We start from the raw sequence: 71,576 nt of genomic DNA, 5'->3' as shown, positions 1-71,576 counted from the left end.
ACATTTTTCTGTAAAGTCAAACCAAAAGAGTGCATCTATGCTCAAATACAGAACACATCGGTCTTCCTTGGGAAGGTTTCTCTGTTTGACTCTTCTGGACTTCTCTTAGTGATGTACAGAAACCTGAATTTAGAGGACACTGGATTATATCAGTGTGGAGAGACTGGAGGGTGGAGTCATGATGTGAACATTAAAGTCAATGAAGGTGAGAAATGCTGGAATTCTATATCTTGATGAATGACCCTAAATCTGCTTGCAGGCATCAGGAAATGCTGATTGCATGTTGTCATATTTGAATCTCTGTTTTGGATCATTTCAATGTTTTGGTTTTGTATTGCCTGTAAAGTCTGATTTCATGGCAGGTGGCAGGTGACACTCATCAGGCTCATTTTCTTGTAAATTTTATACTCAGATATTTCAGACAAACCTATTTTTCCAATATCTGCATGCATATGGCCTCTGGAAGTAGCCGGCTGCTGCATTGCATTGTGGAAGTTGTCCACTGTTTATTATTAGTAGTTGTATTTTTTGCATGATTCATTTTCACAGAGCTTTTGATCTTTAATGAAAATGTGCTATTTGTTCACTGAGATATTCAAAATAAACTTACTAGAGAAGCTTATTTATTGTGTTTAATTGACAGATCCGTGTTGTTTGGGGCCAAACTCTGTGTCTGGTTATCTGGGTGAGACGGTCACCATCAGCTGTTCATATCCAGAGGAGTTTGAGAGAAACACCAAGTTCTTATTTAAACAGGCTGGTCAAGATTTTATTGAAGTGATCAGATCCCCAGAGTCTCCAGAGACTCAGAGAGGCAGATTGTCCATCTCTGATGACAGAAGCTCTGCAGTTCTCAGCGTGAGAATCAGTGATGTGAGAGAAGCTGATGGAGGAGTTTATTACTGTGGAGTGAGTGATGGAGGACAGCAGTTCAGTTATTACTCCTTCTACTCGGAGACTCAGCTACAGGTCACCGGTAAGATGCATGAACTTTTTCCACAGTTCTTTCTTCATTGTTTACTTGTGAAGAATAATAGGTGGCAGCAGAAAGAGGTTTCCAATTCGTAGTTATTTTATGACAAGAAAGTATTTATAAAATAAGGAAAAATCTGATTTAGTCATTAGTGTGTTGTTTTCAGATTTTCCCAGATTTCTGGCTGATAAAATGACAAGCAGAGGAAATAATTCCTCTTGATATACCTGGGTATCTTAGGTAGCATCTCTGATCGTGAGAAAGAGATGACTTTCTCATCATCTTTAACCACAGAGAGGAGGTGAATCTTAATATAGGCTTGGTTTGTCTATCTGGCATTTGAGCTAATGTCTCAGCCTGACCACAGAGTGTGCATAACTAGAATGTATCTGTCCTTATATGATGAAATGTACTTACCCTCACTGAGCTCAATGCTGGAGACAGAGAGAGAGGGAAGATCACACATCATAATCTGCGCCAGCTATACCTGAGCCTTTAATGTGCTTATATTCTTTTTGCAGTCAGACCGTCGAAGGAAAGACCTTCATTTCACCAAATGCTGTGCAAAAGCTTAGCACATTTGGCTTAGTCATTTTTAATAAAGTCAAATTATGCGGCCAGGTATTTACCAACTACTGGCTTGATAAGGCTTAATGAAGGCCTTACAGTGGTGTTATGATGTGTTATTGTCTATTTACTTGTGTTTTTGGAATCAGAACAAGAAAAGTCTACTTTGGCAGAGAAAACAGCACCAGCAAGTTCAAGTTCTCCAACTACAGTGGAGAAACCAACAGAAACCAACAGCAGGACAACATTTTCAGCATCAACAGCAGTCCCATCTGATGAAGAACATTTCAGTAAGAGCGCAATTATTACTTATAACTCCTCTTTCAGGCTCTATTTATGTTTAATACATTCAGGCAGGAGTTCAGTGGTTTGGGTTCCTGGACAACTGGACAGTATTGAAGTTACAAAACTAAGTACCAAGATCATACAGTGCCCCTCTTGTCCCTGGGGTGGAACCCTCAAGGCTCCATCTCAGTCCCTTTAGTCGGGGAACATAACTGAACCACAGTCCACTGAAATGATCTGTTCTAAGCTGTACTGACTCCACACACCCTGCCTCGCCTCGCCTCCAGGCTTTTACTCTACTGCTCTGTTTTAAAACATTCGGTTATGAAAAGGAACAAATACCAACTTTTCACCTGGAGGAACTGATTTAAGCTCCACAATCAGACCTTAGAACCACTGTAGAACCTTTGAGGGAACATTTACACTGTTTGTACCAAAAGTGTACCTGCACAGAACCTTCATTTCTAATTGTGTATGTATGATATCTGCATTGTATTTTCTGCTGTTTGAAAGTTCCAATGTGTGATCAAGAAATGAGGAGTTCAAATATATTTTACTGTATTTTTTCACTTTTTTAGTTACTGTGTAATTACATATTAACAGCTACATGTGATGTATTTACAGTTATAGAAGTAACTGGTTCAGCTTATGTTAACATGTACATACCTTAAGAGTTACAGCAGCTCATTTTCTCTTATGTAATAGATTGAGGGTAACTATATTTGTAAGACCTGCTATTTTTCCAGTTATATTATTCTGATTGTTATACTGCTCCAAAAGCAAAGTCTGGAAACTGTAATTATACTGTCACTACATAGTAACTGCACAAGAACGTATTGTAACTATGTAACTTGTACATAGTTACTGTGGCATATTTGCACTGTAATGCAGTAATCTGACCATGTCATAGGATTTAATATCAATCTGTGACTTCAAGGCATCTACCTAAAGGCAAATGTGGTTCACAGTAATAGCATATTTAAAGATATATATATATATATATATATATATATATATACAGTACATAATATCTTTTTTACGGTAAGTTAGGTTTTTATGATAACATACTGTTAGATTACCATGTCACAGTACGCATGTACTGCTACAGCTAAATGTTAAGAAGGCTGGCATTTTGTGTGCAGATGCACTGCAAGTACTCAATGTTGGTAATTACACATCCTTTACAGTCAAAATGGTCTTGCTGGAAATAATAGTGTAATTTCATAAAAGAAAAGAGACACTTGTGTAACTACATGAGTTGAAACTGAAGTTGACGTGTATTTTAATAAGCTGTACTACTGTAATCCATCTACAACAGTGAATACACCACCAATTCTTATGCTGTTGTTACATTTTCTGTTACACAGTTGTTAGAAATACTTACTATAAAGAAGAACTGAGACATTACCTCTTACAAGAGAGTGAGAATGAGATGGTTTTCTCATCACCTTTACACCCCAGAGAGCAAAGGATTCCTAATATATGTTTGGTTTGTATGCCTGGTTTGTTCAGAGGCCTAAACCTAACCACAGTGTGCAGGAAGCAGAAAGCAGAAACTTCTGCTTCCTGCTTCCTTTCCGTTCAGACACCTCTCTCCTTAGCGCTGCTGTCTCTCTTTTGTCTTTAATTTTCATAAGGTGTTCTTCGAGCTACCGTGTCTTTCTGTATATACCCAGAAAGGTCAAGAGCACTATGAAGCCAAAAGTTGATTTTATTCTCTAGTTTTCATGCTTAGTGCTGGGAATTTGAAAGGTTCCTGCTGGCTACCAAATAGGAAACTTACAAAACATCTCTTCAGGTTTCAGAGCATTTGTACTGTCAGAATTGTAACAGACTTCTACAAAAAAATGAGTTTTGAAAGTAAGTTTTCAAAGTTTGTTATCAGAGTATTAGCCTCCAGTGTTGAATAAGAAGTAGGGCTTGGGGGTGCTCACAGAAGACAGGGGGCAGAGGGCTTAACAGAGCAGGGGGCAGTGGAGACAAACCAGCCAGCAGAATGTGTGGAAAACCAGCAGAATGTGTGGAAGGGGCCACTAATGTGAGTTCAGCTGGCAGAAATGGGCAAATCCGCATTGGAGCTAAACCCAAACCAAAGCTCTGAAGTCTCATCTTCCACTCCTGCTAATGCTGATGCTAAATCTGCTCAAAGACCCCAATACAAAGCAAGAGCAGAATGTCAGTCCCAGTCACTCCATTTACAGAGCAGATTTGAACCACTGCACAGCTTCAGTGAGTCTAGTAAAGGCAGTGAACATCCTGCAGAAAGAACCGGAAGAGTCAGCCGATCAGGCCACCCCAGTAGAACCACTGAGCCCGGTCTGCAGCCACAGCAGAGACCCTTGTTTTTGGAGATGACACTATTAATGGCTTAAAAAGCAGAATCTTACTGTTCGATGTGAGCTGAACATCACATTCTCCAGACTGAATGAAAAGCTTCCTACTGTACTGGCTAAATACACAACAATGAAGCAGATTATTTTTCATTTAGGCAAGAATGACCGAAGGACACAGGAATATGAAACATTTGAAAGTGACTTTAATGATAGCTTTAACACTCAGGAAGCTCAACATGTAATCATTTATCAGGGATCCTCCACTTGTATGGAGAAGTGAAATGTTCGCAAGGCTGCTTGGATTAAACAGTTGGCTACATAAAAGCTGCAAGATAAACAGACAGAATTTTACTGACAATTTTTGGGGAACAAAGAACTTCTTAGGCAAGATAAACTGCACTTCAACAAGAGAGCTGTTAGATTTCTGACGAGAACCTCATTTTTTCTCGATGTGCAATTTATTTAAGATCATTTGTGGGGACACATCAGCACTAACACCCAATAACTTTGTCAGCAGTCCCAAACCGCCACAATGTCCTGATGACAGTCCTGAACGCCCTGATGAAGTTGTGTTTATTGGATAAGAGCCATCATGATATCAGCTGCTGGAGACACCAAAACCACATGAGCAATCCATGCTTTCTCCATAACCACCACCTCCTCACCTGAACCTCCCACCAGTTATGGAGAAACTGGTATTAGCTGGGATGAGGCTCTCACTTTCCATGTCAGCCAGCCCTCAGCAAAGATCAGCCCAGTTCCACCCTCATTTACCACCTCAGGGAGCTAACAACTCCCATCCCCCACATCACACTCACCAATCAAAGAGTCAGTTAAGGCTTCCACACTGAAGCTCAGCCAAATTGATGAACTATCTAAAGCTTTCTCAACACCTGTACCACCTGAAAGAAAGAGACAAGCTCTTCATCCAGCAATAAGGCAGCTTCACTCTCGACCTCATCATCAACATCCACTCATCCACTTTGTGTCACTGAAAGGGAAGAGGTCACCCCGGCTCTAAGTAATCTGGAAAATCAATATTTTTGGGGGTTCATACAGCTACAATGATGATGTCAGCAGTACACGTTTTCAAAACATGCTCAGACCCTGTTTGCAGGTATTCTCTCCCATTCCCACCTATCAGAAACAGAAAAAAAACGGAGATAATGTCAGATAATGTGAAAGTATCCAATCTACATTATGTAAAATGTGGGTCACAGCTTCTTACTAAGGTTACAAAGTTAGCGCTTACATTTACATTTTAAACATTCAGCAGATGCTCTTATCCAGAGTGACTTACAGAGCTCTTCTCAATATTAGATATCTTACAAACAAATCTTATTTGATTAATGATTTTATTACAGCCTATGGGCTTGATTTTGTGCTTCTAACAGAAACATGGTTGAATGAGTGTAGTCTCAGGGATATCTGACCATAGCTATGCAGATGATGCTCAAATCTACTTGGCCCTCTCCTCAAACAGCTATATACCCTTTGACTCACTTTGTAAGCACCTTGTGCACATCACTAACTGGGTGGAACAAAAGTTTCTGCAGATGAGCACAGTGTTACGGGACGCTGCACCACGTGAGTGAGCAAGTGACAATGGTCAAGGCGACCTGAGGAAGGTGGAAAGGGATGCGGAAGCGAAGGGCAAATGAAAGGGATGTCGCGGATGACTTGCTCAAACCAAGGCTACTTAGAAAGGCGAAACCAACAAAACAAAAACACAAAGATGCTACCACTGTGACTATGGTGGTTGGCAGGCTTTGCTTAATGCTTTTGTGTGGCTTGGACTTAATTTCTTTTATTTCTTAGTTTTGGGGCAATTCCTTTCCTCAGCCCTCTTTTTCCCTCTTTTGGTTTTGGGACAGTTTTGTTTCTTTTCTTTTCTTTTTTCTTTCCAGCGACTAAGTACCTTACCGGTCACCCCTCTGAACTCCAGGGTCAGCCCCAGGATGCTGTAGTTTATAATAATGATGTCCTTCGTTTGTAATTTGGTGTCACTAGACCTTCAAACAGAGAGAAAACTGACCAGGACTGCTGAGAATAAATGAAGATTAGAAAATAGAAAAGGTGTTTGTGTTCAAATGTTAACCCCTTGTGCCTGCTCTTTCTCCAGGTTCCTTTGTGATCATCATCACTGTGTGTGTCTGTGTGGCTCTGCTGCTGATTGGAGGATCAACTCTGATCTACTACAAACTGAGACGTATGAAAACACAAAATATTGGTCACATATTCTCTGACAAACACCCCAGATGTCCTGTTTTTAATGTAATGCTAAAGAAAACTTTTAGGTCTGTTTTGATTCTGTGTATTAGATAGTGAAGGCCTTGAATGCTGCACACTCCCTCTAGTGGAGAGTAAATGAATAGAACATTTTTATGATGGATGTTTTCTCTCGTTCTGCAGACTCTGCCCTTAGCTGCAGAAGATCAGGAACAAAAAACGCAGTAAGTTAATGAGGTTAATGCGGTAAACACCTGTCGTCTTTACACCTCTAAACACTCACTCTCTCAAACTCAGCTAAAGATCAGTAGCATCTCACTGCTGTCGGGACAAAACCTCGTATCTCCACTGTTGTCATTTTTCATTACATCTGTATTCTATTAATATACATATCAAGATGTCGACCTTTCATTTCTAGATTTGTTTTTCTTATACTTAGCCACAGATATATAATTCTGTGATGATGTAAAAATTAATTTGTTTTAGATTTCTTTTGTTGTGCATCTTGAAAGGGGCTTCAAATCCAGTTCTATTATTTATTTATTTATTTATTTATTTATTTATTCGTTTATTTATGTGCATAAGAGTGTGTGTTTTTATAATTATTATTAAACATTACATCAGACTAGAATTAAACAAAACCCAGGTAAAATGTGCAGTGTTTTTGTGACCATGCCTCAAAGCTGCACCAAGAAGCATTTTTTGCTGTGATGTATGTTTTTCTGGCCAAGAATGTATTTAAGTTCAATGTTCTATAACCCCAAAAAACTTGGAAGGTTGTCTAAAATGTAAAGAAATGTAAATAAAACCAGAATGCAATGATTTGTAAATCTCATAGACCCATATTTTATTCACAATAGAACATAGAACACATATCAGATGTGGAATTAGACATTTTACCATTTAATGAAAAACATTAACTCATTTGGAACTTGATGGCAGCAACACATCTCAAAAAAGTTGGGACAGGTCCGTGTCCACCGTTGCGTAGCATCTCCTCTTCTTTTAACAACAGCTTGTAAATGTTTGGGAAGTGAGGAGACAAACTGCTGGAGTTTTGGGAAAGAAATGTTGTCCCATTCCTGTCTGATGTAAGATTCTAGCTGTTCAACAGTCCTGGGTCTTCTTAGCCCTATTTTTCATTTCAAGGTGTGGTAAATGTCCTATTGTGAATAAAATATGGGTCTACTTGATTTGCAAATCACTGTTTTTCTTTACACTTATTTACATTTTACACAGCATCCCAACTTTTATGGAATTGGGGTTGTATATCTAGTGGATATGATTTACTATGTGAAATGTAGGACATTAATTTTTTTATGATTTGCTAATTTTATCTCTTTGTCCTACTTTAATAATTTCAGGATGATGTCGATTATGAAAATTATCCACATGGAAATCAGAAGAAGATCAGTATGGATCCAATCTACGAGAACATAGACTTTAAAAACAGCGAGTTAGATTTACTTTACGCAAGTATAAACCCCATACCAAGCAAAGAGATTTAGACTACCAGCGTCTAAACCCCAACACAACATTCAGCCTATCAGAATCTAAACCCCAAAACCAACCAATCAAATTCAGTCTAAATGAGTCTAAAACTCAACACCAACCAAACAGATTCAGTCTACCAGCATCTAAACCCCAACACCAAACAATCAGATTCAGTCTATCAGCATCTAAACCCCAACACCAACCAAACAGATTCAGTCTAAATGAGTCTAAACCTCAACACCAACCAAACAGATTCAGTCTACCAGCATCTAAACCCCAACACCAACCAATCAGATTCAGTCTACCAGGCATCTAAACCCCAACACCAACCAATCAGATTCAGTCTACTGGAGTCTAAACCCCAACTCCAACTAATCTGATTGGTTCTACTAAAGACAAATTATTTAGAGCCAATCTAGTAAAAACTAAACCTGAAACACAATCAGCCACATTCAGTCTACGACTTTAGTTCCAAATAATCAGATTCATTTGATCAAATCTTTCATTTCTCTCAGGGTGTACTGGACATGTTTTATACCATTCTGTTGGTTTATGTGGTATTGTAATTGTAGCTAATATATATTTATATCCAGAATTATGGAGAATAATTTCATAACTGTACTAATGCTTTACTCTTTTTTGTACTGACACCAAATAAAAACCGGAAGAACTACTTACGAGTTAATGTATGTTTGCAAAAATAACCAATTTGATTCTTGCTGATCATTTATGCATTTATTTTATAAACATATTTGATGAGACTGTCATTAATTAATTGTTACTGTTGAACAGGCCTCTAAGTGCATTTTACTTTTTTTACTGTTGTGGATAAGATCATCATTAAAATGTCACTCTCTTTCACTGATTTGTTCTTGTTTCTTGTTCGACACTTTTTGTGAAAGTTTAATGATTTTCATTTCTCCGTCATTGTTAATTGTTATATGTCTCTAATATCCTCTCTCATGCAATTATAAAGCTGAAGAAATTCAAATTCAGCATATCCTAAATAAAGCTTGCTCAGCAAGAAAAATGACTGCATTTGACCAAATGAGGCCCTGTTTAAACCTGTGTCCATGATGAGGCTGGACGTTACAATATAGCATTAAAAGTTGATCATAACCGATGCTTTCATCCCAAAGCTTTTGACTCTCTTTAAAAAAGGTCAATATTGTGCCTTTATGTGGACGCTGGTGGTGTTTAGGTACCTAGAAAGGCAGCCTGACAGCTGCACACCCAGGAATCTGAAACTGCTGACACTTTAAACACTTTTCTGTTTTTCCTGTGACACCATACAGGGAGATCTTGTATCTCTGTCCTGTCCAGAGTCATGATTAAAGTCCATTCAGAGTGGTAACATTGGAAAAGTCCTCCTGGCAGTCACATCTGCGCTGTAGATTTGTGCCAAGCTTGGGTCAAGTAGCTGTTAATGGCACTATAATACTTTGCCCGAACGCATATTTGGAGTACCTGTAAAACGGACCTGCCTAATTTGAAATGATCTCCTGCCCCCTCTGTTTTTTCTCCACCAGCTCCAGGGTCTGCACTGCACTTCATCAGTGTGTGTTGGTATAGCATAGTGGATAACATCTCTGCCCTGGAGACTGGGGTTCAATCCCTGCCTTGGCAAACACCCTACACTATACTAAAAGTCCTTGGGCAAGACTCCTAACATGACCTTCACCTACCTGTGTAAAACCTGGATAAGAGCATCTGCCAAATGCAGTAAATGTACTGTTTGTAGAATGTTAGATAACCATATTTGCACTTATTTCATGGGTTTATTATATATTAGATGCTTGTAATATTTAAAGGTTTGTTTTTTTCAGTATTTCACCCAATTGACAATCAAGCTGAATGGCAACATTACTGAACAGTTAAAATGAGCCATGCTAGTGGAGATAGCCAGCAGACCAAATTGGCTCCCAAGCCAGATAAATGAACCTTCTCTTGAATTATTTTTAATAAAACCTGGCAGGAGGACAGAACAAGCTTATTTTAGATATTTCTCAACTGCCTAATTTATAAATTTCCCATAAAGTTTAGTGTCCAACCAATCTGGATAGCTAGTCAGGTGTAATATCTGCCCCTGACACCAGAGGTCAGCCTCACCTGAGTTTTGAACTGTTCCTAGTAATGCTTTGATTTCATTCGCTCTGTGTTTCCTGGATTTACTTGGACATTCAGCTGTACCCTGGAACTTTACTTATTCTGAATCTCTTTGGTGCTTTTGCTGGGTTTTGTGATCTATCTATCTATCCATCTATCTATCTATCTATCTATCTATCTATCTATCTATCTATCTATCTATCTATCTATCTATCTATCTTTTCTGACTCTGCTTCTTATGCTTGAATCCATTGTCCCTGGAGAGCCTGTGAGAGCCTTCATTACACTAGTTAGTAGTCTAGCTGTGTTGCACTATAAAGATGGGAAAAGTGAAAGTAGTTTTTCTGCCTGTTTTTACTAAAAAATAATCTAATAAGTAGAGACTTTAACTTGAGTTAAGGGCAGACTCTTGTTGTAACATCGGTCAGTTAGCTTGTATGTGTATGTAACCCAGCCTCTTAAGCTTAATCTGTGGCTAAAGCCCCGTCCACACGTATCCCGATATTTTTTTTTCAGAATCTCTCTGTTCACATTATAACACCTTGAAAATGACTTGAAAATGCTCACATGAGCATGCCAGTCCAGCAGGGGTTGATAATACCTAAAATGTGATGTCAAATGTCCAAAGAAGAACATTATGAGCATTGCTATTGTATAAATAATCAGGGGGAATCACAAATCAGGGGGAATTCATTAATATAGACTGAAGAAGTGCAACTGCTGAGTATAAAAAGTCAAGAAAACCCAGAAGCACAAAGCTGAGGTCAGCTTCTTGTTTTAATTTCCCTGTTCGATCCTAAATGCATCAAGTGCTAGGATGTAACTGCTGCGCAATTTAAGGCGGAACGGAAAAGTTAAAATAGGAACAAGACTTCAGCCTCGTGGGAATGTCGACTTGGAGTCATGCCAAAGCAAGTAACATTACTCCAATGTTTTAGCCCAAGTTCTAATGTGCAAGGTAACTGTGTGTTGTCAGCATTTTCCACAAGCAGCGTTTTGCCTGTCCACATGAACACATGAAAACGGAAGTCTAAAAAATCTCCACCATGGACAGCGTTTTCCAAAACCTCCATTTTCCAGTCACCTAAAATGCTGTGTTCCTGTGGACGGGAGGCCAAAACGAAGAGAAACACTACAATTTCAAAAATATCCAGATAATCTTCCAAAGGACGCCAGAAGACTTCTTAAAGCAAAAACTAAGTTTAGCGTATAGAAAAGATGTTGTGGAAGATGTTCCTCCATCAAGAACATGTTATATCAGGGCATTGAATAGATTGTGGATGGCTTCACCTTAAAACTGCAGATAAACATTGATGGGTTGCCACTGTTTAAAAGCCATGGAGGACAGGTTTGGCCCATTTTGGGGCTCTTACTTAGTGTTCCACTTAAAAAGCCTGCTGTCATTGGTTGACTCGATGGTTCAAGTACGAGCCTTTGCTGTGGAGTTAAAGAACTTGGTAAGAGCTTTGGCAAAAGGTTGTTGCTTAACTTAGATTCTGTGAGGCACGATGACCCTGCCAAGGCATTTGTGAAGAATATTAAGTCTCATAATGGATATAAAGGGTGTGACATATATGTGCAGTGTCACACCTTCCTTGCAGGTGAGGGTAGAAAACTATTTATAGTATATCTTCTAAACTTTGTGGAAGCAACAGTTTTCCTCAAAATACATTGGATCAATGCTCAACCATCAACCATCTGTTGCAGAACTTCATTGCTCCATAAATGGATGTCCACTGGTCTACCCAACCCAGCACATACCAGTCCTTCTCCTCTGCAGGGGGAAACAATAATCAATAACCATCAATAGTAATTTAAGACATACAAAATCCAAGAAAAGCTCGTTCACAATGGATCCTTGAATCATGCACTAAAAACACACAGAACGAACAAGATGAATTGAAGGAAAGAGCATTTCAAACTATATAAATACCATGAACACCCCCCATCCAAATGGATCCCTCCAATAGGGTTCCACTGAGCATGCCTGAATTTGCCCAAGCATATTTAAGGACAGCTCAAACTAAGCTTGGGCCTTTTCCTGGACCAGAAAGTACTACAGCTCATGTAAGTAATGTCTGTTATAAACCTGCTGCTAGTATCATGATTTATACCAGTAGCATAACTTTAACTGTAAAAGGTGATCTTCTGTGCCAAGCTAGGAAACCTTGAGATCGCAATGAGACGTAAAGCAGCATTAGCAGATAAACTGGTGAGGGGGAAAATGTATGAACTACTGCAAGGCCAGAGCAGGGAAAGCGCAGGACTGGAATAAGGGGGAAATATGAAAGGAAATAGATTCAACCAGGGGAAACCACTAATGAAGGAAAGGCTTCCAAACACTGTGGTTGGCTATATCAGATTTCAGTGTTCCTTAATGAGAATCACAGCCAAAAGCTTGAGACACAAGTGAGAACCTGAATGTCCACTTGACCAGATTTTATGCAGGATGTCTGAGCAAAATACACAAATATCACATTTCAGATACATGAAGGATATCACATGTTTTTGGACCTGTTCCTGCTGAACTTGCCATCACAGAAGTTACAGGACAATACAGGGAAATGCACACTAAGCAGTGGGCCATCAAATGCTCAACAGAGAGCAAAGCTTCAGCATTGGAGGTCAGATTTGCGTGATTGGCAGCAGTGAGTTTTGCTGGATTGTATGTAACTTATACAACATTTGCTGGATGTTTTGTGATGTCTATAGTTTGGAGTGTTTTTTGTAGAATGCTTTTTGTGCTGTGTACGGAATCGGAGTATAAAAGTTTAATCTTCAGCTCATGTTTTACGTGTCTTACTCTTAGTATGTAATTATTCATGTTTATTTCATTTTTGGACCCTCATTCCATAACGTCCAACACTGAGTGATTATGCTGCAAAGAATGCGAGTTCAATGCATTGTGTTCTTTAGTCATTTCTACAATCATACTGATGTGGACAGTGAGGATGAATCCATGTTGAGGAGCAAGGTCAAATTAAAATATCAAGAATTATTCATCACGCTGGTGAAACCGGGCAGTTTTACAAATGTATCCATTATTATGAAACCTTTCTGGACTTGTCTCACGAGTGGAAATTAGGACAGATTTGCAATTCTATGCAGCTTCTATTCTATCGTCCCCTTTTGAGTCTTGGCTCCTCACGAGGTTTCTTCCTCTGGCTCTTGGAGTTGTTCTTTGTTATTGTTACTGCTGGCGAAGCTCATGGGGGCTTGGACACAGATTTTTCTGTAAAGTTGCTTTTTGACAATGCCTGTGATTCCCATGTTACTCTGTGCTGCATATTTAAGTATTCTTCTCAACTCAGCCCCAAGCCAATCAGTATGTCTGGTGACTAGGCAGCCCAGGCAGAGTATGATACACTGCTCAAAAAATAAAGGGAACACTTAAACAACACAAAATAACTCCAAGTAAATCAAACTTCTGTGAAATCAAACTGTCCACTTAGGAAGCAACACTGACCATCAATTTCACAGCTGTGCATGTGTCTGCACAAACGGTTAGAAACCGACTCCTTGAGGATGGTATGAGGGCCCGACGTCCACAGATGGGGGTTGTGCTCACAGCCCAACACCGTGCAGGACGCTTGGCATTTGCCAGAGAACACCAGGATTGGCAAATTCGCCACTGGCGCCCTGTGATCTTCACAGATGAAAGCAGGTTCACAATGAGCACATGTGACAGACGTGACAGAGTCTGGAGACGCCGTGGAGAGCGATCTGCTGCCTGCAACATCCTTCAGCATGACTGGTTTGGCAGTGGGTCAGTAATACAGAGACTTCAGTGCAAGCTAATGGAGTCATTAAGTTACAGGAGTGTGTAATGAAACCGTCAGCAGGCCCATTGTGTGTTAGAGTTAATCAACATGAATCAGCTGAATTGCTACTTTGAAAGTAAGCTTAATGAGTCAAATATCATTTTGATACAACTTTATGGTTCAGGTATAGCAGCAGCATTCAAATAGAGGCCAAGTGCTCATAACTGCCTGCTACCTCACACTATTTCCAGCATAGACTTGCAAGTAACAGCAGCCAAAATCAATATAATACACTGGCTGATTGCAGATATTGTGTTTTGGAGCAAATTGCTGCGGATTCTGACCTTGGTCAATTCTAACCATGCAATCCTGCATCTGGTGCATGAGCCTTTCTTTCTAATGCTGCTTCTGTTAGATTGCATTAGGTAGTCTTAGCAAGGAACCTCATTAATATCAATAAACACTGTTAAAGCTTTTGATGTACAACAGAAAATAATTTAGTCCAGTTACTGCTTAATAAAGTAATATTGCACATCTAATTAATTGCCAACTACTCACTTGAGGCTTAAGGGCTTTAGAACAGCATTATAATGCCCCTTACTGTCATTTGCTGTAGGTACGAATGTCCTTTATCTCTAATATGGCATCCCTACACCTGCACAGAGGCCTTTAAACAGAGGAGACTGACCAGCCGCCCTACTGAGAATAAATAAAGGTTGGGAAATACGACGTTTGCCTTCATATATGAAAAAGCCTTGTTTGTTCTCTCTCCAGGTTCCTCTGCCATCATCACGGCATGCGTCTGTGTGGCTCTGCTGCTGATTGGAGGATCAGCACTGACCTGCTACAAACTTTATTTATTTTGAGTAAGAGTCGATAAGATGTTAAAGTAAATAAAACAGTGGGAAACATTTGCTATTCAGTGAAAGCCGTACTGCCCTTCAGATGCTTGAACATAAGCTTGCATTAATCATTATTACGTGAACCTTCAGAGACGGTAAACGTTATTCACAGCCGTCAAGCCGTATTCATTCACTGATGCCTATATAGTTCACGTCTAATATGAGAGAGAGACAGTTGCACTCCAGATGGGGCAACTTTAGTGGTTTCTCTGCAGCCAGACCAGCTGATGATCTGATTGCTACAGCAAAGCACTTTGTAAATTCTGAGACACTCTCTGGCGTCTCTGATGATTCACTTCTCATGTGAGATCATCATTTCTTCATTTCTAGCGTGTGCTTGACAAAAGACCTTTGCGCCCACAGTCTGATCTAGTTTAGGCTGGTAAGTCTTGAAAAACAGAACATGAGTGGAGCAGAACTACTGTGCGTTTTATAATCTGTACTAGACTAGATTTCCAGGACCGCAGCCTTACATGGCTTTCTCCCACCAAAAATGAGTAAACCCTACTTTACATGGGTAAAACAAGGCTTGGCATCTGGTAAAGTAGGTGGCTAACAGGCACCCACTTTAAAACACAAGCAACAGCTTTAGTTTAATAGCTGCCCTTTTATTCTGAAGCAGCAAAATAATTACATTAAAGGGAAAATAAGCACGGTACCTGTTTAGCTTATGATCTTATTCAGGGTGGTTCACCAGTCGTCTAATGTTGGCTTTCTCAAAGTGGAAGTTCAATTGTGAAAAATGGACATTTGACATATGAGGATGTGAGATCACTGTGTTTGGCGCTAAACCGCTGAGTTTAAGCTGTGTATGCACGATATGTGTGTGTGTGTGTGTGTGTGTGTGTGTGTGTGTGTGTATGAATAAATATATACACACACTACTGCTCAAAAAATAAAGGGAACACTTAAACAACACAATATAACTCCAAGTAAATCAAACTTCTGTGAAATCAAACTGTCCACTTAGGAAGCAACACTGACAATCAGTTTCACAGCTGTTGTGCAAATGGAACAGACAACAGGTGGAAATCACTGGCAACTAGCAAGACTCACTCAATAAAGGAGTGGTTCTGCAGGTGGGACCACAGACCACTTCTCAGTACCTTTCTGCTTTCTGGCTGATGTTTTGGTCACTTTTGAATGTTGGTGGTCTTTCACACTCGTGGTAGCAGGAGACGAACTCTACAACCCACACAAGTGGCTCAGGTAGTGCAGCTCATCCAGGATGGCGCATCAATGCAAGCTGTGGCAAGAAGGTTTGCTGTGTCTGTCAGCGTAGCGTCCAGAGGCTGGAGGTGCCACCAGGAGACAGGCCAGTACACCAGGAGACGTGGAGGAGGCCGTAGGAGGGCAACAACCCAGCAGCAGGACGGCTACCTCCGCCTTTGTGCAAGGAGGAACAGGAGGAGCTGCCAGAGCCCTGCAAAATGACCTCCAGCAGGCCGCAAATGTGCATGTGTCTGCACAAGCGGTTAGAAACCGACTCCATGAGGATGGTATGAGGGCCCGACGTCTACAGATGGGGGTTGTGCTCACAGCCCAACACCGTGCAGGACGCTTGGCATTTGCCAGAGAACACCAGGATTGGCAAATTGGCCACTGGCGCCCTGTGATCTTCACAGATGAAAGCAGGTTCACACTGAGCACATGTGACAGACGTGACAGAGTCTGGAGACGCCGTGGAGAGCGATCTGCTGCCTGCAACATCCTTCAGCATGACCGGTTTGGCAGTGGGTCAGTAATGGTGTGGGGTGTCATTTCTTTGGAGGGCCGCTCAGCCCTCCATGTGCTCACCAGAGGTAGCCTGACTGCCATTAGGTACCGAGATGAGATCCTCAGACCCCTTGTGAGACCATATGCTGGTGCGGTTGGTCCTGGGTTCCTCCTAATGCAGGACAATGCTAGACCTCATGTGGCTGGAGTCTGTCAGCAGTTCCTGCAAGATGAAGGCATTGAAGCTATGGACTGGCCCGCCGTTCCCCAGACCTGAATCCGATTGAGCACATCTGGGACATCATGTCTCGCTCCATCCACCAACGCCACGTTGCACCACAGACTGTCCAGGAGTTGGCGGATGCTTTAGTCCAGGTCTGGGAGGAGATCCCTCAGGAGACCATCCGCCACCTCATCAGGAGCTGCCCAGGCGTTGTAGGGAGGTCATACAGGCACGTGGAGGCCACACACAACACTGAGCCTCATTTTGACTTGTTTTAAGGACATCACATCAAAGTTGGATCAGCCTGTCGTGTGTTTTTCCACTTTAATTTTGTGTGTGACTCCAAATCCAGGCCTCCATTGGTTAATAAATTTGATTTCCATTGATTTTTATGTGATTTTGTTGTCGGCACATTCAACTTTGTACAGAACAAAGTATTCAATGAGTATTTCATTCATTCAGATCTAGGATGTGTTGAGTGTTCCCTTTATTCTTTTGAGCTGTGTGTGTGTGTGTGTGTGTGTGTGTGTGTGTGTGTGTGTATATATACATAAAAAAAAAATAATAAATAAATACATAAAAAATCTCACTGCTGTTGGAATAAAACCTCATATCTCCAAAATGGTAAGGAGAAGGAATGTTAGTCAATGGAACCGGATGTTTTTCCATGTAATTTTAGGCCATTCATTTAAGTCCATTCCTCATGTTTATACAGAATGTAAAAGGCAACAGACATCTTCAAATTATGTCAAACTGAAAAACGTCAAAAATGGAGATACAAGTTTTTCTTCTGACTTTCAACTTCACTGTTCTTATCCCCAAAACGGTAACTTTACAGAAAAAGGAAAACATGTAATGTAAGTCAATGGAACCGGATGTCCCCAAGTAATTTTGGGTCATTTCTTTTGCTTCATTATTCATGAAATTTACACAATGTAAAAATCAGCAATGATATATGCTGTATGTGACTTTATACAGCTCTAAGCCCTGCGTGTTTAGTTTGGTATGCGTGCAGTGAAGGTGGGGGAGGTACTGTGAGTTTGAATAACTCAGACAGATGCAAAAGGAAGCAACAAAAGCAGAAGGAAAACGGCCAGTTGCACAAAACAAACTGCAAGTTTCACAGGAAATTACAATGTACCTCTGGAGGGGATCAACAGGCGTCTGTGCGAACATCTGACACCTGTGAATCTTCAGTCCAGGATGAAGATACTCTTCATCTTCACACTTCACCTGATCTCAGGTCAGTTCCTCTACTTCAGATTGAAGTTACAGAACTTTTACATGTAAGTGTTTTTAGCAGAGATGCGAGGTGTGAATCTTAATGAAGCTGAACTGTAAAATTGAGGGCTTTCATTGGCAGGTCCAGTGAGCTGCTTTGATGTGATTGGCTACCCACAAGGTACTGTCATAATCTTCTGCAGTCACCGACTGCGTGGAGAGTTTAAATACTTTTGTGAAGAAAAACCACAAAAATGTGCGTATATGAAATCTCACACACCATACACACAGGATCAGACATACAGATTCACTGTACATGATTCCACTGGAGGTCTTATGGTGATCTACAGAAACCTGAGTTTACAGGATGCTGGATCATATCAGTGTGGAGAGACTGGCATGTGGGAAAATTATGTGAACCTTAAAATGAACTCAGGTGAGATTCATATTTTGTTTGTTTGTGTTTGTTTGTTTTTCATGAACAACTGGATCAGTTAATTTCCTCTGGTTGACAGATCCGTGTTGTTTGGGGTCAAACACTGTGGCTGGTTATCTGGGAGAGACGGTCACCATCAACTGTTCATATCCAGAGGACTTTAAGAGAAGCACCAAGCTTTTATTTAAACAGGATGGTCAAGATTTTGAAATTGTAATTGATGATACAGTAACTCAGAAAGGCAGATTCTCCATCTCTGATGACAGAAGATCTAAAGTTCTCAGTGTGGGAATCAGTGATGTGAGAGAAGATGATGGAGGCGTTTATTACTGTGGAGTGGGGAGAGGAGGACAGTCAGTCAGTTATCTTTCTCTCTACACAGAGACTCAGCTACAGGTGAATGGTGAGATACATTAACATCTCTCAAAGTTTATGTAGTCATTGTTTATGTGGAGAAAGATACTAATAAGACCCGTTTGTTTCCCAGTAGCTGACGTCTGCCTAAAGACTGTAGATTTACACTGTCTCACTGCACTGAGCACACAGAACAGAGGAAGTTGCCCTGAGGTTAGAATCAGCTGTCTACTCAGCTGGAATCACAGTGCCACTTTTCAGAAATGGCTTTTCATACATACATACAGTGCTGTGAAAAAGCATTTGCTCCTCACCTGTTTCATTCTATTGTTGCTAATTTGTGACTTGTTTTCAGTCATCCAGCTAATTTTAACACATTTAAAAACCACACAAATGAACAAAACATTTCGTTTGTAAATGATCGTTGTGCTGATTGAAGATAAAGATTTATCCAAAACATATTTCACCTATGCGAAACTGCCTGTTTAAGGTCTTGCCACGGCACCTCAATGGGATCCAAGTCAGAACCTTCGTTTTGTTTCTTCTAAGCCATTCAGAGGTGGACTTGCTTGTGTGCTTTGGGTCATTGTCCTGCTGAACAACACAACTGTGCTTGAGCATTAGATGTTTGGGCAGACATTCTCCTTCAGGATTGTCTAAAAAAAGCAGAATTCGAACTTCCATCAATTGACAAGTCATCCAGGCCCTGGAGACACAAAGCAGCCCTAGACAATCACACTACCACCACCATGTTTCACTGTTGATATGATGTTAATATGGTGAAATGCGCTGTTAGTCTTCCATGGGTTCCACCTTTGACTTCAGTCCATCAGTCATCTAGATGAGCCTTTGTGAGGCTTGCAATGCTTTAGATGTTTGCCTGGGTTCTTTTGTGATCTCGTGAATGAGTCGTTAGTGCGCTCCTGGTGAAGGTTTGGTAGGCCCGGCCACTCCAGTGAAGGTTCACAATTATTTACAACTATTTGAATCTCTTTAGAACGTGACATCATGTGCTTCTGTGGAGATCTTCTAGCTGCTTCATATTGCCAGTAAGGTTATATTTAAGTGATGTTTAGATTCAGTGGGTCTGGCAGTAATCATGCATGAGTGTTTTGTACATTACAACAGCTCAATATCTACTTTAGAGAAACAGTCTAGTAACTAGTAATATCCAGGTATGTCAGGCAAACCTGATTACTGTAAAAACTCAACCCTTCATGGCTTTTTTAATGTGTCTTTTTATTTACAGCCATCTACAGGACCTCAACCACAGCACCAACTACAGTCAAATCTAGTAAAACTTTCAGTAAGAACCTCCTTTTTCATTCTACATTCATGTTAATTGTGCATCTACAGAATTGTGGTAACACTTTACAGTAGGGCTACATGACACCTATATAAGCTTGTCATGATAACTGACATAACCTTACATAACTGTTTATACACCCTTATTCCAACAGGCATCATCTCTCCTAAAGGCTGCCTTAGCCGACTTTGCTCTAGTTAATGATGTCTGTTGGAATAGAGGAATAATAGAGGAATGCACATTTATGAACGTTTATGTAGGGTTATGTCAGTTGTTAGGACAAGCTTATGTAGCTGTCATGTAGCCTTATTAACTGTTGTAAACTGTTACAACAACTGTTTCTGAATGTATGTGTGTTCGTATGTATGTATATATATCTCCAGGTTCTCCTGTCATCATTTCTATAAGTGTCTGTGTGGTTCTTCTGCTGATTGGAGGATTCGCACTGATATTCTGTATTGTGATTCACAGGAAGAAACAAGGTACAGTTCAAAGTACCCCCCCCCCACACACACCCCCACACCCCAACACACAAACATATACACTCTATAAGAACTGTAAGAATGTGTGCTCATCAGTTGAGAAACAATACATGTTATTGGCTCTATCCATTTACAGGCCTCACTCAATCATTCAGAACAGAGCTCAACACCAGTGAACAGGTGAGAAATGATGTCATTGCGTGCAGGTGTGTGACTTTTAGCGCTGTTTTTCCATCCATGTTGTTCTCATTCTTGTTCACTCTCAGGTTTCCCCTGTGGCCAGTAACAATGATGACACTGGTGCTTATGCCAATGCTTCATCACCAACTAACACACCTGATAAAGACATCATACAACCACTCCAAGACCAAGACTCCACTTACACCACCGTGAGCTTCCGGAAGAACCCGGCCTCAACCGCTGATACCTCAGCCGTCTTCAGTCAGGAGGAATCTGCTACTGAGTACGCCACAATCAGACACCACACAGACCTCGAGTAGCGTTGATCAGTGCTGAACTAACGGCCAATCACCATCTTACTTTCAAAGGCAGGAATGCCCAACGGTGGTTGGATAATGTAGTGGGTAACACCTCTGCCTTCTACGCTGCAGACTGGGGTTCAATCCCCCACCTGGGTAACCGCCCTACACTATACCAATAAGAGTCCTTGGGCAAGACTCCTAACACCACCTTCACCTCCCTGTGTAAAATGATCAAGTTGTAAGTCGCTCTGGATAAGAGCGTCAGCCAAATGCCGTAAATGTAAAAATACCAGCCTTACATCCAAAGACTCATGAGCCGAGTTTGTGAAATGTGAGCTCAGTCTTCTGTTTGTTTTCCTGTTCAGCAAATAAAACATATAAACCGACTTCATGCAGCTGCGCATTGGTTCATTACTGTTCTATCTATTTGTGACCTGCCCAAGATCTTTAGACCTGCTTGTTCCAACTCTGACCACTCTCTGCTTTATTGCTCATTTTGCTTTCAGCCATATTTATAACTTAGCACATGCTGTATTTGTACTTTTTCTTGCTTAGTAGCAGCATGTGGTCATCGTTAGTGTGAAGAGAAGGGGGATTTCCACACAGGCCAAAACCCCAGAGAACAGGAAGAGCTGTGAAACGAGGCTGTGGACACAGTGAGGTGTAGATCAGCGCACACTGATAGAACCACAGCCTATGTTTTGTCTTATTGACCTGAACGAAAGAGAGAGAGTCACGCTTTCTTTTTAATTATTAGATTTATCCACGTGTGTCAGGAGGGAAGGAGTGAGTTAAAGAGAGCGAGACAAAAAGAGAGAAGGAGGAAAGGAAACAAAAACAAGAGAGGGAGGGAAAGAGTGAGCAGATGAGAGAAATAACGGCAGAAAGTGAAAACGTTCAACATTCAGGACATTTCTCAAGGAGTTGAAAAGGTTAAAGGATTAGGGGTCCGATCCTGGTAGCACAAGCAGGTCCTGGATCAGTGTGGACATAAACTTTAAATAACATTAACCAACACTTTAATCAAGCTAGAAATATCAGTAACACATTCTATGAATGTCCCATTTGTAAGCATCTGTAAACACAACATTTTATAATGCCTTGATGTGGCATTATAAACATTTATAAAATTAATTACACTGTATTACACTTTACAGCCATGTTTATTATACATTATGAATTGTTATTATAATGCATTATGAGTAGTGTTGATAACATGCTATCATGTCAGTGCCAAAGGAGTAAGTCCCAGCTTTGGAGAGCGTAAAGACAAATACTAGGCTAACGGTGGTGCACATTAACAGTGGTGCACATTATCAGTGGTGCACATTATCAGTGGTGCACATTATCAGTGGTGCACATTATCAGTGGTGCACATTAACAGTGGTGAACATTAACAGTGGTGAACATTGACTTTCCCACATTGGGTGAAACTCTGATGTTGCTCTAGTTTAAACTCTGACATTTGAAGCCTGTAATGAGCTTTATTGTGTTTTAGTGTTTCAGTAAATCCTTCAGTAAATTCTTCAACTTGAAGCCTCAGTCTGAACCCTGGAGGAGGCTTTAGTCCAGCACGCTCCACTTTACTTAGAGCGGACTAATACAGCTTATGAGCTCTTATGTGTTATGGACAGTAATTATAATACATTATGTTAACCGTTCATAATACATAATAAGCATGGCTATAATGTGAAATGCGTTTTAAAGTATTTATAGCCATGTTTATAATGCCTTATGAATGCATTATAACATGTTATGAATGTCACCTTTGTTAGCATCTATAAACACATTCATAGAAAGTGTTACTGAAATCTTGTCACTACAGTGTGGAGGGGATATATACATGCATAGCCTGTGCTGAATGTCAGATCCTCTGTTTACTTTAGGGTATGGTCAGTGGTGCTGATTGGAGCAGCTGTGAGGCTGAACAACTGTAACACTCACCAATGAAAGAGGAACCAACCAAACCAGAGAGAAGAGGAGACGGAGTAAGACATACACAGAGAGAGACGACCACGAATTATGAGGAGAAGCAGAATTGAAGACAATAAAAGAGCGTAGAGGATTTTGAATAAAGTGGGTTGAAGACAGAGATGAAGATCTTCCTCATCTTCATCCTCTACCTGAACTCAGGTAAGACGTTAGACCTTTTTACACACCTATTTTACACATCCGTGTAAGATACAATTGCTTTCTATTACATAACAATTTTGCTGGAGGAATAAGTGAAAGAATCTGTAGAAGTTTGGAGAAATAAATTAGAACCTTTCATTTGATTGGCAGGTCCAGTGGGTTGCTTTGATGTGATTGGCTACCCAGGAGGTAGTGTCGTCATCTACGTTTCTCATGATAAATATGGAGAGCTTGATAAATATTTCTGTGGGAAACCATTAAACAAGTCTGCTTTCATAAAATCTAACCAAGCACGGAACTTGTGGAGTCATGAAGACAGACTTTCTCTGTTTGACTCTCCTGGAGGGCTTATAGTGATGTATAGAAACCTGAGTTTACAGGATGCTGGATCATATCAGTGTGGAGAGACGGGGGTGTGGAATCAGACTGTGAACCTGAAGGTCAACACAGGTGATCAGCTTTCCTACAATGATCTATATATTCCTTACTCAATCTAAAATCAATGGAGAAGTTAATTGGTTATATATGGTTGACAGATCCGTGTTGTTTGGGGTCAAACACTGTGTCTGGTTATCTGGGAGAGACGGTCACCATCAGCTGTTCATATCCAGAGCAGTTTAAATCAAACATCAAGATGTTCTACAAAGTTGATGGTCAAGATTTTATTGAAGTCATACGGACCATAAAGTCTCACATTGGCAGATTCTCCATCTCTGACGACAGAAGATCTAAAGTTCTCAGTGTGAGAATCAGTGATGTGAGAGAAGATGATGCAGGAGTTTATTCCTGTGGAGTGGGAAGCGTAGAAGAGTCAATCAGCTACAACTCCCTCTACAGAGAGATTGTGCTACAGGTCACTGGTGAGATACATCAACTCACATTGCTGATTATACACTGACTGGCCAATATATCAAGAACACTTTCTTGTTCCTACACTCATTGTCCATTTTATCAGCTCCACTGACCATACAGGAGCACTTTGTAGTTACGTAATTATGAATTGTAGTCCATCTATTGCATGGCATACTTTGTTGGCCCCCTGTTACCCTGTTCTTCAGTGGTCAGGACCACCACAGAGCAGATATTGTGTGTTGCACTGATATGAGTGGTTCATGAATAATAAATGTAAAAAAAAAAAGGCATTTTCATTACGTTGCACTCTGAACCGTGTTTATTATTTTATGTGTTTTCTCATGTATTGTAATAAGCAAAAGGAACGTCGACTAAATCAAAGCAACCACCGCCAGCAGGATGGGGCTCAACTCTGAAACCAACAGAGACCTACAGAAGCACATCAATGGCACCAACCACAGTCACATCCGAAGAACATTTCAGTAAGAACTCATATCAAATCAGTAACATTTTATGTATATTATATATGTAAAATATATATTTTATATATATATATATATATATAAATGTAGAAGTTCCTCCCTTTAGACCTCAACTGGAGTAAAAGTACTAAAGTATTTCCCTTCAAATGTACTTAAGTATAAAGTAAAAGTACTAAAAGAGTAATTCTGGCTCTGATGTCCTGTTATCATTTTTATAACCAGACTGGCTTCATGAACTCATTTCAGGTGAAAGTCCTCCAGCGTCTCTCTTGGTAAACCAGTCTTTTAATAGAACGTCATTAATTAGTGACGCTGACGTCTATTAAAATGATCAGAAGCACAAAACACTGAAGGTAAACAGTTTCCATCAGGGAGAACCGAGTGGCTCTGAAATCACTTTTTACACACAAGCAAAGTTTCAGTTTCAGATTTATTTACAACTTAGTTCCAAGTTTAAGTTGAATAAAAACTGGCTTTAAACTCAGGATCACAGATGAGCTCCTTTACTATGTTGATCTGTAGGCGTCTGTTCATAAACATAAACCAGCCCAAACTCATTTACTATAAAATGAAATGGTGTTTGTAGAAATTCAGAAAAAAGCCGCGTCAGTCTCGACTGCATATGTGGACATATTTCTATATTGAGCTCTATTTACACAAAGTTAGGTTAGTTCATCATTTATGTTGAACAGACTCTCCCAAAGTTTTACGCTGCTGCGCTGACGTTGAACCGCGTGCTGCACTGGGTCGGTATGACCAACAGGTCAAAACCAGCTCTAAACAAAGTGACCGCTGGGCCCTGATTGGTGCTCTGGCTTTGCGCTTCTTTCGTTTTGACATGTTACGTTTTTATACACACAGAAACCAAAAGGAACGACAGATTTCTCAAAATGTAGGAGGAAAGAGTCGGATATTAGACTCTGAAATGTAGTGGAGTGAAAGGAAAAAGACGCCCAGAACGGAGAAACTTCAGTACAGATACACCAAAAATACTAAAGTACAGAAACTAATTACATTTACTCAGATACTCAGTTACTGTCCACCACTGGTTCTACTTAATGAAACTATTCTTAAACACTTATTCTGTTTATGCTGCTATAAAATTACTTGTACCAAACAGTCCGTTCTCATAAAAATCAAGCTTTCACTTTACTTTAACCCACTTTTAATAACCGTGCTGTGGCACCATGTTGAAAGCAACATCCAGGGTATTTGGTGTAGCGTGGAGGAAGTCATTGGGTCAGAAATCATCCAGGATCTTGCAATTCTAGGGAATGATGCAATAGCCAACACTAAAATATCCAGTATGAGTAACTGGTATTTTGAGAATTACATGTCTGGCCAATATGGACACTTCTGCAGAAGAACTGTGAAACGGACACAGCGCTGCCAAAGTGCTAGACCATTACGCTCCAGAAAGTGCTATGACAGCTCCTCAAAAGAACTGTTCTGTAGAACTTCATGACTACTGATGATGTTTAGGATCATCCTTTGCAAATGTAGGTTGATGTAAGTAATCGTGAAAGGCTTGTGTATGAATTCTGCCTTTGCTGCCTCAGGAGAGGTTTAAAGAGCCTCATACAAAAGAACCTGAAATTGTCGGTATATTTAACCTATATAAATCCACAAAACAGCCGCTACTATATTTATTCAGTATTTTGAAGCAAAAATGTACCTTTTGAATCAAAAATGTAGCTGAATGCAAAAGTTAAGGTTAGGTTTATGGATTGACTTTGAGATAAATCTACTCTAATAACATCAGGATTCACTGAAAACATTCATTTTAAGGCAAAAAAATTAATACTGGTTGTTCATGACATTTTGGAGGATATTGACAAAGATCTAATGATGAATTCAGATAGTAGGATAAAACATGGATTAAACTGTCCTTTCCTTGCATCAATCAAATGCCTTCTTTACTAGATACTATTGCAAGATTGGCAAATTCCCCATGTAAGAAAATGAGAAACTGTAACACACAACCCGGTGACATACCCACATTCAGAGTCTATACTTTTAGGACAGATCAGATATTTTAGGTTTTTAGGGGTAAACATTTAATTACAAGACTAAGAATGTTCACTTGCTATAGTCTTGCTATGTGCTATTACTATATTAAGCTAATATCTTCAGCACTAGCTGCTGTAGCATGGCTGAAAATGCTCTAAACCAGGGGTTTCTTCATCCTGGCCCTCGCGATCTACCATGCCGAGTTTTGTTCCCACCCTAATCTTATATACCAGGCAGTGAAGGCCTTTAGGGACAACTTAATTTTAAAGCCAGGTGTGTTGGACCTTAACTCTCCAGTGAGGTCCAGCATTGTGCACACTTGCTCTAAATGATTTGCTGATATGTTCTTGATTGTACTTGATACATTCATTAAACTGTTCTGTCATGGTGTAGAGAGGAAGAGAAATGAGTAGGGATAATCCTAAAGGAACAGCTTGGGAAAAGTGTTCTGGATGTAAAGAGAGTGTCAGACAGGATCATGAGCCTGAAGTTGGAGGTTGATGGTGTAATTTTGAATGTGGTCAGTTCATATGCACCACAGGTTGGTTGTCACTTCGTTGTCAGAGGAGAAAGAGGAATTTTGGAGTAAGATGGATGAAGTGGTAGATGTGGTCCCTAGAGAGGAGAAATTAGTGATTGATGCAGACTTCAATGGACATGTTGGTGAAGGGAACAGAGGGGATGAAGAGGTGCTGGGTATGTATGGTGTGAAAGACAGAAATGCGGAAGGTCAGATGGTTGTAGATTTTGCAGAGAGAATGGAAATGGCTGTGGTGAACACGTGCTTTCAGAAGAGGGAAGAACATGGGGTGACATACAAGAGTGGAGGGAGGTGCACACAGGTGGATTATATCCTTAGCAGGAGATGCCACCTAAAGGAGATTGGAGATTGTAAAGTGGTGCCAGGGGAAAGTGTAGCAAGGCAGCATAGGGTGGTTGTCTGTAGAATGAGATTAGAAACAAAGAAGAGGAAGAGAGTGTAGACAGAGCCAAAGATTAGATGGTGGAAGCTGAAGGAGGAGGATGGTTGCAGGCAGTTCAGGGAAAAATTGCAACAGGCCCTTGGGGGCAGTGAGGAGCTACCTGAGGACTGGGAAACTACAGCTAAGGTGGTGAGAGAAACTGGCAAGAATGTGTTGGGTGTTTCGTCTGATCAGAGGAAAGAAGACAAGGAAAGTTGGTGGTGGAATGAGGAAGTCCAGGAGAGTATTCAGAAGAAGATGGCAGCTAAGAAAAAGTGGGATAACCAGAGAGATGAAGGAAGTAGGCAGGAGTTCTGTGAGGCTAGTCGCATAGCGAAAAGAATGGTGGCAAAGGCAAAGGCTCAGGCCTATGATGAGCTGTATGAGAGGCTGGACAGTAAAGAAGGAGTGAAGGACTTGTATCGTTTGGCTAAACAGAGAGATAGAGCTGGAAAGGATGTACAGCAGGTTAGGCTGATAAAGGATAGAGAGGGAAATGTACTAGTGAGTGAACAGAGAGTGTTGAGTAGATGGAAGGAGTACTTTGAAGAACTAATGAATGAGGAAAACGAGAGAGAGAGGAGGACAACGGGGGGAGAGATAGTGGATCAGGAAGTGCAGAGAATTAGTAAGGTGGAAGTGAGGGCAGCTTTAAAAAGGATGAAGAATGGAAAGGCAGTTGGTCCAGATGACATACCTGTGGAGGTATGGAGATGTTTAGGAGAGAAGGCAGTGGACTTTTTAAACAGGTGGTTTAACAAAATCCTGGAGAGTGAGAGGATGCCTGATGAGTGGAGAAGCAGTGTACTGGTCCCCATTTTTAAGAACAAGGGTGATGTGCAGAGCTGCAGTAACTACAGAGGTATAAAGTTGATGAGCCACACCATGAAGGTATGGGAAAGAGTTGTTGAAGCAAGGCTAAGGCGAGAGGTTCAGATCAGTGAGCAGCAGTTTGGTTTCATGCCCAGAAAGAGCACCACAGATGCAATGTTTGCGTTGAGAGTGTTGGTAGAGAAGTACAGAGAAGGTCAGAAGGAGCTACATTGTGTCTTTGTGGATCTAGAGAAGGCAGATGATAGGGTGCCAAGACAGGAACTGTGGTACTGTATGAGGATAGTGAGACAGTGGTGAGGTGTGCAGTTGGAGTGACAAATGGTTTCAAGGTGAAGGTGGGGTTACATCAGGGATCAGCTTTGAGCCCCTTCTTGTTTGCAATGGTGATGGACAGGTTGACAGATGAGGTCAGGCAGGAGGCTCCATGGACCATGATGTTTGCAGATGACATTGTAATCTGTGGTGAGGGTAGAGAGCAGGTGGAAGAGAATCTGGAGAGGTGGAGGTTAAAGCATAAATTATCAGTTCTACTTTAAGTCCAGCATTTAAGACCATTTATTGTTAAAACTGTGCTGAACGATCAGCCGATCTTTATTTTACTGCAAAGAAGATTATTTTATTTCCACAGCAGCGGAGCTGCAACAGGGCAGTAAAAGAGCTGCATGTTGGTGACCCCTGGTCTATCACAAGATGCTACCAAGTTGGGAGGGTAAAGCCTAGCATGAAGTGCCATCTCTTTGCTCTCTCTTGGACCTTGGCCACTGAGGCTGTGATGCTGATAGGGATTGAACCATCACCGCTAGGGGTGACTCAGGAGCCCTTTACTTTCATTTTGATACAAATGAGTGTGTTTTAAAATAAAACTTTCAAAAGTAAATTAAAATTTATTTCCTTTAAATTTGGCTGTTTATGCCATAAATACTCTTTTCTGTCAATAACATGACTTTTGAAAGCTATTTTTGATTATTATTAGACATGTAAAAGGATATTATTGCAAAGCCAATTAAACTACTTTTTGTAAGTCCCTGTTTTAACAAGCAAACGTATAAATGGGAGGAAAAATTACACATCAGTAGCATCAGTAGTATCATTAGTAGGATTAAAAAAAAACAATAAGAAGCGGTTAATGATCCACTTATCTATTTTGATGGTCATTTTTCTGTTTAGAAATTTCACAGCCCTTCTAATGGCTTTGATTTCAACAATAAATTCTGTTTTCATGAATCATAAGATGGATGACAGTTGATTAAAAAAGGATTGACAATGCAAAATTAGCATGTATTTCTTTTAGCAGGAAGCTTTCATAAATGTATTATATAGACCCAATAATGTGTGTTTCAGGTATTTTCACTATAGCAGCAATAATCAGCACTAGTTTATTAACAATGTGCACTTCACTGAATTTTGACCTAAAATGCCAGATAGATTTCGTGTTAACTGAACCTTTGCAGGTGTTTTGACTTACTTGCATGAATTTTAATGTTTTAATTGAATTAGATTTACTTTATTCATCTATTTTAAGAAGGGAAACGATGCTTGGGCTTTTGTCTGTGTACTGAAACCAATCCTGTCTTGAAAATAGAGGAGTCAGAGAGATCATGGCTCTGATCCCAACATGCTTCAAGTTCTAATGCCCTTCCATCACCATATAGCACCACAGAGCACAGAGGCAGAAGAGATAGAACAGAGACTGATCAGCGGCTTTATGTACAATAAACAAATGATATAAAATAACGTTTAAAAAGATCATGGAGTTATGAAAACGTTTGAACATCATGCCTTGTCTATTTGTTTCATCTTCAGGTTCCCCTGTGATCATCATCACTGTGTGTGTCTGTGTGGCTCTGTTGCTGATTGGAGGATCAGCACTGATCTTCTACAAACTGAGATGCACCAAGACACAGAGTACACACACACACGCACACACACACACAAACATAAACAGATTAATTATGTAGACATATTTATGTAGATGCCCTCAGTCACATGTTAATGATACAGATTAGCTCTAGATAACGGGGGCATTGTCTATGGGGGCAGTCATGGTCTGGAGGTCAGGGAACCAGCCTTATGACTTGAAGTTTGCCAGTCCGATCCCCAGGGCTGACAGGACATATCTGAGGTACCCTTGGGCAAGACACCTAACCCCCAACTGCTCACTGGGCTTTGTGGATAGGGCTGCCTACTGCTCTGGGCAAGTGTGCTCACTGCCCCCCCCAGTGTGTGTCTTCACAAGTGTGTATGTGGTGTTTTGACATACACAACCATCCATGATTGTACAGGCTTGGAATTTTACACGACCAATCAATGCTTGAATGTAGTTTATTTCTTTCATTCATAAAAATATAGGGCATTTTTTCTGTTAAAGAGCTCAGTCAAGAGCTTTGGTTGTATTTTTGCTCCTTAGAATTAAATTATAACATTAATTTAGTATTAGGTTAACTGTTACACAATATATAAGTTTCTATCAGGCCTTGCTAGAGTGTCAAAAATGTCCATTCAGTTACGTTATTATATATCTAGATATCTGGCTAGCTCACAAAGACTGACTAATCTCTTCACTAGCTGACTATTAATTATTCCCTAATATGAAAGACATTTTAAAATGAACACTATAATTAATAAACTGGCAAAAACATTAATAACATGGACTATATTAGATACTCAAGATTTCAGGAAATTGTGGGAGTACTGGTGAACTGCTGTAAATGAACAGAACATTTGTATGACTGATGTTTTATCTCTTTTTGCAGATTCTACATTTATCAACAATCAACCTAGAACAAATTATGCAGTAAGTAGGGGTGATGAAGCAAAACAAATGAATAATGCACACATATCTATAAATATATGTTAAAGAATGCATGAAATGATCTCCTGGTTTGTATTGTTTGTGTTTTTCATATCAGGTTAATAGTTACTATGAAAATGATCCACCTGGAAATCAGAACGCTATCACCATGGGTGCCTACCAGGACCAAAAAAAGAGTCTAAACCCCAGCAGCAACCAATCAGATTCAGTCTACCTGAGCCTAGACCCCAAAACTAACCAAACAGATTCAGTCTATTACAGTTTAAACCCCAACACCAATCAATCAGATTCGGTCTACCAGAGTCTAAACCCCAACACCAACCAATCAGATTCAATCTACCAGAGTCTAAACCCCAACACCAACCAATCAGATTCAGTCTACCAGAGTCTAAACCCCAACACCAATCAATCAGATTCGGTCTACCAGAGTCTAAACCCCAACACCAACCAATCAGATTCAGTCTACCAGAGTCTAAACCCCAAGATCAACTAATCAGATTCAGTCTACCAGGAATCTAAACCCCAACACCAACCAATCAGATTCAGTCTACCAGACTGTAAACCCCAACACCAACCAATCAGATTCAGTCTAGTAGAGCCTAAACCCCAACACCAACCAATCAGATTCAGTCTACCAGAGTCTAAACCCCAACACCAACCATTTAGATTCGTTCTACCAGAGTCTAAGCCCCAACACCAACCAATCAGATTCAGTCTACCACTGTCTAAACCCCAACACCAACCAATCAGATTCAGTCTACCAGAGTCTAAACCCCAACACCAACCAATCAGATTCGGACTACCAGAGTCTAAACCCCAACACCAACCAATCAGATTCAGTCTACCACTGTCTAAACCCCAACACCAACCAATCAGATTCAGTCTTCCACTGTCTAAACCCCAACTCCAACCAATCAGATTCGGACTACCAGAGTCTAAACCCCAACACCAACCAATAAGATTCAGTCTTCCACTGTCTAAACCCAACACCAACCAATCAGATTCAGTCTAGCAGAGCCAAAACTAAAATCATGAAGCATCGTTCAGAACTGTATGAAAATCTTTACTTGCTCCTCACAGGAAACACCAGAAAGAGTACAAATCAGTGAGATTTAATAACTTATTATTGATGCTCAGAACAAGTCTAAATACTTATGTTACATATTCATATACCTATATCTGTGAGATTAGCTATGGTTTTATAAAAAAAGAGCTCTTGCATTGTGTTTATTATTATAAAACCTAAATGTATCTCAGAAATCTCCTCCTTGACTGATCCATAAGAGAAGCTGAATAAGACTGACAAACACATGTAAAAGAAATCAATATAAGAAAAAAAAAGTTTAGTAGTTTTGAAAATGGCATTTTGTTTTTCACTGTTATGTTGGTAAATAATATGTTTGTGTATTCTCTAGTTTGTGTGATGCACCACATTTTCACATTTCTGTGATGCGAATATTGTTAAATGTTCTTTGAATTTAAGAATTTCTCAAGTAAAAAACCCACTATGTTTATGTTATGAGCTCTTTTGAAGAGGTTGTGTAGATTCTCTGTGACACATTCAGAATAACATGTCCTTTCCATTTGTGAAGCTGTAATAAAGTGGTGCTGAGTTACTATATGTGTAAGGGTGATTACTTGGCATAGAATTTGATGGATAAAAATGTCATTTTGCCATTCTTGTATTTATTGATTTATGTATTTGAAGTATTGATGGCACCAAGTGCACGGGCTGTCTAAACCACAGTTTTTAGCATGCGAAGCCGTGACGTTATCACTACTTCATTTTATGGCCAGATGTGAGTTACAACTCCTCTTCAGAACTCTCCAGAGTCCTGTATAAATCCTTGTTATTTCATACGATAAAGAAAACTTGGAGTAGCAAGTTATTACCATCTTGCCTGTTGTTTAAAAGAACCATATCAAGGAATGAGATGCTTTTTTCATTGAATATTTTTTTATTGGTAGCATTTCTAGTGCTGTGGTGATGCTTGGCAGGTCGAGAACTGCAGGCGGTTGGCACAGTACCTGGGCTGATCTTGAAGATCAAAGCAAAATATAAAGGAGACAAGTGACCTTTGTTGTTATTCTCTAATATAACTTGTATACTCGGTATGAAATGTTGTTCTTCAGGCCACATGGTGCAACACTCAATATCAGTAAACAACCCAAGACCAAATAGAGTGCAGATACACAGCAGTGTGAAACAAGTGCAGGATATACATCGAATACACCAGGAATACAGTAGGAGCCAAATTTGCCTTCTATATATTTTGTATATATTTCAGTACCGTTTTTGGTAACACTAGGGGGGGTGAGCTGCACTACACTCTCAGAAAAAAACTGTCACTGGGGCAGTACCCTTTTTGTCACTGGGGTGGGACCCTCAGGGGTACATCTCAGTCCCTTTAGTCAGGGAACATAACTGAACCATAATCCATTTGATTTATATTTTCTAAGTTGTGCCGACTCCACACCTCCGGTCTCATCTCCAGGCTTTTTATTTTATTGTTCTGTTTTAAAACAGTTTATAAAAAGACACAAATGTCGACTTTTCCACTAGGAAAAACTTACTTAACGTACACAATTGGACCTTAAAACCGCTGTTGCACTTTTTTTGTGGGTACACTTACATTGTTTGTACCTTGATGAACGAATCGTGCACCTGCGTGCACCTTTATTTCTAACAGTGTAGGTGACGACTCAGGTGATTATAGTCACAAGACACTCACAGAATGGGGAGCTTGGGTGGCCAACAGCAAGTTTTATTCTAGACTTTTGTTCATTGAATATGCGAGAAAGACCATTTTACCCACCCAAGCAGGAGACTAATAAGTAGGTTCTTTGATAGTCCCTACACGCTAGACAATATATACATAAAATTATTATTAGTAGTAGTAGTAGTAGTAGTATATATGGGTCATTCTGCAGAAATGTCCATTTTTGTGTCCCTAGCATTCACAGATATATTACACTTGAAAAGCATGTTAGGGTTACAACTTTTCTTTTTAAAACTGAAACAATAAATTATTGTAACAATCTTCTTGAGCCTCAATTTAGCAGTATTGGTTTATAAATCATTCATATTGAATTCCAAGCACCAGAGAAGAGCTCTTCCTCACAGTTATGTGTGAAGACTGAGGCCATATTTTGAGGTCAGTTTTTTTTTCTGCAATTTGAACTGCAGTAATTGATACATGACTGTTACATTTGATTTAAATGACAAAACCAAAACAAAAGCCAAATAAATATTATAAAATATAGAATGAAAGTCCCCCCAGGAGTTGTATCACTGGTGTTACTGCGTCACAAAAATCTCTCGTTTGGAAATAAGTCACACCAATGACGTCACTCGACCTCCTTTGACCTGTTTTCTGAGGATCTATGAAGAAAAGCTCATGGTGAGTCCACTGTGTCTCTCAGTTCTCAGAGATTCTCTCATTCAGCTCATGACCTCATATGAAGCGTTTAGCTGACGTCACTTGTGTGACCGACTTTATTCTGAGGTCACTGTGAAAAAACAACAAATAATTTCCATATTTTAGTGGACGTTCCCTGATTGACAGTGTGTGGTTTGATGTTCTGTAAAATGCATTGATCATTAAAAACGTCTCTGGTGTTTCCTTTATTATGTAGAACACCAGAGACGATCAGTAACACCAGTGACTCCTACGTTCAAAGCCCCTTAAATCCCCTTTCTTCCCTGTTCTGATGCTCGGACTGCACTTCAGCAAGTTGTCTAGACCACCTATACAGGCCTGAATGCAGTGAGCTGCGGCCGTGTGATTGGCTGATTAGCTATTTGTGTTAACAAGCAACTGAAAAAACTCACCTAATAAAGTGGCTGGTGAGTGTGTATCTATCTTTCTATCTATCTACATATATATATATATATATATATATATATATATATATATAGCTATGTAATTGCCAATTGATGCATTGATAATTTCCACTCATGACTTTGAGGCCACGTCTATAGAAAAACACCAGCGTGAGTGTAACATTATAATCACACTTCAGCTCCATGTGAGTCATCAGATATTATTATAAACTGGAGGACAAAAAGAGAGGAGGACCGGACTCAAAGCAAATGTTTCTAATTATTAATGAAAATGACAGAAGTGAACAACAATACATGTAGAAAATGTATGATAGCTGATTAAATGTTCTGGTTATCATTGATTTGTTTGTCCACGTTATCGTGTACGAATGTCACAGCACAAGAACTGGTCTCTCTGTGTTTAATTTGGTCTGTGGTCAGTGATGCTGCCGGGAGGAGCTTGTGAGTTTGAGTAACGCTGACTCTTACCAGCGAAAGAGGAACCAACCAAACCAGAAAGAGGACGACTGGGACAGATCAGCATACACTTTACAAAGAAAACCAAAATTCTATGCAAACCTTCAGGAGCTTTAAATAGTGGAGTTTTTTTGAAAAGTGGAGATGAATGTCTTCGTAATCCTCACCCTCTACCTGATCTCAGGTCAGTTATTCTACTTCAAACATAAATAGCATACTACATCCTGTGCTGCAGGTATTTTGATACATTGCTGTTGAATGTGATAGTTGGAGCTATTTTAATGAGTGAGAACTTTTAATGTGATTGGCAGGTCCAGTAGGTTGCATTGATGTGATTGGCTACTCAGGAGGTAGTGTTGTGATATACTGCGGACACCAAATGCATCGATTAAATAGAAAATTTTGTAAGGACTCAGAACAGCAGTGTGTGTATTTGGAATCTGATCAAAACCGAAACACATGGGATCATGGATACAGAGTTTATCTGCATGAATCTGCTGAAAGTCTTGTGGTAACCTTTCGAGAGCTGAGTGTACAGGATGCTGGACAATATCACTGTGGACCAACAGGAGAGCAGCGTGAGATTGTGAACCTGAAAGTTAAAACAGGTGAAAAAAAGACTCCTTAAGATGATATTCGGCATAAACATGTTTGTAAACCAAGTTGTGGTTGAATGTAGAAGTTCTGTGATGTCCTGGAGTTATTCAACCCAAAATGATTGAACAAATACCTTTTGTTTTCTACTGTTGGCAGATCCTTGTTGTACTGGGAAAAAGACTTTAACTGGCCATCCGGGGAAGACGGTCACCATCAGCTGCTCCTATCCGGAAGAGTTTACAAAGGATTCAGAGGAATCTGAGGAAAGCACAAAGTTCTTTGAGAAACTGGATGGCCAAAATTTCACTGAAGTGATCCGAACCACAGAGACTCGGAAAGGAAGATTCTCCATCTCTGATGACAGAAGATCTAAAGTTCTCAGATTGAGTATCAGTGATATGAGAGAAGACGATGGAGGAGTTTATTTGTGTGGAGTGGAGAGAGGAGATTACGAAGCATTCTTCACTGAGATTCAGCTACAGGTTACCGGTGAGACCATTTAGCCATTATATTCATTGTTTTATAGCAGCAGTACGTTGTCAGTCTTGGTTTGACACTGTTTGTGATTGATGGGATGGTAGTTAATAAATATGCATAAGAAATACTAATTTGATATGTAAATAAAAAGAGCACACTCTTCACTAGTCTGCTAAGGTAACAGATATGAACACCCTCCCCTTATGAGAGTTATGAGTGAAAGCCCAATACATTTTTTTGTATAAAAAAGCTAAGACTTAACAAAATTAATTCCATCTTGGATCATGGATTAGACTTCATCAAAAAGTCAGTTCCAATTGATTAACAAACAAGGTATATATGGTGTCCGTCTGCTGAGCCACCCAGTAAAGCCTGGGCTCAATTTTTGCAGGAGTTTTCAGATCATATCAAACAGCATTTCCAATGTTAGCCTCACAGTCACTGGCTCAAAAAGAAGGTCTGGCTCAATTTTTAGGTCTCAGATGCAAAAACAACACAATGCAGATGACGATATGATGAGAACAGTAGATGATTCACTCACATCTTCAGAAAACACTTCCTTCACCAAGAGTTTAAATTCAGTTTCAACATGTTAGCAATCATCAGATTCATCCACTCGGGGAAGGGGACTGAAGCACAGCCACTGTTTCAAAGGCTGTGTTCAGACTGCAGGCAAATCAACTTTGTTTTTCCTTTAAGATCTTTTTAGACAACTGTCCAGACTGTTATGTGATCAGATGTGATCTCTGTGTCCAGACATCACCAACCTATCTGCATGGGTTGCTATGGTAACAACATAAGCATGGGTCATTGGCTGTCTTTGACAATTGACATTTGTCATTCTTTGTCACATTGCAATTAATGCAAAAGACACTTTAAAATCCGATTTGTGTTTTAGCTGTAAACACAAGAGATTTAGCTTTAAAAATCAGATTGGAATCACATCTCAAACCAGCTCTAAATGTGGTTTGGATGCACGAAAATTGGATCCAATGTGTTTTTTTTGGGTCAGGCTATCAAACATTAATCTGGATACGATTTGGATGTGACAAATGGTATAAAGGCTGGAAGTCTGAACATCTTCCATGTTCTTCCATGCATTTTGTGAAATTCCACACTTCCACCATTTCCAGCGCAACTATCAAACCCAAAACAGCATCGTCTGATAGACTGATAAGTGGCCCTGATGACAATAACTGCAGAAAATGTTGATGTTCTTGTATCTTGTATGAAGATGTTTATTTTGTGTCTTGTTTCTTTGTCTCTCAGCCCCAAATTCCTCAGTCTTCACCATATTGTTTTCCTGTGTGGCTCTGCTGCTGATTGGAGGATCAGCACTGATCATATATACTGTGATGCGTAAGAAAAGACGAGGTACAGTGCACACAGATTCTGACACACACTTGTGGATTTCAGAGCTTATCGCTGGTCAGTGGAGAGACACTGATGGTCTGATTTCATTAGCCCTTTAGGCAAATTTCAGGCAAAAGTCAGATGCATTATCCACATGAAATATACAAAAGAGCCCCAGTGCAGAGTCTTTGGATCATGCATAATGTTACGGCCCATATGTTATCAACACCATAATAATCTGGGGCAATCATGGGCTGGAGGTTAGGGAACCAGCCTTGCAACATGTCGCCCGTTCGATCCCCTGAGCAGACAGTCCATGACTGAGATGCTCTTGAGCAAGACACCTAACCCCCAACTGCTCCCCGGGCTCTGTGGATAGGGCTGCCCACCGCTCTGAGCCAAGTGTGCTCACTGCCCCTAGTGTGTGTGTGCTCTCTAGTGTGCATGTGGTGTTTCACTGCACTGTTGGTTTAAATGTGGAGGTGACATTTCCCCATTGTGGGACTAATAAGGGTCACTTAGTGTTAATATAGGGGTCTAAAGGGAATATAACAAATAATCAGACCGATACAGAAAAGTTGTGATAAAAAGTATCTCTGTATTTAAGCATGGCAGTAAAGGGGTTACACAGACAAAGAACACACAAGCAAACTCACTAGAGTCACTAGTAATATATTCATGGTGAGCTTATGGCCAAAATAAGGAACAAAGCAAATCTCCTAATGAGCAACTTGCTTAGTCTAACAAAACAAAGGAAAATAAACAACATTTACTAAGCCTAACTCTGGAGAAAAGAAGAGGCATTTAAAAAAGGTCAATCACCTCTACTATAGTGGTTGGAAAACTACTTACAGAGTGTAGTCAGCTTTAGCTAGAGACATAGTTAAAGTACAGTTATAGGGGAACATCCCCAAACTGTGAACAAAAGCACAAGGGCCTCAGGAACAAATCCATATCTGACCTAGAGAACCATTCTGAAACTGGGTCATGAGTGGTAAACCCCAAAATCCAACTAGCTTAGGGAATTTCACTGACCACAATGCAGTCACTTAGCTATCCCGGAAAGAATCCTTAGTGGCTGGGAAAGTCTCGAACTGCAACTATAGTGCATCGCACAGGAGGCCGGCCCGGAAAGCCTTGAAGGCCGAAGATGCCCTTCATTTTATTTTAGTAGAACACGATCAGTCCAGGCAGCCTCATAGCTGCAATGCAGCGACACCCAAGCGGCCAGCCCAGGCTGCGATGTCACGTCGACCAGGTCCCTAGTCCAGAGAGCCTTGTAGGAGCGATGCAGCACCACTGAAGCGGCTGATCCAGGCTGCGTCATAGCTGAGATGTAATGTCACCAAAACAATCAGTCCAATAAGCCTTGGCGCAGGCACTTTATAGTCATGAAGCTGTTATATCACCACCAGTCATGACGCAGCAAGTCAGGTGACAGCTTGAGCTTAACCTCGAGAGAGAGAGAGAGAGACAGAGAGAGAGAGAGAGAGAGACGGACACAAGACAGAAGGCGGCAGTATTGAGACATACAACAGCAGAGGGAAGGTCAAACATTTCACAATCAGAAAAATATTATGTCTGGGACGCAACAATAAAATAGCATCAAATACACATCCCTCACTCATTCTATGCATTTTTGGGAAGATTTTATAGAAAACGAGTCCAGAGTCCACTACTTTTGCTAAAGTTTGAGCAACTTGTTGTGGCCGGTTTTGATTTCTCTGTCTGTTTAAAACAAGTCATAATCAGTGTCATCATTCCAGAGGTTGTGTTGTTGGAGGACTTCCTTTAACAGTGCATGATGTGTGAGCCTTTAGCAAGTGCTGAAAGAAACTAACATCATAACTTTACAACTTAGCTGTACTTTTGTGAGAAGACCCAGTGCAAAAATCAGCTTTGAAGCAACTGTAAAAGGTGCTTGCAGTTTGTGTCTTTGATTCCAAGATCATTCCTTCATCCCAAGCTTGTTGGAGGCTCCCATCTTGCTGTGCTTTTTAAACACTAAGTTTTCATCCAATATGTGGTCCTCTGCACAGTCTGCATGTTTAACTACATCCTTAGTAAAAGGAACATAAACTACAGATTCTTCACTTATTGTTTATTGCTTTGCGTGTTATGTATGTTTGATTGCAGGCTCCACTCCCTCTTTCTCCAAGATGGAGCTCAAAGACAGTAAAGAGGTTAGTTGTTATGTCTGTCTGGTGGTTGATACTATTCTAAAACATGCAGGTTTGGCTTAGAGGCCTTCTAATTCTTGTCTACTCTCAGGTGACCCCGGTGGAGATTGAACACACCAGATGTGTTTCCACTTCAGACACTGGAGTTGATGCAAATAATTCTAATAAAGATATCTGCTCCACCATCCAACCACCCAAAGATGAAGGTCTCACTTATGCCACTGTGATTTTCCCAGACTTTCCCAATAATACACCAGTCACCAACAGTAGGGAGGACCTTGCTACTGAGTACGCCTCTGTTAAACACCACACAGGACTGGAATAACTGGAATAACATTCACCATCGGATTTTTAACTATACAAACATTATTGAGCAGCATACCAGATTTCTCTGGGATGAAATCAAACATCTTAAATACCTTTAGCTTTAGCTTCTGTCAGTGTCTGAATAGATTAGGTAATTGAGCTGTACGTGATCTCATTATTGCTGTTAATCTAATTTTGTTACTTTCAAGAACCATATGCTTGAATTTCCTTGTTACTTTTTAAAATTATTTTCAAAAATAAACTCTCGCTAAGGTGATGCATTTTAAAATAATGTAATTTTTTTTTGTTCATATGCCGGTTTTAACATTTTCGTTCCAAGTCCTCAAAATCATTGCTGTGATCTAAACGATCTTATTCAGTTTTTTATTCAGGTCACTCCAGGTACTGTGCACACAGACTCTGGGCAATTATGATGTCAACCCAATTTGTGTCAAGTAAACTGAATGATAAATTTGTGGTGATGTAATATATTACATCAGAAATCAAAACTCTGAAAGAAACGAGAAACAGAAATTGTGGTGACCCTGCCTCCAGGCCACGTGCTTCAAAAACATCATTCAATGAACAATAAATAATCACCTCTTTATCAGACGAAAAATCCAACTACAGATGGACTGTGGACAACATGTCTAAAAACTAAGAAAGTGTAATGAAGCATTGTGAGGTCTTACAAAATGCTGATAAAAGATGGTTGTTAGTATGTATTTCCCATTTTGCCTTCATTTTTTGTGTTAAAACAGCTTCATAATATTTTATAATTTCTTCTTTTTACCCCTACCCCTTGTTTTCGAGTGTCATCCTAACCCCTTGAAACGGAGTAACAAAGGGTCATGGTTGAAATCTTGCTCTATGAAATGCAGCCTTCAAAAACAAACAAAAAAAACAATGCTTCATTAACAGCTACTAGCACTGCTCTGTAACAAACTTGGCCTGATTTTAGTGATAGGAAAGGAGGGAAAAGTTCAGCTACCATGTTGCTGGGCTTTGGTTACATATAGGGTAACATATGCTTTCAAAGAGGGGGCAATTATTTATTATTGCCCACCAATAATTCATTAGTGAAGCTGATGCCAGCTATTCTTGTTGAATTTTCCTGTTCCACCTCAAATGGTGCAGCAGTTCCATCCTGGCACTTCAGGCATCAGAACTGCTGGACTATTTAAGGTGGAACAGGAAAGTTAGCTAGCTAGCTACTGAGACATTAGCATACTTTTAGTGATTTTTTTTTTTATGGTTGTTACGAAGAAAACGAACAAAATTCACTGAAACAACATTAAACACGGTTATCATATATTTTTTTTTAAATTTATTTTCATCATCATCGTCATTGATCGCTTAATCCAGATCGGGTCGCTTTAGCAGTTGGGAGAGCAGAGAATCCCAGATGACCCTGTCCCCTACAACTTCCTCCAGCTCATTCCCAGGGACCCCAAGCCCCTCCCAGGCCAACTTGGAGATGTAATCCCTCCAGCGGGTCCTAGGATGACCCCGGGGCCTTATCCCAGTAGGCCATGCCTGGTACACCCCCACTGGGATCCTCTTAATTACAAAATTTTTTTTTTCAAAGTGCTCCTTCCACCGACCGACAATATCCTCTTTTGAAGTCAGAGTTCACCCTTGCCGAATACACCATGGGTGCAGCCACCCCGACCACTCCTGTGTCACCTTTTTCGCCTGTCGGTACCTTTCTGCTGAGTTGGGAGTCCTTTGGGCCATCCAGTCCCTAAAGGCCTCTTTCTTCAGCTTGACAGCCTCCCTCACCATTGGTGTCCACCAGGGGGTTCTTGGGTTACCACCCCAACAGGCACCCACAAGCTTTTGGCCACAGCTATGCCTAGCAGCTTCCACAATGGAGGTTTTGAACAGGGTCCTTTCAACTCCATGTTCCCTACCTCCCCCTGGACATGAGAAAAGCTCTCCTGGAGGTGGGAGTTGAAATCATTCCAAACAGGGGCCACCGACAGTCATTCCCAGCACACCCTATTCGCTTGGGCCTACCAGGTCTGACTATCAGTTTTCCTTGTCAAAAGATGGTGATCACTTGACAGCTCAGACCACATACCGAGGGAGGCCGGTGACATTGAGTCTGAGTGGGCTCTGTTCCGTGCCTCCATTGTCGATGCAGCGGATTGGAGCTGTGGCCGCAAGGTCGTAGCCTGTCGTGGTGGCAATCCCTGAACCCATTGGTGGACACCTTGGGTAAAGAAAGCCGTCAAGCTGAAGAAAGTGTCATATCGGGCCTGGTTGGCTTGTGGGACTCTGGAGGCAAAAGATGGGTACTGAAGGGTCAAGTGGGTTGTGGCTTCGGTTTGGTGTATTTGGTGAGGCCATGGAGAAAGACTATCGACAGGCACCGAGAAGGTTCTGGCAAACCGTCAGGTGCCTCAGGAGAGGAAAGGAGTTCCTGACCAACACTGTATACAGTGGAGCTGGGGGGCTGCTGACTTCGACTGGGGAAATCATTGGATGGTGGAAGGAATACTTCAAGGATCTTCTCATTCCTCTCAATAATCCTTTCACAGAGGAGGCCAAGCTTGGAGATCCGAGCGAGGGTCCATCCATCACTCAGGCTGAGGTAGCCAAGGTGGTTGGAAAATTCCTTGGTGGCAGAGCACCAGGGGTGGATGAGATCCGCCCTGAATTCCTGAGGGCTCTGGATGTTGTAGCGCTGTCTTGGCCGACACACGTCTGCAACATCGCATGGACATCTGGGGCAGTCCCCCTGGAATGGCAGACCAGAGTGATGGTCCCGCTTTTTAAGAAAGAGGCCTGGAGGGTGTGTTCTAACTATTGGGAGATCTCATTTCTCAGCCAACCCGTTAAGGTCTATGCAGGGGTACTGGAGAAGAGAGTCCACCCGATAGCTACAAGAGGAACAATGTGGGTTTCACCCAAGTTGTGGAAGATTGGACCAGCTTTTTATCCTCACCAGTGTCCTGGACAGTGCGTGGGAGTTCACCCAACCAGTCTACATGTGTTTTGTGGATTTGGAGAAGGCATTCAACCGCGTCCCTCAGGGGAACCTGTGGGGAGTGCTCCTGGAGTATGGGGTGAGGGGCTTGTTGTTACAGGCCATTCAGTCCCTGTATAAATAGAGCAGGAGCTTGGTTCATATAGCCAGCAGTAAGTTGGATTGGTTTCCAGTCAGGGTTGGACTCCACCAGGGCTGTCCGTTGTCACTGATTCTGTTCATAAAAGTTTTATGGGCAGAATTTCTCAGAACAGCCAAGTGGCGGAGGGTGTCCAGTATGGTGGCCTCAGGATTTCACCTCTGCTTTTTGCAGATGATGTGGTCCTGTTGGTGTCATCAGGCCGGGACCTCCAGCTCTCTCTGGACCAGGTTGCAGCAGAGTGTGAAGTGGCTGAGATGAAAATCAGCACCTCTAAATCTGAGACCATGGTCCTCAGTCGGAAAAGGGTGGAATGCTCTGTCCAGGTCGGGAGTGAATTCTTGCCCCAAGTGGAGGAGTTTAAATATCTTGGGATTTTGTTCATGAGTGAAGGAAGTATGAAGCAAGAGGTTGACAGGCAGATTGGTGCGGCGTCTGCAGTAATGTAGACCCTACACCAGTCCGTCGTGGTGAAGAGAGAGCTGAGCCAGAAGGCGAAGCTATCAATTTACCAGTCATTCTACATTCCGACTCTTATCTATGGTCATGAGCTTTGGGTAGTGACCAAAAAATGAGATCGCAGATACAAGTGGCCTGAAATTAGCTTTCTCCACAGGGTCGCCGGGATCTCCATAAGAGATTGGGTGAGAAGATCTGTGATTCGGAGTAGAGCCACTGCTCCTCCACATTGAGAGAACCACGTTGAGGTGGTTCAGGCATCTGGTAAAGATGGCCTCTGGATGCCTCCCTAGGGAGGTGTTCCAGACATGTCCGATGGGGAGGAGACTGAGGACATGTTGGAGGGATTATGTCCCTCGACTCTCTTAGGAATGCCTTGGTATCCCTTCAGAAGAGCTGGAGGGGGTGGCAGGGGCCTCTTTGCTAAGGCTGCTGCCCCGTGAACCAGACTCGGATAAGCGGTTGAGGATGGATGGATCATAATTTTTTAACTGAGAAGATTCTCACATTTGTGGGTTTCTTTGGTCTCTTGTTCTCCATCTTGCTGGATTTTTTCCTTTTTTGTCCTCATAACACCCTGTTTGGAGTGACTCTCTGAAAAACCTCAGTATGGAGGGTCATGTAGCCCCTACACTTTTCCCCACCCCTCTATCTCAACAACAACTGGGACATCCCACCCACAGAGGGCTAAGGGCTCAGTGGTAGAGGCGAGGGGTGAAATTGGACTGGGCCTTAGATTGCAAAGGCTAAGAGCATCTACATAATTAATGTGTGCATGTTTTGCTTGTGTGTGTTTGTGTCTCATTTTGTAGAATATGCTGAGCCCCAAATCAACAGAGACACTCCTGTAATGCCTTCTAACAAAGTATCTATTAAACTGTAGTGTATTATGACACTTCCTCCTGAGTAGCCAAACACGTCAAAGCAGCTCACAGGGCCTGCCAATCAGACAGGTCTCACTCATCCCTCTGATCTCTTAAAATTCTTCCAGCGTCTCACTTACCTGTACAAAAAAAATGTGGTGCAGAAACAAATCACTTGTACATAAGTAAGTCAAACCTGAATTTAATGGAGCTGTGTAAACAATTTTAATGTATAAAATTAATTTCAATACATAAAATAAACTTAAATCATCATTAATTCACAAGAGAATCATTTATCTGACCTGTCCAGGGTGTATCCTGCCTTTCGCCCAAAGACTGCTGGGATAGGCTCCAGCATCCCCCCGCGACCCTGACGGAGAAGCGGCTTAGAAAATGGATGGATGGATCATTTATCTGAGATCAGGTAGTGGATGAGGCAGAACTCCGTTTCAGCTCCATTCTTCTTCTTTTTTTTAAGATTCAGAGTGTATTTCCTTGTAACTCGTGGTCCTCTCTGTGTGTATGCTTATCTGTGCCCATCTCCTCTCTGCTTTGCTTGGTTCCTCTTTCTCTGGTAGGTGTCAGTTGCTCAACCTCACAGCTCCTCCCTGCATCATCACTGACTGCACACCACAGTAAACACAGATCATACTCCACTTCTTAAGGTCACTGCAAAGAAGTTGCTACTTCTGTCATTTCATCTACTCTTCATTGATTAATACTGTGATGTCTCAAAGCTCATTGCGTTCATTTGACATGTGAAGAACACAATCTGAGAATTCTTCTGTTTGTTTCTGTCACCTTTACATGTAGTTATGTTATGGGGGGGGGGGGGGTGCATGGCTGAAACCCCTCCTTCTTCCAATCTAACACCCTATAAATTCACATCCTCACCCTCCATTCCTGTGACGAAGGGTTCGCAATCCCTGCCACCGCTTGGTCTCCTCCCTGTTCCTCCGTCCTACATCAGTCCTGCTTACAGCTTCTAGCCCAGAACTCCAGCCCAAGTTCTCAGAGCCTCTCCGGTCTGAGGTGAGGCACCATCTGCAGAGCTGTAGAGTCAGCAGCAGCTCAGACCAGCAGTTTCAGACCAGATGTTTCATGTTGTGGTTTCACACCAGCACAACTGACATTGCATGTAATAATGCGCACCTAAATAGAGAGCCTTCAGAACATTTTTCTGATGTCAAATGTGTAACTACATATAGTAATTTTAACTTGCTCAATCACTATTGATAGACAGATAGATCAATAGATCGATCGATCTTTATTGATCCCAGAGGGAAATTGCAATGTTTCAGTAGCAAGACATATAATTACACATAAACTTACTTAAACTATGTAGAAAAATACAAAATAGAAGTAAATCAGAAGTTATAGAAGAGAAATAAAATTAAGTATCTATTTACATATTCACATGGCGTATGAGACAGATTCACTGTATTTACATACAGCAGGCACTGAGTGCTGTGAGGTCGTCTAACAGCACAAACAGCACATATTATAGACATGGCTAACTCTGAGTTGCATTAATATTGTAGTGTAAAGTGCACACAATGAGAAAATTATGAGGAAACTTTAAAAAGTGAAGGTGTCACAGTGTTCATTAGAAATGCAGACTACAGGAAACATTGCAAAAATAGTATTGCTCAATGTATTCAGCCCTTTGGCCCAACTTTACCCTTAACCATCACTGTGTCATGCTATCAAAGTCTCTTGCTGTCTTCAAACGCAGACTGAAGACCGTCTCTTTATACAGCATTGAATTATAAGCTGCACTTATGTATATTTTATTGTATTGCACTGTGTATTGTATATTGTATTGTACTTTATTGGAAATGAGTTCTGTGTTCAACTCTGTTCCTGTTCTCTCTGTATCTACAGTGACTTTTTGTTTCTATCAGTATCTGAACTCAGGACTGTCTTTTTATCTATGTTAATGAAAACTAGCAAAACGACTTTCTCTAGATAGACAAAGCACTTCTTGTAAGTCGCTCTGGATAAGAGCGTCTGCTAAATGCTGTAAATGTAAATGTAATTGTAAATGTAAGTCTCTAGGTACTGAATAATAAGCCTTTGTCTGTAATAATCCTGGGATTTTAAGGGGTTAAATGTCCAGGTCACACTGGCAGGACCGCACTTTTACTACATAAAAAATAACTATATAAAGTTGGAAATAAATTCCAAAAAATAACAAAGTACTGAAAAATTCTGCCAGTTTGCATCATAGTCCATGTAGCTACTGATTTTAAAATGTGCTTTGTCAGCGTCAGATCAAGAAACTGTTATGTATTCTGTTGTATTTTAGTTTAGACTGTCTGAATGGACCTAATGGATCTAATACTTAGCAGGTTAATATCTAGAACTTTAAAGGGCTGTAAAAGAAAGCATCACTGACAGTATAGTATAAAATGGCTCATCCATCCATCCATCCATCCATCCGGGTCGCGGGGGGATGCTGGAGCCTATCCCAGCAGTCTTTGGGCGGAAGGCAGGATACACACTGGACAGGTCGCCAGTCCATCGCAGGGCAGAGAGACAGACACACTCACACCTAGGGGCAATGCAACATGTAAAATTGGCCTGACTGCATGTCTTTGGACTGTGGGAGGAAACCGGAGGAAACCCATACAGAACGGGGAGACATGCAAACTCCACACAGAGAGGACCCTGGCCGCCCGGCCGGGGAATCGAATCCCCGCCCTCCTTGCTGTGAGGCGACAGCGCGACCCACCATGCCACCATGCCGCCGATGGCTAATACAATATTATAATAACACTAAAAGAGAACAGTGTGTTATTGTTGTTCATAGTGTTTTAAATGTACTGCTAAATCCCATGTACACATATTTAGGGATACATATGACATCACAGAAATTATTTCATAATATCCTGTGGTTTAATTTGAAATGTGATCAGTGATGCTGCTGGGAGGGGTCATGAGACAGTCATGTAACTCTGACTCTCAAAAAAAGAAGAGGAACCGACTAAACCAGAGAGAAAAGGAGACGGAAACACACTGGGAGGACTACACATTACAAAGATAAGTGGAATTTAACTTTGAGGAGAGCAAACATATTGAACTGTGAAGGTAGCAGACTGGGGTTCGTGTGAAGATCAATGAAGCTGAAGTTCAGTTCAGGATGAAGATCCTCCTCCTCTGCCTGATCTTAGGTAAGTTATTCTAGTTGAAGTTACAGTTGTGTACGATTGTCAGGTTTTCTGTGTTTGTAAAGTGCAGTTTAATATCATTTAAAATGACGGAGTCTGAGTTCATGCTTTAGTTTTAACTAATGAGAGAGTGGCATTTTCACCACATTCAGAATCCAATATCAAAGAGGTTTACAGTTTTAATGTAATGTGTTTTTCATTTTATATTGTATATCTTATCACCTGCTACAAACTATGAAAACAACATTAGCATTCTACAGGAGCACATCAACAGCACCAACAGCAACTTACAGTACCACCTCAGCAGAACCACTAACAACAGCATCTTACAGTAGGAGGTCAACAGTACCAACAGCAACATTTTACAGGAGTACATCAGGCAAAGCAGCACACACCTCTGGTGAACATTTCAGTAAGTTCATTCATGTTAAATGTATTGATGTAGGGTTTCAGGGGTTTAGGGCTCCACTAATGAATGTGGAACCAGAGAGTTTCTGGTTTGATCCTGGGTAAATACCAGTACACTGTAGATTCTAATGCAGTCCTTGTGCTAAATAACATTACACTATATTCATCATCATCATCATTGTTTACCGCTTAGTCCAGACAATCCTGTCCCCCGCAACTTCCTACAGCTCATTCCCAGGGACCCCAAGCCGCTCCCAGGCAAACTTGGAGATATAATCCCTGCAGTGGGTCCTAGGACGATCCCGGGGTCTTGTCCCAGTACGCCATGCCTGGTACACCCCCACTGGAAGGCATCCAGATCAGATGCCCGAACCACCCCAACTGGCTCCTCTCAATGTGGAGGAGTAGCACCTCTACTCCGAGCTCCTCCCAGACGGCCGAGCTCCTCACCCTATCAAGTAGAGTGTAGCTGCCATCCTGTGAAGAAGCTCATTTCCACCACTTTCCATTCTTTCAGTCATTACCCACAGCTCATTACCACCAACAAAGAGCTTTGTCTTATGGCTCAGCTCCCTCTTCACCACTACAGTCCGGTACAGTGACCGCATTACTGCTGCCGCCTGTCCCAGCCTGCAGCCGATTTCACAATCCCTCTTCTCATCACTTGTGAACACCCTGAGATACTAAAACTCCTCCACCTGGGGCAGGTCCTTTCCCCTTACCTGGAGTGGGCATGCCATCCCTTTCCTATTCCACACTATATTCATAGAGGCCTTAAAACAAAACAGAGGGCAGTAGCCCTTGAAATCAAAGCAGAGAAGTACAAAGACGTGGACATACAGTGCCCTCCAAATGCCTCGGAAAGGCAAGGCCAATTCTATTGATTTTGCTACACACTGAAGGCATTTGGGTTTGAAATCAAAAGATGAATATAAGATTATTGTCCAGAATTCAGCATTTATTTCTGTGGGTATTTATAACCAGATGTGTTTTTGGTTTAATCTGTGAAGACTGCATTTGTTGAACATACAGCCATTTGTGGGTGAAAAGCAAGGCATTTTGAAGTTGAAACAGGAGGGAAGATGAACCAAAGCTACTGCACAAGCATTAGGATTAGCCAGTTCAACCATTTGGTAAGCCCTAAAAAAGTAACCAACCACTGGTGTTCTAACAACAAGATGTCAAACAGGTCAGCTGGGGAAAACAACAGCAGAAGCATTGTGAGACCTGTGAAGAGAAATCTAAAAACAACAGGTCAGCAGACGTTACTTAACTGATAAGACTAAGATTAACCACTACCAAAGTGATGGAAAGGTCTAAGTGTGGAGACTGGAAACATACAAAAAAAACGTACAAGCTTAAGAGTCAAGCATGGTTGATGTAGTGTCATAGCTTGGGCTTGCATGGCTGCTCCTGAATTAGGCCAGTTAATCTATAGTAATGATTGTTTTAGCTCATGATAGTAGGAACATGATCACTAAAGAAGTCTACAGAAACATTCTGCCAGCCAATTTACAGTGGAATTAATCGAATTTGTCCTGAAAAAGAAACTGATGGAAGAAACCTCCCAAAACATACAATAACTGAGCTATAAGCATAGGAAAGCATCAGAACGGAAGAATGCAAGAGTTTGTTGATATCATGGTGTCACCAGTGTGGTGCAATTATTGCAACAAGAGTTTTGCAACCGCATGTCACGTGTTACTTATTTACTTCAAGACTATTTGTTTCTATACTTTTGCTGACCAAGAATTGCATGGTCAAGCATTAAAAAGGTCCATGTTCTGCACTGTTTAACACATCAAAATGTAAATATCAGAAACAATCACATGTTCATCTTTTGATCTAAATGCAAATACTGTGTTGTCAGTAAATAGCAAAAGTACTGCCCTTGCCATCGCAATAGCTTTGGAAAAGACTGAATGTAAAGATCTCTGCCTAGATCAGGGCCTTGGCATGGCAGAAGAAACCGTATGGTTTAGGGATACTTACAGCTAAGTCACCTGGAACAGTATGCTCCTGGTAGGGTCTCCCAAGGCAAACTGGACTGGAGAGGAGACTGTGACGGACCTGTGCCATTACAGGTGCTGTTGTAGTGGGTGGGGCTGAAGGCCTAATCAAGAACACTATTTACACCTGTGTGGTGCACTTGTGAGAGGGCTTCTCTTTTGTTTTGCTGTTTGTGTCCTGTGCAGTTTTCTTTTGTTCTTTTGGGCATTATGCTTCATTTTGTTTGTTTATGTTGGAGTTATTGTGGTTTTAAGGTTTTTGTCCTTGAGATTTTTGCACAGAACCTTAAGTTTATTTCTTATTAAAATCATTAATTATTCACTGTGTGCTTCCCTTTTGTTATGATAACGAGCCAGTCATGACAGAGACCCAGAATGACATCATCCAAAATCCCCTATGAACAATAGATGCAGTATATCTTATACCCTTCTTTGGGGATAATATTTATCGGTGAGCACCTGATGGCCAAGTAGCCCACATGCCTCAGCCTGAAAAGGCAATGCAGGGTGGACCAGATGAGCTCATGTGGGCAAGGTTCAGCTTAGGGGACCAGTGCAGCGGTGGTCACTATTTTTAAGAAAGGGGTCCAGTGAGTGAATGCTAATTACTGGGGTATCACACTGCTCAGCCTCCCTGGGAAGGTGTATGCCATGGTGCTGGAATGGAGACTGATAGTTGAACCTAGGACTGAGGAGGAACATTGTGGATTCTGTGATGGCTGTGGGACAATGCACCAGCTTTTCACCCTCATGCAGATTGTTGAGGGGACATGGGAGTTTGTAATCCCAGTTGACATGTGTTTTGTGGACTTTTGTGGACAACTGTGTTCCCCAAGATATACTATGGGATGTTCTCCAGGAGTGGGGTGCCAGGGCCATCACCCTGGGCCACTGAAGAGCGAAGAGGGAGCTGAGGCACACACAAAGCAAAGCTCTCTTCACCAGCTGGTCTACATCCCAAACCTCACCTATGATCATGAGCTTTGGGTAATGACTGAAAGGATGAGATCGTGGAAACAAATGGTGGAAACAAGCTTTCTTTGCAGGGTGGCAGGCTACAATACTTGATAGGGTGAGGAGGTCACCCATCCAAAAGTTGCTCAAAGCAGAGCCTCTACTCCTCTATGCTGAGAGCCAATTGAGGTGGTTCAGACGTCTGATTATGATGACCCCTGTCTGCCTCCTGTTGGAGGTTTAAAAGGCATGGTTGACTAGGATGAGACCCTGAGGTCATCCTAAGACACACTGGAGGGATGATGTCTCCAAGTTGCCCTGGGAGCATTCAGGATCCCCCAGAATGACCTTTTGTGCTTTCCTTATTGCAAAAGTGACTCTGTCTGGATCAAGCAGTTTAAGAAGATGATGTAACTGAAGAATATAAGTCTGTTCTTATTGTTTTTGTCTCTGTGTTTCTCATGTCTAGGTTCCTCTGTCATCACCACTGTATGTGTCTGTGTGGCTCTGCTGCTGATGGGAGGATCAGCACTGATGTACAAACTGAGATGCCAGAAAACACAAAGTACTATTACCACACACACACCGAACATCTCAATGTCCTCCTCACACATCAGTGATTCAAACCACTTCTATATCTGGCTAATTCTACACAGTAGACAATAGAGACAATGTTTCTAATCATGCCTGATTAATTATTCAAGTTGAAAATAAAAACACCTGATATTTTCTCTCTTTCTGCAGATTCTGCTTTCAGCAGCAGGCAATCAGGAACAAATGAATCAGTAAGTGAATGAGGCAGATAATGTAAAACAAGAAATTACATAAAATGATGAAAACAGTGCAATTCTCGCAAAGTTCTTACAGGGATTCTTCTAACTTTCAAACCATACATTTTTAAATCTAGTACTTTTTCACAAAATAAACACAATACATTAAGACTTGTAATATGGAGTCGTAAAAACAGTGTCTGATCTATATAGTAACAAAATGACAGAATTTCAATGTACTGTCTATCAGCCTAGCAGATGCTTATGTAATGTGTAGTAAAATGTTTTTGTAAGAATTTGTATTTGTGTTCCTGTAATTTTAGGTTTATAATAATTATGAAATTGACCAACCTGGGAACCTGGATAACATCAGCATGAGTTCAGTCTACCAGAACCTGAAACCCAACACCAGCCAAACAGATTCAGTTTACCAGAGTCTTGACCCCATAAGAAATAGACCAGATTCGGTCTACCAAAGTCTAAAACCCAACACTGATTGACCAATTCATGCTCTGTTAAAAAATGTGTAGTAACATATCAATTGTTGCCAGATTGGCTATTTAAAAGCACATCTAAATTTTTGTCATAAACTTGGAGCTACTGTGATTAAATTGTGCTTTAACTTTACAGACACTTTATGGATTTTGGCCTCTATTTTTAATGATGAAATGTGTGCAACAAATGTGTAGAAGTTTAATATGAACTTTCTTTATTCATTTGGTGACAAAAGTTCTGAGAAAAAGATGAAATTATTTTAGTCAGTAATGAAAAATCTTCACAAGCACGTTACCTCATTTAAAAAGAAATAATAGCTTATAGCTTCACTTTTGCAAAAAAATGATAGGGCCTTATGAATGTACTAGAACAGTTATCAACATTATCAATAACAGTTATTTTTTTCCAATACTCTTTTCTAACATTGCTCTCACTTACATGCACCTGGGGCTTATTGTCAAGACTTTGAATCAATTTCAGATGTTTTCCCTCTTTAAAAGAACAAGTCACACCCGGCCAAGAAACTGCTTATCAGTCAACTGTCCAATTACTTTTGAGCCTGTGAAAATGGAGGGACTGTAGTTCCTAAATGGTCAATGCAATGTTTTTGTTAAACCCTTTTAATTAAATCTGACAGTGTTGTTATTAAATAAAAAATCCAATAATAGTACAGACTGGCAGAGGGGAATTAGTCAACTAAACCAAGACCCACAGTAACTAACTCTTACATTGTGTAAAGTGAAACTGAAGAAAAGATGAAGTTGCAATACAGCTAGCATCATCCAAGTGGGCACAGTCAGTGTGTATTCCGCTGCCACAGTACCCCGGGGAAAGACACAGGGAGCTGTAGGTAAAAGTACTCAGATGCTTGTGGACTTGCTGCCAGAGCAACACAATGATTCTCCAATACGTTTTTACAGATGCTGGTAATATTACAGATAGACCTACTGGCAGCAGAGCTGAGTACTATAATGCAGCTGATTTATCCAGGGTTTGGGGTGGCAGTTCAGGAGGAGTTAATGCTGGAGTATTTTTTAATTGTGGTGCTACTAGAGAAGCTAGAGAGGCAACAAACTGGCCAGTCTCCAAGCTACTGTTAATAACGCTGAGGTGGAGTCAGTAAGGAAAAAGGATGAAAGTTGGTGGTTTTGTGTTGACAGCAGCTCAAGGCTGTAACTAAAACCAAACTATATGCATTCCCATGCACTGGTGATGCTTTGGACCAGCTTGTCGGCTCCACATGGTTCAGTTCACTGAATCAACAGCATGAGTACTGCCAGGTGGCATTTGCTCTGGAGACCAGAAAAAGATGCTCTTCACGCTGGGTGCCGGACTGTGGCGTTTAATGCTAATGGTTTTCGGCCTCCAAAATGCACCGGCTATGTTTGAGTGGCTGATGGAACCAGGGATCATAAGTGTCCCTAAAGACTGGTTTATTTCAGGAATAAAAATGTTCTATTCAGCATCATGCTGGGTGCATACACTAGACTTGATGTTGTAAGCCCTGAGGATTTCCACTTTGCCCAGATGAGAGACTTTTCTGGTAATGTGGTTGTCTTCAGGCAGGGCAGACACCAGAATGAACAGACAGAACACCACAGGTGCTCTGCACAGGTTGGGACAGCCTCCAGTTATGCATAGGGCTGCTGCACAATGTGTGAGAGGAGCCAGTGCCCAGTAAGCATTTCGGGCAGGAGCTGTTGCCACACAGCCTCCCCAAAATAGTGCTGGGCTTGGTGCATGGGGTGTCTGGTGTGGGTCATTTTGGGATGAGCAAAACCCTGAAGTGGCTGCAGCAGAGATTCTACTGCCCAGGCTGTTGTCTGGACATGGAGCTCTAAGTGAACTACTACAACTGATTTGGCCAAGAAAGGACTGCCATAGCTGTAGCACACCCCACTGCAGTGTCCTGATGGAGAGGGTGGGTGTGGATGTCCTGAGCCTTTTCCCATCACTGAGACCAGAAATGTACATACTCATGAATTATTTAATTAAATGTCTTGAGTCGAGTCAAGTGTGACATTGACAGCAGAGTGACTGGTATAGGAGTTTTTCTGCTGGTTTTGCAGGCAAGAGCAGCTCCAAGTTGTCTCTCAGAGTGATGGTCTCATTGAGGCGCAACTTTGGTGGTCATGCCTAGGGTTTGTAGCCAGCTGGGCATCTGAAAGACTCGGAACACATCACTCCACCCTCAGAGTGACGGCCTTGTGGAGCATTTTAATTGAATGCCCACTATTCAGCTTGTCATCCTTAACACTAATCTTCCACGAGCTACGAAAATTTTCGTAAGGGAAACCAGCGACCATGTAGCCCACTCCCCTGCTGTGAAGCGATTAACGCCCATTGTCTTGGTAATGATATGGAGTGCGGTGGAAGTGGAAACCCCCCATGCCCACAGAAAGCTCCTACAGCTCCCAAAGCACCTAACATGACACAACTTGAAGGTGAACTTCAAGTTACAACCCGAGTGTATATGTTACCGATCCGACAGCGCGACGGAGAATCTGTAGAATCGTGTTTCAAAAGTTATAATTCAAGGGCACGTAGTAGCGACGGACGGAGCAGTGGCGATTTCTCTAAGACTGCCAGGGAAGCTCAGCTTGCCCTAAAATGTCAAATATGTTCAGTTGTGTTAACATTTCATTCACTACAAATGCGTTAAAAGCTGAGTGTCTTTTCACTTCAACAGGTCCGCTCATTCAAACGGGACGTTTTTTTCATTGCTTCGAAACTCGCCGTCATTGGATAAATGCCACGATTTTGTCCCGCCCCCGAACGCAGAGCGTCTCTGTGGTGAATGGAGCTGTGGGCGGGTCTGGACGCGGAGCTTCTGCAAAATGATTGAAGGATCAGACGAAAGGATGAATCCTGTTTTGATTGACAGCTATTTTTACCCATTTACGTCAAAAGACAAACTGCAACCCATTTCTTGGCGTTTACTTGGTGAAATTACTTGTGCATTTCCGTTGTTCATTGTGTAAATAAAACACACTCCTAGTATTTCCTTGTTTCAGTTTAACATAATTTCAACATTTCCTTGTACGAGTTTAATTTCGTTTCGTTAGTTTGTTCAGTCAGTCGTTCATACTGCTGGCAAGGTCGAAGTGAACTAGCCAGCAAACAAGGTTCACACACAGAGCTGCTGTCTCAGTCCTCCTCTGTGAATTAACATAATAAAGGGTGATGTATGGTCCTGCTAATTGCTGGCAAGAAGGAGGGGTGATGTCCTGAGGATCTTGAAATCTCAGGAGGGCTAGTGTTAATGACTAGCACAGTTGAGACCGACATTTGCCCCTGATCCTGCTCAACTGCTGGTTTGCTGAACAGGGGCCAACTGGGTTCAATCCAGCTCTGCTTATGTTTGATGCTCAGGATACCTATGGAGCTGTTCTTTGTGAGCCCAAATTACCATAAGCTAATATGCTAAGGCATTGCACAAGCATCTCCATGTTTTGCAACAGCTCACCACAGAACATCAGGGCAAGGCCAGCGCCCACCAGAAATGATGGGTGTGCCTCAAAGGTGGTGCTACCCTAAACTGCAATCATTCTGGGAAGGCCATTGTGCGGTAAAAGAATGCTTGGCTGAGGTGGTGTATCTGGTCTTGGCAGGAAGGTGGACTGTTATAGTTCATAGGGATGGATATATGGGCCCTGTGAACAAGAGACCATGCCAAGCTAAGTGAAACTGTCACTTTAGGGCTCTTGCCCCAAGAAAGAGTTGGAAGCCTCCAGAGCAGAGGTGCTTCCCCAGATTCTTGTGCTGACCAAGACAGTGGACATTCTGAGACCCCTGCAGTGAGACCTTTTATGTTGTGCTTGAAATAATATGGCATATTTCAAGCAAATAATTCTGACTCTTCTTCAGGAGGCCTACCCAAAATTTATGAAGAGGTTACTGCTGCAGTTATTTTGAAGCAGAACTGTAAAAGTGAGAGAACGTGTTTCAGTTACATTTAAAAAAAAAAACAAATGAGACCCTTTGATTTAATTGGCAGGTTCAATGGGCTTCTTTAATGTGATCGGCCACCCAAGGGATAGCGTCATAATCAACTTATGGTGTGATTTTCATAAAACAGACTAAAAATATTAATAAAAACTCTGCATTTAAATCTGACCTTGATTTATTCCTATGGTCATAATCTTTCTGTAAGGTCAGGAAGCTGGGAATGTCTTACTTTCCGAAAAAGTTAGATGTGCAGAAAGGTTAAATTGGATCACTGCTAAATAAGATTTCAAACGTTATGAGAATTGGCAATATTCTTCAATAAATCAATCAATGAATATAAAATAATAATTTTTAAAAAATGCAGCCATTATGGATAGTCTCTCAACAACTGTGAAGAACATGTGAGAAGCTGTTCCTTAAAAGTACAAGAACAAAATGCTGGTAAGTAAAATCTTAGGATGCATGTTTATATTTATTATGTTTTTTCTATTTAGACTTCATATTTGATGTGCCAGTGATCATAAAGCAAGAATTCATGTCGGTGATCATTAAAAACAGCAACAAAAATTATTGAACACTTCCTCTGAATTCCTTCCTATTAAATTCACAAGGCATTATAAATTCATGTATAAAGCATTGCAAACTTCATAACAACTTCATAATGTCTGGTTTTATAATATTGCAATAATATAACACTGTCTGCAAACTGAACACATACATGTTTTAATACATACATTTACTGAATAAGACATTTAACAAACAAGCTGCATAATTACTTTGCTATACAACTCATGTTTTCTCGCAGCATGAGGCTATTAGAAACTCAAATGGATGTCTGCAGTGGATGTATATCTTTTTAAGATTTTTTAAGTCTACAAAACATTATAGCGGAGGGTATATAGGCCTAAGTATGGAATATTAAAACATTTAAGCTGAAAATGTACCTCAGTTACAATAATCTCAACTTAAGCCTTGGTAAAACCACATCTTTAGCAGCTTCATGATGAAGCTCAGTTAAACATGATACACAGCACCATCTAGTGGCAAACTGTAAACAAAACTATCCAGTCTTATCGGTCATTGTCTATATTTCTTGGAATGTGGGTACTAGGAAGCTGCTGAGTGTGATTTTTAAATGCAGTCCCCCTTGTGTTTTAAGAGATTTCATTATAATTCCTATTATGTGTTGAGATACAAACTAAGGAAAGTGTGTGTGAATACTTCAATGCTTTAATACTTTTTTTAGTTTTGGCACCTTAAATGCTTGTTTTAAGATATGACATATTTTCACATTTGGGATTTGGATTGTGGATATTAATACAGGGTGAAAAAACACATACTACATGAATATTTTACTGATATCAGCATTTTCACAATGTGGCAAGTGGCTTACCCCATGTGGTTAAAAAAATGTAAAATTGGGTGGCTAAAGAAAAATAAAGAAAAAAAAAAAAAAAAAAAGGCTAAAAACCACAACTTATGATAGGGAGAAAACAAGGGACCCAAGAATGTAAAGGGGCCAGGGGTGTTGCTAGGCCAGAACACTACGCCATGTGACACTGAAGGGGAGTGTGGGGGGTTCAGCTAAATGATTTTAAAACAGGATAGAAACTCTCGATTCCCCAAAAATGTGAACAGAAACCCTTCCTTGATTCTTTTTTCTCCTCACTCCTTGAGTACTGGGGTTAAAACAAACTCAAAAAGATTTACTCTTTCTTTTCTTTCTTTTTTTTTTACTTACAGTGAAGAACTACTTGGTGAGATCTAACTCAAGACGGAAGTAAAATACCATATCAAGCTAGTCAATGAAACACACTCATGGCATCATGAACTCAAGACTTAAATATAACATTTAACCGATGACACTGATCAGACCTAATCAGCTCATCTTGGTTCTCTGTATTCCCCAGTGGCTGTAGGTGTCCTAGCAGGAGGCTGGGGTGTAATAGTACCCCCTAAGGAGTGGCTTCTGATGCTCCCATACCAGCTGCATGGTCTCTCCAGAAGGCTCTGATAAGGTCTGTTTCCAGAATGTGTCAAGATAGGACCCAGCAATGTTCCGCTGGCCCGCTGGTTTCCCTGCATCAGCTGGTGACTAAGTGACCATATGTGGTGTGAAGGGCAGAAACCAGAACCGGGGGCTACAAAGGACCGGCTTAAGGTGAGATATGGTGAACATCAGGTTAATGTGCATGGTGTGCAGGAGAAGAAGCTGGTAGGATACCTGATAAATCTGATGCACCACTGTAAAAGGACCCACATCTCACATAGGAAGCTTCCGGGACTCCTATTTCAGTGGCAGGTCCTTAGTGGAGAGCTAAACCTCCTGCCCTGGGTGAAAGGAGAGACTTGTGTCTTGTTCGGTCAGCTGCCCTCTTTTGCAACATTACAGCTTCTGCAGCACAATGTGAACCTTCCACCAAGACCGCTGACACTGTTGTACGTAGTCTTGGGCTGCAGGACTTCTACTTCGTGCTCCTGCACTGCAAACATAGGTGAAGGGTAATTAAATCAACACTCAAAAGGCAACATTCCTTGAATTCCAGAGATAACTTTCAATTGCGTCTACAGTATTGAAGTTGTGTATGAATCAAATAAAAAATTGATGAAGCCCAGATAGCTTTGAACTAAGTGAAGAGATGGGGGGGCGTGGTCATTGCATGATGGCCTGTGTCTTTGCAAGGCCCATGGATGGCTCTTGGATACCACAAACCTGAGAAAGTTAACCGACTGAGCATGAAAGATTTCTCCAGCTTTATGTGCAGATTGTTCTCGAGCACAAGTTGGAGTACCCAGCAGACATGAACTATAGGCTCATCCATGGAGTGGCTGCAGGTGAAGATATCACATTTACATTACATTTACATTCACTGCTTGTCACTGTATTCTGTTTTTGTTACATTGTCCCAACTTGTCTTGCAAACTGTGTTTTATGTACATATGAAGCAATAAGTTTCTGTGCCATGATTATTTTGTTGTAGAAGAAAGTGAAAATCTGAAAGAATTTAAGGAGATCAGAGACAAGTGAAACCCTTCCACTGGATTGGGAGATCCAGTGGGCTGCTTTAATATGTGGCGTGATCCCATTAAACTCAAAATCTAGAAGCAAAGACGTTGCAAACCAGGTGCTCTGTCTTTGTTTCTGGATTTTGAGCCACACATCAAAGCAGCCCACTGGATCTCCCAATCAAATGACCTCCTCAGGAACCCAGGATATTCAATAAATTAAACAATGTTTACCAGCTGACCACACTCTGCTTTAGTTGGAATTAATAATGAGTTTAATTAATTTAATAATTAATCCCTGAGTAATGCTTTTCTCTTGTGGGTCCTGAGAGAACAACAGGGAGGTATTGGCACTGGGGTTCATCCAACCATCCACCTCACCAGCTTCTTTGTTGGGAAAAGGATGGCGGCCTTTGTCCCTGTATTGACTATAGTGGTCTAAACAAAATTACAATCAAGGACCGCTACAAGACAGCATTTATTACTCCATTACAAATGTCTTGTGATGCGTTTTGATTTAATGCTCCAGCTGTCTCCTAGTTTCATTAACAAGGTTCTGCGAGAGACCCTAAAACACTACATTTTCATCGTCATAGGTGATATTTATTTTTAAAAGTATTCAGGCAGTCGAACTACATTACAACAGATTGTTTAACAGGTTCTAGATATTACACGGATGAAGGACATAATAAAATCTCATATTTGGGTAATTATTTGAAGTAACCAGTGGTAGACACAGAGACTCAAAGCGACAAATTCTCCATCTCTGATGACAGAAGATCTAAAGTTGTCAGTGTGAGGATCAGTGATGTGAGAGAAGCTGATGGAGGAGTTTATTACTGTGGAGTGTGGAGAGGAGGAGACTCGGTCAGTTATTACTCCCTCTACACAGAGACTCAGTCACAGGCCACTGGTGAGATACAGTAACTTTTCATCGTTTTTATGCTTTGTTTATGTTTAGAGTCAGTAGTATGACTGATCTGTTCAGCCAGTTAAGGACAGCAAATAATTATCCTAATAAAAACATTATTTTACAAAGTGGCTGATGCTTGTTCACCACTGCTTTATGAGAACAAAAGGGTTTTACTTTAGAGATCAGAGGAAGGAGGAAGCTACAGAGTCAGTTTATCATCATTAAGCTCCACAGTCAGAGTTTATCACAACCAAAGCATGTTTGCCCACATATGCTGAACGTCAACAGTATGAGAGAGAGAGAGAGAGAGAGAGAGAGACAGAGAGAGAGAGGCACATTTTCCAGTGCAGTCATTAAAATGAATTGTGGCCTTTTAACATATTATTAATAGTCAGTTAAGGACAGTGAGATTCACCCAGAGCAGGAGTGTAACACCTTTAGTAGATCAAATCTATCCATATTTACACACATCATAAAGGATTAATGTATTATGCTTTGTATATTTTTACAGCATCGATGGCACCAACATCAGTCCCACCTGATGAAGATCAGTTCAGTAGGAGCTCAGATACACCAAGTACCTACATTCATGCTAAATCAAATGCAGATCCACATTACTGTAGTGAAGAAGGTTAAGAAGGTTCTTTGGAGCTAGTTTTAACGACAGAGGGTACAGATTTCTCCTTAACGCTCTCAGACGTCTCATAGATTTGTTCGATTCCACCAACAACAAACCTGATTTAACTCGATGAAGGACTGACAGAACCAAACCAAGAACTGAGTAATGGAACCAAGTACATATAATACTGGGCTGCTGTGAGCAGACGTCTGGAAATAGTTAAACACTTTTAAAGGCATTACTGCTATTTGTAGTTATACATATACATTATTAGTGTTTGTCAGAGCAAATAAAGCCAGACTGCCCAGATAAAAGGGCTTTTAAATGTGATTTCATTCAGACGTCTAGAACAGAACTGTATATACACTAAAACATGAAGCTGTTTGTGTTCATGTGTGAAAATGTTTCTCTGATATTTTCTGTGTCTGTCTCTCCAGGTTCCTCTGTCATCATCCTCTCTGTGTGTGTCTGTGTGGTTCTGCTACTGATTGGAGGTTCAGCACTGATCTTCTATAAAATGAGACACAAGAGGCATCAAGGTACCCCCCCAATTACAATTACAGATACAGATTATTCACCTGGGACGCAGTTGGAGGACATTGAAGAGGTGAGAATTTGTCATTGTGTGTTTGCGTTTGTACTCCCATGTCTAAATAAATAAACAAACAAACAAACAAACAATAGGCCAAGCCCAAAATCTGATGTTTTTACTAATGGTTTCAGTTTGGTCAGAGTTCAGATTTAAACCCTATAAAGACACAGCCAGCGCTACACTGTCACCTACTGGCAGCACCAGGGAACAGCAGATCTAATTAAAAAGCTCAGAATTAAAGTGCATTAATGAGAGGATTGAACTGGCAGATATAAATAAATGTAAAAATATGAAGACGATAAAAGAAACACACACACACACACACACACACACACACACACACACATATATATATATATATGTGACCAAAGTGAGAAAAGTGTTTCAGCTGTTTGAAGCTATCAGTTAAAGACTGTCTGCAAGTTTATACACAACATTACAACAGTTAAAGAAATCAAAGTGAAAGGCTCTTCCACACTAACTTACTGCATGTATTTGTTTAATTCCTGCTAATTGACTAACTATTGATTTTTTGTTGAGGCCATTAAGCTTAATATTTGTTTCCATTTCAGGATTGGTCTATTTTGCACAACAGTGTGTGTGGTAGTTTTATGAATTATATATATATATATATTTTAATGATATGCTGTTTTTCATATTTCTTGTCCAGGTTCCCCCTGTGGACAGTAACTCTGAGGAGATTGAACACACCAGTCATGTTTCTGCTTTTGGAATTTATGCAAATACTTCATCAGCCACAAACAATTCAGATCCATAGATCCACTCCAATGTACAACCACTGAAAGACCAAGACCCCACTTACACCACGGTGAGTTTCCAGAAGAATCCAGCTTCACCCTCTGATACCTCAGTCGTCTTCAGTCAGGAGGAATCTGCTACTGAGTACGCCACAATCACACACCACACACGACAGGAACAGCTTCAATACATCAACATTTACTGCCACCTGAAACATCTGAAATACGTCATCCAAAATATCTCAAGCTGAAACCCAAGACCGCTTCTCTGGGCTGTAACCCTCCCAGTCCACCAGACGCTGCATCCTGCCGCAGACGTTTCGCGAGGTTAGAACACACCTGACTGTAGAAGCAAGTTCTCCCGCAATCAAACTTGGGGCTGGAGGTGATGCAGTAGGCAGGAAAAACAAAATGTCAGGTTTACCCGCAAAGACCTGGGCAAAAGTAGGTGGGCTAAAGCCTGGAGACTAAGCAGTTACTTTTATCACTTGAATTAGTTAAAAAAAAATAATAATAATGACCAAAAAGCTCTACATTATTTCCCAACTGAAGTTCTGCTACTGTCCGATATAGAAAACATGAACGTCATTTGGATACACTTTAGCTCTTTATGGCAGACTAATGACAGTATTGCTGACCGCATTCTGTGCTTCTTAATATTTATCTATCTATCTCGTGATTTCTTTCTCGCATGTTCTCGTGATAACTGCATACATTCCTCCCTCCACTGACGCGTGCACGTGTAACCCAGGTTTCAAAAGTTCATTTATTATAATGAATTTATTATTACATATAAATAATTTATTTAAAATAGTAAATAGTTAACATTAGATTAGTAGGAAAAAAACACATTTCTCTATAAAGTAACTTAATAATAGAAAATAATTATAAAATGAAAATAACAGTATTTGAACTGCGAGCACACTAGCTTGTAGACCCCCTGGGACCGCCCACTGCGCAAAATATTAACCAATTAGCAGTCAAGTGGGTGTGGCTATAAGCTTCGCTACGCGAGAGGATCTCATTCTCCGGTCGGTGGCTGAGTGGACTGGACGTCTCTGCTGCTCCGCGCTGAACACTTTGGGTTTTAATAAGTTTGGGAGTAAAAACTGAAAGCTAAGCGCCGTCTGAGGCTTTACTAAAGCTTGAGAGGTTAAGTTCGCTAATTTAGCCGCTAAACTGACCGTGAGGAGGACCGCTGGTGAGTTTCGTGACTATCGCTCACGGGAGGCGAATTATCGTCATGGGTTGCCAGATTGGCGAGAATTAAGCACCTAGATTGGATTTGGTCAGTGATAAACTTGTGAAAATTTATATTTTGGCTAAAACAATGCTAACAGTTAAAGGTACAACTGCTAAAATAGCACTGTAATATACCAGGAGTTGGGGTAATTGAACTGTTTAATTTTAGAGTCCTATTTTTCTGTTGGGTTACTCTTGTAAGATGGTTCTGTGTTATTTCCAAGTCAAAACAAATGTTTATTGTGTAATTATGTGATGTTGAAACTGCTGTATATAGTCCTGAATGTAAAGAAAATTGTGATTAGATACTAAAGGCTGTGTATTACGAACAGGCCAGAGACCTGCGGCCTGGTTGCAAGATACCCAGTCGTGCAGGAGACAGGATGGCGAGCCACAGCCCAAAGGACTTCTTTCTGAGCTTCAACCCTTGAGTATCCCTATTTTTCACCCATGAGGACCCTTTTTTTTCCTCACGAGTAAATTGCACTTAACTCTCACCTAATGGACAGGAGTTAACAAACTCACAAGAACTGTTGATTGTTGGAGTAACAACTATTTGAATTCAGGGAGACTTGATTCCCATTCCCAAGTGTTAATTACAGTTAATTGAATTAATTGAATTGGTTTGTATAGCTGATTATTGATGGGTTTAATATCAGTCTATATATTTTTTTGTTTTATTTTTGTGAAACTGCTCATTTGTGTTATTTGGATTGTTGCTGATAATTAATGAATACTTTGAAAGAGGAATAGATACTTACCCTAATACTCACCTGGACACTCAATAACCATACTTACCCTAAAGGCTAATCCGGAATCCTAAAAGAGCCTGAAGATAAAAAGACAAGTTATCACAATAATTTATTCACTAATTATAAATACCTACCTGAGGACTGAGTAATAAATATAGGAAGCCAAACCTAAAAACAATTACTAGCATCAAATAAGTATAACTTAAATAAGATACTAAAGAGAAGGAAGCCAAAGAATACATACCTGTTTTTGTTGTACTGAATTGATTTAGTGGTCTTGTTTGTTTTCTTTGGGAAATATCTCACTGCACCCATTGTTTATCTTTGTTTACATTACCAGTTCTTTATTTTATTTAACTTTATTTTGTGGAACCCACTTTAAACGTGTTGATACACCACAGTTTTCATCCACCCGGTCTTGTGTCTCTTATTTCCACTGCTCCCAGAGTGAGCCTATCTGGTCCATATTTTTCCCTTGTATTTAGAGAGTAATTGTTAAAGTAAGCACCCCTAGTGGGTCGTTACACACGGCATGTGACGTCATTCACTCAGTCTTGTGCAAACCACAAACACAACATCCACAAGCTCTCGTCCTCATTTCTGGGGGTTTGTCATGCTTCCCTGTCCTCCACACTTCAAACAGTATGTGACTTACAACACAAGAGACAATAAAACACTGGATCTGTTTTATGCAAACACCAAGGATGCATATAACACAGCACCCCTCCCACCCTTGGGCAAATCGGATTACAGTCTGGTACGTCTCCTGCCTCTCTACAAACCCATTGTTCACAGGTGTCCTGTCAACACAAGACAGGTGAGAATTTGGTCCGACGGGGCCTATTGAGGCTCTGAAGGACTGCTTGAAACAACAGATTGGGAGGTTCTCCGTGACCCTCATGGTGAGGATGTTGATGGTCTCACTGATTGCGTCACAGATTACATAAAGTTCTGTGTGGAGAACACTGTACCCACCAAGACTGTACAGTGTTTTTTCCAATAACAAGCCCTGGGTTACACCAGATCTGAAGGCCCTTCTGGAAGAAAAGAAGAATGCATTTAGAGCTGGAAACAAAGAGGAAATGAGGAGAGTACAGAAGGAGCAGAATGGAAGGCCAGCTGCAACAGAACTATGCAATTGGAGTTTGGAGGGGTCTTAAAACAGTTCAGGATTTAAGGAGTCCAACAGGCAGCTTGTAGGAAACCTGCAATGGGCAAATGACCTCAATTCCTTCTTCAACAGATTTGATCTGGTAGCTGATCCTCCGTCAGCCCAGCTTACACCCCTGCTTTCAGCTCCCAGCATTCAGCCCTGTGCTCCTCTGCCCCTAACCAGACAACAGGTGAGGAGGGAACTGAGGAAGATGAAGGTGAGGAAGGCAGCAGGTCCAAATAACATCAGTCCTGGCATCCTGAGGCACTGTGCAGACCGACTGTGTGGGATTGTTAAGGACATTTTCTACCTGAGCCTGCAACAGGAGAGTGCCAGTACTCTGGAAAACATTGTGTGTAGTACCTATCCCAAAAACTGCACACCCCAGTGATCTGAATGACTACCGACTAGTGGCACTGACCTCACATCTGATGAAGGCTCTGGAAAGACTTGTTCTTGCCCATCTTTGTCCATTGATGGGACCAGCTATGGATCCTCTGCAATTTGCCTACCAGCCAGGCACTGGAGTGGAGGATGCAATAACTTACCTACTCCACAGATCCCTCGCTCATCTTGAAAAGGCGGGAAGCCCTGTTAGAATCATGTTCTTTGATCTTTCAACACCATCAAGCCCGCTCTACTAGGGAACAAGATGGAGAGAGCAGGGGTGGATCACCATCTCATCACATGGACTATGGACTACCTCACAAACAGTATGTGCGACTTAAGGACTGCATATCAGAAACACTGCTCTGCAGCACGGGGGCTCCACAGGGAACAGTCTTGGCCCCATTCCTCTTCACCCTCTACACTGCCGACTTCACCCACAACACCTCAACCTGTGACCTCCAGAAATTCTCTGATGACTCTGTCTTCGTTGGCTACATCTCAGACGATGATGAAAGGGACTACAGAGAGGTTACAAGAAATTTTGTGGGCTGGTGCCAGCAGAACTGCCTCCAGATCTACACGGCTAAAACCAAAGAGCTGGTGGTGGATTTCCGCAGGACTAAGTTCTCCTCATCCACTTCAGTGAACATCCAGGGAAGGAACATTGAGATTGTCAAGACCTACAAGTACCTGGGTGTTCATCTAAACAACAAACTGGACTGGTCTGACAACACACACACCCTGAATAAGAAAGGCTAGAGCAGACTCCACCTGCTGAGGAGGCTCCGGTCCTTTGGAACACAGGGTGGACTTCTCCACTCTTTTTATGACTCTGTGGTGGCATCAGCCATCTTCTATGGCATTGTCTGCTGGGGAGGTGGCATTACAGCAGCAGACAGGAAGAAACTGGACAAGCTTATCAGGAAGGCGAGTTCTGTCCTGGACTGTGCGCTGGACCCAGTGGGGGAGGTGGCGGAGAGGAGGATGTTGGCCAAGCTTGCATCCATAATGGACAACCTCTCTCACCCACTACAGGAGGCAGCTGCAGCACTGGGCAGCTCCTTCAGTGACAGGCTCCTCCACCTGCAATGCGGAAAAGAGAGATACCCCAGCTCCTTTCTCCCCGTGGCTGTTTGGCTCTACAATCAGAACCTCCCCAAGAAGAGACTCAGACACTCTCCGTCATAAACACACTATGGGCTCACACCTCACTCTATCACAGTGCACTCTATCCCGAACACACCACACAGACCTGTATCTTATCCTACCTCTCATTAATGTGCAGTATCTGCTGCTGATGGATTGGTACAAGTTCAATACATACGCAAGTCTTTGCAATATCTATAATCATTACTGCACAATATCTACAATTTCTGCATGATATCCAGTCATTACCTGGTCAGAAATGTGCAATATTCATACAACTGCATTTGTAAACTGTAAATTTGTATAGTTTAATTCTATTTTTATTTTTTGTATTTTTCTGCAACAGATGCCTTGTTTAATTCTATAGTATATCTTATATTTAGTATTTTGTATGATGCACATCTTTGTCTACTTACTGCTTTTTATCTGCTGTAACAATGTAAACTTCCCCCAGTGGGATGATAAAAGTCTATCCTATACTATTTTATGATTTACTGTGCTTTTTAACTTTAGAAATGCTGTCACTTTATTTTTATCTGTACTTTTAAAATATATATAAAAATGTAAAAATACCCTTTTGATGTATATCTCACCTTTGTCCATGCTGTTTACTAATCATCCAGCCACCAGGTGGTGACAGTAAAAAAATGTACTTTTGGTTTATTTACTTAAACCAGATTTCCCTAATCCTGTTCTTGGCAAGACACAGCACTGCATGTTACCATTCTACTCCATGTTGTAAATACTGTCGCTGCATTCAGTGGGAACTTGCACCCAAGTTTTTCACTCACCTGTACTCCTGTACTCTTGTGATGTGACAATAAATCTAATTTGATTTGATTTGATTTGATTTTCAGGATTTTAATGATTAAACACACCTGATCCAGCTCATCTGTTTAACAAGCTGAATCAGCTAAATTGAGTAGTTGAATACTGAAAGTGTTCAAAGTACACAGCAATGTTTGGGAAAAGACTAATCATAACTGGTAAACTATGTAATGATGTCAGAGCATACCTTATTTACCTGTCAGAACATTTCTTTAAGATCTCAAATGCAAGGATCTGGTGTGGTCAAGCAAAGTTAAAAATTCATAAAGTTTTCAGAAAGTCAATAGAGACAACATAAGTTCTGTCTAAAGTCCAGGTGCTGAAGTCTGACAGGCAGTCACTGTCTCTGGTGCTGAATTAATGGGAGTGCAAATGACTGCAGAGCTGGAGCAGATATTACTGGGCATACAGTGATACATGGCATAACTATTTAATGTGTTTGTGTACAGGTTTCAGAGCTTGTAAATTCCATTTTAAACATCCCAGTGTAATGTATTCTGTGCATGTGTAATGGGATTCACCCAGAGATGGAATTGAAAAAAGGCCTCTGGGTATGGGGGTGGCTTAGGGTTATTGGTTGAACCACTGGCTGTGGACAGAGGGGGAATTCAATGGCAGAGCACAAGGGCAGATGGCAGTGAAAAGCAAAATGAATAGTATAACTAAACAAAATCTAAAAATGTTGGTGAAGGTGCCATAAAGAAACATTAACTAAAACTACTCCAAAGAGGAGAAACCAAGCAACCACCCTACACTGGGATTGAACTGTGGGCTAGAAGGTAACTGACCAGTCAAGCTGAACTACACCACCACTCAAAAACTAAACTGAAAGTGGACTGAAAGTGGGGCTCACCAAATGCCTAAGAAAGGGAAGGAAACTGTCGTGTTATCACAAGTGTCTCAAGACCGAAGCTTAGAAGAACCAGGAGCAAACACTAGGAGACCTGGGAGCGATTACCAAAATATGGGCTTGATCAAGGGGTGTGTGCATATGGCATGCAAACTCATGACTGAGCATAGAACAAAAAACTCCTCTTAAGTATAGCTGAACACATGTGACTGGTTGTCTTTAATTACCCAGAAGTGGCTCTCTGCGTCTTTGGTCATTGGGTCTGATCACAGGATGGGTGATGAGGCTCCTGCCAGTGGCACACTTACACTAACCTGTCACAGGACCCCTTCCCCGAGGAATGGCTCCTGATGTTCCCTCACAAGCTAAATGTAGATTCTTGAATCAATTCAGAGTCCAAAATATGTTAAGCTGAAACCCTAGACCACTCCTCTGGGTTGTACCCTCCCCAGTCCACCAGACACTACATCCTCCCTCAGACTTGTCGTGAGGGGGAAACAGGTGGAGCAACAGTTAATTAGATAGTTTGAGTTAATGCTGCAGCAGCAGTAGGGTCAGTTCATGCAGGTGGGATTTTCTCAGCTTAGTTCAGTGTGAAGCTCCATGCAGATCAGTCCATGGAGATGGAGCTCTGGTGGCTCTAGCAGTTCTGGTGGCTCCCATGTGGTCACTCAGGGACATCAAATAGAGAGAGAGAGACTGACTAACAGGTCTGTTTATGGAGAGATATTAGAGAGTAATTGAGTAACTGATATTAGCAAAATGTTTGTGCAAACAGAAGTTTTGAGTCTATGTAATAAATAAATGTAGAGTGTGTCTGAGTCCCGAACAAGAGTTGCAAGGTGAATCCACAATTTTGGGACTATGTAGGAAAATGCTTGCCCATCTGCTGTGGTTTTTCTAATTCTAGAAGCTGTCAGCAAGCCATTGTTTTGTAAGAAGATCATACATGTGTGTTCATATGACTGAAATATTTCAATAAGATATTGTGGGGCTATTTAATGATTATACGTTAAGAGAAGGATCTTATACACTACACAATATTTAACAGGTAGCCAGTGTACTGACGACAGAATTGGAGATAGGAGGGTCCTAGTCTCCCGTGAAAGCTGCTGAGGGTAGATAGAGTTTCCTCGTGGATTAGGCTTATAATGCATGGCAGAAGGAACTGGTCCTGAATGGCAGCTGAATAGCAGCATAAAGGTTCCCAGCATCTAAAGAGGACACCAGTACTTAGTTCCTGGTTGACAAGACAATAAAAAATCAAAAGGGTCGATGAATAGGGCCCAACTTGCTTGATGGCGATTGAGACACATAGCATTCTACATCAAGGCCAGGTTTTTTTGTGATTGGTCCAGACCATAAACTGATATTTGCCAATGCCTCAACTCTTCTAATGCCAGCTTAACTGCCATTGATTTCCAATTTCCCACACCATAATGCTCTGATCCTAATTTCCTCCTCCCTCTCCTCCCTCTCTCTGGTGCTGCTCTCTGCTACTCTGGTCTGCTCTCTGCTACTGTCTTGCTGCTGTTGCTGGTGGTGTGCTGATTGCTAGCTCTCTTTAATTTACTTCAATTTCTACATTTACCCCTGTTTTCTTCCTCTTTCACCCTTCATACTTACTAATCCACCTTTAGCCTGCCTCCACTTTGCTCTACCCACCTATTAATCCACTCTTAGCTCACTTTTACAGACTTCTTCCACAGGTTTGCTGGATTAGCTGTTTGCTGCTGCTGTTTGGTTTGTGTTAGTTTCTAATTTCAACTGAAACAAGGTGAGTGCTTTTTTGTCATGGCTACTGCTGGGTTTTTCTCTTGTTCAGAGTGTGGCATGTTTAGTTTAGACCCCTTCTCCACCGATAGTCATAATGATAGTGGTGTTTGTTCAAAGTGCAAGCTAGTTAACTGCCTGGTAGAGAAGGTGGACAAGTTAGAGCTGCGTATCCGGGGTTTAATAAGGGATAGACAGCAAGGGTCACTGTTAGCAGCCCCGGGTACACCAGGGAGAGCTAGTACCCCCTCGACTCCGGCCTTAGAGCCCCCACAGCAGGGCGAATGGGTAACGTCTCGGCGGCATAGTCGAAAGGCTAAGGCTAATGCTACTGCAAAGGCCACAGCCAGCCCACCTGTACACCATGCTCCCCCAGTTCACGTGTCAAACAGGTTTGCCCCGCTCAGTGAAGCACCCGCTGAGGAGCCTGTTAAAGGTACTCTGGTGATAGGAGATTCTATCGTCCGGCACGTGAAATTAGCTACTCCTTTAGGGGCACCAGCGGCTAGAGTTATCTGCTTACCGGGAGCCAGAGCACCGGACATTAGTGGCAACCTTAGGCTGTTAGCAAATAGGAGATATTCGAGGGTAGTTATTCATGTAGGGGCCAATGATATTCGTCTGCGGCAGTCTGAAGTAACTAAGGCTAATATTAAAGAGGTGGTTAAACAGGCCCAGACGCTGTCCGAAGAGGTAATCTGTTCTGGCCCCATCCCAATGAGGCGTGGCGATGAAGCTTACAGCAGGCTTTCTTCGCTGAACCGCTGGATGTCCAAGTGGTGTACGGACAATCATGTGGGCTTTATAGACAACTGGCTAATGTTTGAGGGCAAGCCTGGTCTTTTAGGTAGGAATGGTGTCCACCCCACGCGGGATGGTGCTGCCTTACTTTCGTGCAGCATAGCACATAGTCTCTTAGTTAGTCGGCAGAGTAGCAGTAGCCTTAGAAGCTGCTGACAAACCGGAGCCGGGACCAGGCCGCAGACAGAGAGGCTTAACCGACCGTCTGTGAGCTGCAAAGAGACGTTACCTAGATACCAATGTATTCAGACTGTGTCTGTCCCCCGAGTCAAACATAAATGTCAAAAAACTCAAACAGTAAATCTAAATAACCTAACGTATATTAAACAATCATATCCAGACTGTAGCACTAGCACTTCAAAACTAAAGATTGGTTTA

At 41.2% G+C, this 71,576-nt stretch overlaps 3 protein-coding genes and 2 long non-coding RNA genes across 7 annotated transcripts; all 5 read left to right on the top strand.

Annotated features, from left to right (window-relative positions):
* The first annotated feature begins 6,280 nt into the window (after nt 1–6,280).
* On the top strand, nt 6,281–8,587 carry LOC119264565. The gene is made up of 3 exons (XR_005131131.1): nt 6,281–6,367; nt 6,571–6,611; nt 7,752–8,587. It is a non-coding gene; the product is annotated as an uncharacterized LOC119264565 (long non-coding RNA).
* Nucleotides 8,588–12,004: 3,417 nt separating this feature from the next.
* Nucleotides 12,005–14,600, top strand: LOC108443533. Its single transcript, XR_001859135.2, has 3 exons — nt 12,005–12,054; nt 12,472–12,611; nt 14,523–14,600. It is a non-coding gene; the product is annotated as an uncharacterized LOC108443533 (long non-coding RNA).
* A 3,120-nt stretch (nt 14,601–17,720) lies between these two features.
* On the top strand, nt 17,721–22,949 carry LOC108443535. Of its 2 annotated transcripts, XM_017724285.2 has the most exons (9): nt 17,781–17,832; nt 17,953–17,991; nt 18,102–18,246; nt 18,326–18,649; nt 19,850–19,906; nt 20,290–20,388; nt 20,525–20,568; nt 20,655–20,851; nt 22,757–22,948. In XM_017724285.2, the coding sequence occupies exons 3-9, from the start codon at nt 18,147–18,149 to the stop codon at nt 22,818–22,820; spliced, it is 885 nt and encodes a 294-aa protein (XP_017579774.1). In that variant the 5' UTR covers nt 17,781–17,832; nt 17,953–17,991; nt 18,102–18,146; the 3' UTR covers nt 22,821–22,948. The 2 variants fall into 2 exon arrangements, with proteins under 2 accessions (XP_017579773.1, XP_017579774.1); XM_017724284.2 differs by having other exon boundaries at nt 17,721–17,832; nt 17,953–18,246; nt 22,757–22,949.
* On the top strand, nt 22,866–31,456 carry LOC108443525. Its single transcript, XM_017724274.2, has 7 exons — nt 22,866–23,003; nt 23,154–23,453; nt 23,540–23,863; nt 24,212–24,337; nt 29,947–30,048; nt 30,897–30,937; nt 31,053–31,456. The coding sequence occupies exons 1-7, from the start codon at nt 22,964–22,966 to the stop codon at nt 31,446–31,448; spliced, it is 1,329 nt and encodes a 442-aa protein (XP_017579763.2). The 5' UTR covers nt 22,866–22,963; the 3' UTR covers nt 31,449–31,456.
* Nucleotides 31,457–35,303: 3,847 nt separating this feature from the next.
* On the top strand, nt 35,304–40,440 carry LOC108443536 (CMRF35-like molecule 5). Of its 2 annotated transcripts, XM_017724286.2 has the most exons (6): nt 35,304–35,439; nt 35,567–35,863; nt 36,009–36,341; nt 37,599–37,703; nt 39,819–39,865; nt 39,954–40,440. In XM_017724286.2, the coding sequence occupies exons 1-6, from the start codon at nt 35,400–35,402 to the stop codon at nt 40,185–40,187; spliced, it is 1,056 nt and encodes a 351-aa protein (XP_017579775.1). In that variant the 5' UTR covers nt 35,304–35,399; the 3' UTR covers nt 40,188–40,440. The 2 variants fall into 2 exon arrangements, with proteins under 2 accessions (XP_017579775.1, XP_017579776.1); XM_017724287.2 differs by lacking the exon at nt 35,567–35,863 and having other exon boundaries at nt 35,312–35,439.
* Nucleotides 40,441–71,576: the final 31,136 nt, after the last annotated feature.

Source organism: Pygocentrus nattereri, chromosome 12, assembly GCF_015220715.1.
Source record: "Pygocentrus nattereri isolate fPygNat1 chromosome 12, fPygNat1.pri, whole genome shotgun sequence".
Lineage (NCBI taxonomy): Eukaryota > Metazoa > Chordata > Actinopteri > Characiformes > Serrasalmidae > Pygocentrus > Pygocentrus nattereri.
Note: the sequence above shows the minus strand (reverse complement) of the source record. Positions and strands in the feature narration are given on the sequence as shown.

What these genes read in the sequence shown, in the direction of transcription:
- LOC108443535 (XM_017724284.2), top strand. Translation starts at nt 17,793, where the DNA reads ATGAAGATACTCTTCATCTTCACACTTCACCTGATCTCAG. An exon ending in CAAATCTAGTAAAACTTTCA is followed by an intron (nt 19,907 to 20,289) that starts GTAAGAACCTCC and finishes ATATATCTCCAG; the next exon opens with GTTCTCCTGTCATCATTTCT. An exon ending in GATTCACAGGAAGAAACAAG is followed by an intron (nt 20,389 to 20,524) that starts GTACAGTTCAAA and finishes ATCCATTTACAG; the next exon opens with GCCTCACTCAATCATTCAGA.
- LOC108443536 (XM_017724286.2), top strand. Translation starts at nt 35,400, where the DNA reads ATGAATGTCTTCGTAATCCTCACCCTCTACCTGATCTCAG. An exon ending in GAACCTGAAAGTTAAAACAG is followed by an intron (nt 35,864 to 36,008) that starts GTGAAAAAAAGA and finishes TACTGTTGGCAG; the next exon opens with ATCCTTGTTGTACTGGGAAA. An exon ending in GATGCGTAAGAAAAGACGAG is followed by an intron (nt 37,704 to 39,818) that starts GTACAGTGCACA and finishes GTTTGATTGCAG; the next exon opens with GCTCCACTCCCTCTTTCTCC.
- LOC108443525 (XM_017724274.2), top strand. Translation starts at nt 22,964, where the DNA reads ATGAAGATCTTCCTCATCTTCATCCTCTACCTGAACTCAG. An exon ending in GATTGTGCTACAGGTCACTG is followed by an intron (nt 23,864 to 24,211) that starts GTGAGATACATC and finishes TATTGTAATAAG; the next exon opens with CAAAAGGAACGTCGACTAAA. An exon ending in AACCTAGAACAAATTATGCA is followed by an intron (nt 30,938 to 31,052) that starts GTAAGTAGGGGT and finishes TTTTCATATCAG; the next exon opens with GTTAATAGTTACTATGAAAA.